Source organism: Papaver somniferum, chromosome 1 (genome assembly GCF_003573695.1).
Source record: "Papaver somniferum cultivar HN1 chromosome 1, ASM357369v1, whole genome shotgun sequence".
In the NCBI taxonomy this organism is placed as follows: domain Eukaryota; kingdom Viridiplantae; phylum Streptophyta; class Magnoliopsida; order Ranunculales; family Papaveraceae; genus Papaver; species Papaver somniferum.
In genome coordinates, this window is record NC_039358.1 from 197,707,554 (window position 1) to 197,779,642 (window position 72,089).

At 36.1% G+C, this 72,089-nt stretch overlaps 1 protein-coding gene across 1 annotated transcript; it reads left to right on the top strand.

The window, feature by feature from the left end:
* Positions 1–50,543: 50,543 nt before the first annotated feature.
* LOC113357207 (homeobox-leucine zipper protein ATHB-21-like) lies at positions 50,544–51,581 on the top strand. The gene is made up of 3 exons (XM_026600543.1): positions 50,544–50,694; positions 50,823–51,232; positions 51,333–51,581. Exons 1-3 carry the CDS (start codon positions 50,544–50,546, stop codon positions 51,579–51,581), a joined length of 810 nt encoding a protein of 269 aa, XP_026456328.1.
* The last annotated feature ends 20,508 nt before the right edge of the window (positions 51,582–72,089 follow it).

Consider the following 72,089-nt stretch of genomic DNA (forward strand, 5'->3'; position numbering starts at 1 on the left):
AGTTTTTTTAAGATCAAACCCGCACTAAGATTTTTCTCCCAAGCTTCTCTCTTTGTTGTTGGAATAACAACTTCTGTTGGTAACACCGCTTCAACTCCATATGTTAAACAAAAAGGTGACATTCCAGTAGCTTCCCTTCTAGTTGTATTATAAGCCCATACTGCATTATGTACTTGTTCGCACCATGCTCTATGATGTCCTTCCAATTTCTTCTTTAATATATCTGCAATTGTTTTGTTTGTTGCTTCTACCTGCCCATTAGCTTGTGGATACAAAGGAGTAGACTTTCCACCTTTTATCTTAAATGCATTAAGTAACATTTCTATGTTCTGTCCTTCAAACTGCTTCCCATTATCAGATACCAACTACACAGGAATTCCGAATCTGCAAATGATATTTTCGAATATGAATGTAAAGATATCTTTGTTGCGAATATGCTGTACTTCCTTCACTTCTGTCCATTTTATGAAATAATCTGTTGCGACTATTAAGTATCTTCTTTGTCCGGAACCTGGTAAAAATGGTCCCACAATATCTAAACCCCATTTTCCAAAAGTCCACACACTGGTTGAAGATGACAATGGTGCTCCAGGTGCGTGTATTTTCTTTCCATTCCGTTGACAATCTTCGCAACGTCTTGATATTTGTTTTGCATCTTCGTGAATGTATGGCCAGTAATATCCTTGCATTTTTGCTCTATCTTCCAAAGATCTTCCCCCGCTATGATTGCCAGCATCCCCACTATGTAACATTTTTAGCACTTTTTCTCCTTCCTCTCGTGTCAAACATCTGAGTGATGGTCCATTAAAGGATTTTCGGTATAGCAGCCCATCTCTTAATTCATAATTCGTTGCACGGCTTTTTAACTTGTGTTTTTCCAATCTATTTCTTAGTGTTTGTCCTTTCGTCAAATATGCCTGAAGTTCTGTTCTCCAATCTGCGATATTGTTCGTTTGTTCTTCTTCTCCACTTTCTATCATCATTACGTCCACTTCTTCTTCTTCTTTATTGATTGATGGTGATAGAAGTGTCTGTATTTTTATGCATCTCGCAGTTGGGTCTGTCATCATGCTTGAGATGAAATAAAAAGCGTCTGCGAGCCTGTTATCCTTCCTTGAAATGTGCCTCCATTTTATTTTTGGGATTTTCGCTGACAATTCTTCAACGAGCTTCTTATATTTCTTCAAGGATGGTTCATTTGTAGTATACTCTCCCTTTATTTGGCGAATAACTAGCTGCGAATCACTAGTGATCCTGGCATTTTCTAGTTTCATTTCTATTGCGAATTTTAAGGCATGTATCACAGCTTCATATTCCGTTTCATTATTGGTGGATGTGAATTCCAATCTGAATGAAAAAGCCATCTTCACTCCTTCTGGAGAAATTAAAACAATCCCAACTCCATTGCCTTCTCCATTTGATGATCCATCTACCAATATCTCCCATCTATTTGGTTCTGTTAATAAATCTTTTGGATCTACGTGTTCTTCTTCTATATCCATCATTTCTTCAACCGCTTCATCTTCTTCTAAAGGAAATTCTGCCAAGAAATCTGCAACAACTTGTGGTTTTGGTGAAGACAAAATTTCATATTTAATATCAAAGTGGCCTACTTGTGCATTCCATCTCTCCAGTCTTCCTGATCTTTTAGAATTCTTCATCACTAATTCAATTGGTACTTTTGTTAATACCTTTATCTTGTGCGCTTGAAAATATATACGGAGCTTAAATGATGCATAAACTAATGCTAAGATTAACTTCTCAATCTTTGAGTAATTCTTCTCGGCAGTATTAAAATTTTTGCTAATGTAATAGATGGGTTTATCCACTCCTGCGTCTATTCGCAATAACACAACACTTAATGCATGCGACGTCGTCACAAGATAGATCAATAATTCTTCTCCTGATTCTGCCTTTTGTAAAATAGTTGTATTCATAAGATGTTCTTTGATCCCTTGAAAAGATTTTTCGCATTCATCAGTCGAATTTCTCCCCCTTCTTGAGTATATCGAAAAAATATTTCCATTTGTCTGATGATCGCGAAATGAATCTCCCCAGCGAAGCTAAAAGTTCATTCAACTTCTGTACATCTTTTATTGTTGCGGGTGTTGGCATGTCACGAACTACTTGCACTTTTTCTGGATCAACTTGTATTCCTTCCTTTGATACAATGTAGCCTAAAATTTTTCCCGATGCAACTCCAATAGTACACTTTTCAGGATTCAATTTAATGTTATACTGCCGCATTTGTTCAAAAATCTCCCTCAGGTCCTGTACATGGTCTTTGGCTTCTTTAATCTTTACTAACATGTCATCCAAGTATACTTCTAATGTTTTGTGTATCCATTTTGCGAACACCTTCTCTACCATTCCTTGATATGTCGCTCCTGCATTTCGCAAACCAAATGGCATTTTCGTGTAACAATATAAACCCCTAGGGGCGAAGAAAGCAGTATGTTCTTGATCTTCTTCAGCAAGAGGTATTTGGTTTTATCCTTTGTACCCATCTAGAGACAATACCCTATCATTTCCCGCCGCGGATTCCACCATTTGAGGAATATCTGGTAATGGAAAACTATCTTTAGGACAAGCTTTGTTTAAATCAGTGAAATCTATGCAAATCCTTATTCCTTTGTTTTTCTTTGGGACAATGACCATATTCGCTATCCATTCTGGGTATTTAGCTTCTCTTATGATTCCTGCATCAAGCATTTTCTGTAGTTTTTCTTCTATTTGGGAAAGGTAAGCTGTTGCGATTTTTCTTATTCTTTGTTTAAATGGTATCACACTCTTGATAATCTCCAACTTGTGACATGCAATTGATGGATCTATTCCCGGTATCTCATCCATGCTCCCTGCGAAAACGTCTTTATATTCTCGCAAAAGGTTAACAGTTCTTTCTTCTTCTTCTACATCCATCTTGGTTCCAATTCTCAATATTAGAGGTTCTTTTATAGTCCCAACGTTTACTTCTTTTGTTGGTTCTGCGGCTGTGTAACTGGACTTGGATTCTCCCATTGTTGTTGGTTCTTTTATTGTTTTCACAGGTCCTTCCCCCTCTTCCGAAATTTCGCTGGGTATTCCCCTGCCTTCTTTTTCCCTTATCATGTATACTCTAAATTCTTGTTCTTTCTTTGCCTCCTTTGCCAACTTTCTGCAGAATTGTTTCCTTTTTACTTGTCCTTCATAATGCTTTACTTCAATTTAATGACATAATTTGGCATTGTCAACATCTCCTTTGATTTCACCTATTCCATTTGGTTTGGGGAATTTAATACATTGATGCAATGTTGATATTACAACTTTTATCGCATGTATCCATGGTCTTCCTAACAACATATTATATGGCGATTCCATATCCACCACGCATAGTGTCACGTGTGTTTCGATCTCTCCTAGTGGAATTCGTACTACTATTTCTCCTTTAGGTTTTGTCGTGGATTTTCCAAAGCCATGAACAAGATATGTTGAATTGGACATTTTTTCATCTTTAAATCCCATTCCCCTGAACGCATGATAGAATATTATATCCACTGAACTTCCTGTATCCACTAAAGTTCTGTTCAATATCCATTCTTCCATCGATTTTGTTGTTGTTCCCTTCTCTTTTCGCGTAATAGGCACTGTAATAACCAAATGGAGATGTGTGGTTCAAATTTTCTTTTGGTATTTCTGCCGCCATGAATGTGATTTTTTTCTTTTCCCAATCTTTCAAGGGTGATGTCTTTTCTACTGCCATAACCTTCCTTCCTTCAAAATTTCGTTTATGTATTCTTCCTTTGATGTTTTCATGGAATTCATTAATCATTATTTTTGTTATCATATTACACTCCAATATTTTGCCATCTTCATTGACTCTAATCATTTTTCTTTTAGCTGGTTCACTGATTTATTTAATCACTTTCTTGATTTGAACAATTTCAACAACAATCTTCAACTTTCGATCTTCATCTCCTTGTTTCTAACGTCATTATGTAGTTGCAGGAAATCCTACACTACACCCCTCACAAGATTTTATTAACATTCAACTCATTTTAGATCAACAATCTTAATTTTATTGATGAATCTTTGAACAATCTTACAAGAAAAGATAAAGGAATCAAGAATAACCATTGTTCTAGATTTTATCTATCCTCTTTACTTACTTCTCACTTAGAAAAAGATCTCTCTCTCCTTTACAACTGAACGACTATTAATAAGGAAATATATAGTGAATGACAACTAATTTGTCCTTTATTTTCATATATGGCTTGCGACATTCTCGCAACCTTACAAATGTTAATCTCACAAACTCTCTAATTTTCGCAGGACTATCACATCTTTCTCATTTTAGCTGACGTCGTTTATTATATCATTTCTGAAATTGTTATGCGACGCTGTTGTGTTGTGTTGTTGATAATTTCGATGAGACATTATCGCTGCGAGATTATGATCATACATCTACACAATCCATATGAATCATACTAACAAGCAACATGAAATATTACAGGGGATGATGCTCATAAAAACAACACAGACCCTAATCTGACACTACTGTTCAACCAGAACTTAACATGATCAACATTAAAATCATAAGAAATAACAAAAAAGTTGTATAGTGTGCACAGTCTAATCATTTCTAGGCTTACAATTTTCACAAATATTTTCATCTAAATCTTATCTACGCAATCCATATGAATCATACTAACAAGAAACACCACAAAATTTCATCCACTAAAAAAAGCACTTCATGATCTAGAATCAGAATCCAAAAAAATCACCATTAAATCAAAATAAATATGATAAATACAAATCAAATCACATCTAATCAGAACTAAGAACCTAACCCTATAGTAGATTCAAACCACATAATTAGATCTAAATCCAATTAAAACCAGAGGCAAATACATAATAAAATTGAGATATTATCAAATCAAAATATTGAATTGAAATCAAAAATCAACATCAAAAAAATAAAAAACTAATTCTTGTTAACAAAATCAAAAATCCCTAATTCATGTTGAGAAAATCAACAATCAACTAGTGATTAGAGAGAGGCAGAGATCGATCGATAACATACCTTGAGTTAAAGAGACGGTGGAAGAAAAATTGAAAAGCGTTTTCAATTGAAAACAGAAAGAAGAGTTTTGGGCGAAGCATTGAAGAAAATTTTGATGAAGAAAATTGAAGGGATTGAGGTGTTTTTTTAAGGGACTTTGTGACGGAACCGACTTAGAATACTTGGTAATAACGTTATTTACCAACGGGGTAGGAATCTTCGGGAAGGTAGGAAACGGATTTGGATAACCTAATGGCCAAGGTTTCAATATATGCCAATAGTAAGATATAATTTATGTCGCTAACAAGATACAAATTGTAGTCATTAATTCTATGATACAAATATCGACCACAACTCAATCCGGATCGGGTTATAATCATTCGTTTTTTTTTGAAGCATGAAATTTATTAAATTAAACTGGAATTACACGGGGTACGTAATACCCATAGAGTCTGCTATTACATTGTATGATCCCATACTGTTGTCGTGAGTCTCCATATGGAACAATCATCCGCTGCTGGTTTGCTAAACCATCTGCCGCTTGATTTGCTTCTCTGTAGACGTGGCTAATGGTATATTGCTGAATTTGGGCGAGCCTTTGTTTGGTCTCTGCAACCAGGTCAGATATATACCAAGGGGGGTCTGTATCTGAGGTTATAAATCTCATTAAATTTTCTGAATCCGTTTCAAATTGGACTTTTTGCCATCCTCGTTCCGTCGCCGTTTTAGAGGCTATGTGAATGGCCCAGGTCTCCGCTGCAAGTGCTGTGGTGATGCCTAGAGGTTGTGATATTGCTAGAATAGTGTTGGTTTCCTCATTTCTACAAATAATACCTGCTCTCGCTATTCCGGGGCTTCCTCTTGCGGCGGCGTCCGTGTTGATTTTTATCCAATCTGATTGAGGCTTGAGCCATCCTACAAAGATGGTTGAAGTTGTTAATGTTATTTGTGCAGGGTTTGCATATGGCTGCATCCCAGGAAGCACCGGTGGGAGGTGTGTCTGGGCCCAAGAATATTCCTGCTAGAGCTTGATAGCCATTTGCATTACATTTATCAGATTTTGTTGTTGTTGGCGATACATCACACCGTTTCTGGTTAACCATAAGGACCAAAAAAGGAAGCAGAAGGTTGTGATTATTGGTGCAGGCACTTTTGTTTGAAGTAGTTCGGATATGGTTGTTTGGTGAGGTATTGAAATGGGTATGCCTTGCGAGGCGACGTGAAGGTTTCTGAGGTGGTTTAATAGGAGGTTCCAAGAATCTATAGATGTCTGACAGTGTAGCAGAATGTGACTGGATGTTTCGGGATTAGAATTGCATTGAGGGCATAGGTCGGAGTTGGTGAGATGGATTCGATGAAGAATGTTGAGGGTTGGTAAACCCTCATTAATTGCTTTCCACAAGAAAAGCTGTACTTTTGGGGGACATGGGAGTGTCCAAATGAAGTTGGATGGTGGAAGGTGGTTTTGGTGAGTTTCCGCAGAAGCGCTAATGAGGCAGTTGTATCCTGAAGAAGTAGTATATTGTCGCTTTTGGTAAAAGGCCATATGATCCTATCGGGTTGATTGCTCTGTGAGATGTGAATGTTAATGATTCGCTGAATTATGGGGCAAGGTAGTAGGCTTAATCTTTCATGATACCAATTCATGATTGTTGGGTCGATAATGTCGGCTACTAATTGTATTGGATAACAAGAAGCTGGGTTAATGGTATTTTCAAATTATGGTATCCAATTTGCTTGTATGGGGGTGTGTAATCCATCTCCTAATTGGTGGAAGAGATGTTGTTTGAAAAATGGTATGAGCGAGGCCATTCGCCTCCACTGAGGGATAGGGGAAGACGGAAGTGGTGGGATGCTTTCAAAAATGGGGGTCCGATCAAGGTATTTTGCATTATATAGTCTGGCTAAGATAGAGTTAGGGTTTTTGTGAATGTGCGAAACTCGTTTCATGGGTAGTGCTTTGTTGTGTTCCTTACTACTTCGGATACCGAGCCCTCCTTGTGATTTGGGTTTGTGGAGCTTGTCTTTTCTTAGTGGGTGGAGTTTTCTAATTGAAGAATCGTGACCCCAGAAGAAGTTTGTCGTGATACGATCCATTTTCTGGTGGATATGAGAAGGAAGGATCTGGGTTTGCATAAGGTGGTTGGCAGTAGGGATTAGTGATGATTTTATGAGTTCGAATCTTCCTGATTGGTTGAGGCATTTGGTCATCCATCCTTTTGCCTTGCGTTCCAGCCGTTGAAGCAGAGGGGAAAATATGTGGCTAGAGGATCTACCATGTTTAAATTGTACTCCTAAATAGGTAGGGGGGTTCGATGTTGTTGGCATGTCGAAATCTTGGGTTAACTTATTTATCTGGGGTAGTTCTAGCTTCGGGTGATATATTAGTGTGGATTTAGAGTCGTTGATGTGTTGACCCGCCGTAAGCCTGTAGGAGTAGTTTTAGGTGATTGGTGCCTTCTGGAGTTGCTTTGTATGTTATCAAGAGATCATCGGCGTACATAAGATGCAGTATTGGTGGAGCTTTTTGAGAAATGCGGACCCCCTATATCTTATTTTGTGCTTCAAGTATTCCCAAATTGGTGGACAGTATTTCCGCACAAATAATAAAGATATAAAAAGAGAGAGGGTCTCCCTGTCGTATGCCCTTGGTTAGAGTGATGTATCCATGCGGTGTGCCATTAATATTGATTGAGTAGGTTACCGTAGATATGGATAACATAATATAATCCACAAAGTTGGAGGGGAAGCCTAAGCTGGTGAAAGCTTGTTTGATGAATCCCCAGTCCAAGGAGTCATAGGCCTTTTGAATGTCTAGTTTCAGTGCTATTTTAGGATCCTTCGTATGGTATGATGTTCTGATGTGGTGAGAAAGTTCAGCTGCGATAGCTATATTATCATGAATGGATCGTTGAGTCACAAAGGCACTTTGGTATGGTCTTATCAAAAATGGGAGTAGAGGTCGTATGCGATTTATCAAGATCTTTTAGATGATTTTGTAAGTGGCATTACATAACCCTATTGGTCTAAACTAAGATGGTTTTGAAGGATGTTCAATCTTTGGGATTAGAGTGATGTTAGTGTGGTTCATGAGAGGATGAATGCTGAATGACTCAAAGAAACTTCGGACCATAACAATAAGTTGTGGTTGGGTTGTTTCCCAAAAACTTTAAAAAACTTATTGGTGAATCCATCTGGTCCTGGAGCGCGGTCCGATCCTATGGAAAAAATCGCTTGTTTGATCTCCTTAGTGGTGACTTCCGCTGTTAGTTTCTCACATTGTCGGGGGTTAACCTTGGTGTTATTTCCTCGAACAGGTTTTCATCAATTACTGTATTTGGAGCCGTATACTGGTCTATGAAGTGTTCAAGCATGATCCTGATAATTTCTTCTTTGTCGTTAATCCAATTGTTTTGATGATCCTGAAGTTGTTGTATATTGTTACATCTTCTATGAATTGTGGCCTTGGTATGGAAGAATGTGGTGTTACGGTCGCCTGACTGAAGCCATTGTATTCTAGATCTCTGCTTCCAATATGTTGCGTGGCAATCCAATAAATTTAGGTGTTCAATGCGGAGTTTCTTTTCCTGTTGAATCAAGTTTTCCAGTGCAGCTCCAGTTTGCGTAGCACATTGATGTTGGGCAGCTTTAATTTTCACGGTTGACTTTTTGATTAAAGTGGGTAGATGGACAAAGTTAATCTTATTCCATTCTGTTAGAGTTTCACTGGTTGAGATGAGTTTAAACTGGAGATTCAAAGGTGGATCTGAGTCCTGTAGTTTATCCCATGCCGAGGTAACCACTTAATGAAGTTGAGGGTGAGATAGCCATAAATGCTCAAATTTATAATTCTTACTCCCTTGCCAGTCCAAGGCTTTCGTTTGAAGCAGGATAGGAGCATGATCTGAGGCTATTCGTCGCAAATGTGTGATTCCAGCATGGGGGTTGGCTGTTCTCCAATGCTGATTTGTTACTGCTCTATCAAGTCTTTTGTAATCATTCGTGTTGGCTCTTTAGTTATAGGATAAGCCGAATCCTAATTGGATACTGGTGGCTCTCTAAAAGAGTCACAAACTAATACCGCAAGTGCACGGCGTCGATGTAGCTAATGTGCAAGTGCGAGTCGATCCACAGGGACAAGGTGTGTGTAGTTGAAGCTTAAGGTTTTTACTAAAACTGAGTTGTAACAAAGAGTCTTGGTTGTGTTAAAACACACTTGAGATGATGGCAGTGACTGAACTGAAAAACAGCAGAATGTAAAGCAAGTAAACAGGAACATGCTAGGGCTTTTGAATCCACATCTTGATCCTAAACTAAGGCAGATCCTAATCAATCATGTTCTTGTTTCATCTCAGGGAAGATTGTGGATGATTTACTTAACTAATCTTATTAACTTACCCCTAGCATCAACTGTCTTCTCACAGTACAGCTGATCACAGGCTTGTTTGCTCAACCAGTTATCTAGCAATCCGCATTAGTGGAAGGTTAATCCCCTAAGTTCTCTAGTTCACCCCTAGCATTGAGTGTCTTCTTACAGCACACTCAATCACAGGTGCATTTGATCCCTAAGTTTACTAACTTCCCTACTTCAATTAAGCACAGTCCTTCAAATGGACTGAATCCTTAGCTACTCTCACTCTTACACCCCTAAAATCAGCTGTCTTCTTACAGCACAGCTGATCACAGGTGCATTCACTCAACTAGCCAATTATCAATCCTACTTAGTTTCAGCACTACAAGAACAGTGACAGGATTACTAACTATCTTAACATACAATCAAGAGTTTCATCTAAACCCTAGCACATGATACTTAAAACATGCTGGAAATGATTAATAGCTGAAATTGAAATAATATTGACTTCAAAACATGAACTGAAAACAACTTGGAAGCACTGGCTATTCCAGGCCCCTTGGGTGAAGCTCTGGCTAGCCCAGGCATACCCACAACAGCACCAAACACCTTCTATTTATACCCAATTTACATCATTAGGGTTCATACACCCAATTCCCAAAAATACCCGAATACAGTTGAAATTAGGGTTTGTTGAATCTTACCCATACTTCTCTGATTTGCTTCATAGCCTTCGACCCATTCTTCTGCTTCCTCCCATGCTTCTTTGGTGCGAGTTGGTGCCCTAATCCTTACCCCTACTCCAACTAATATTAACCTAATTATTCACTGAGAGGAGAAGGTGAAGATGTAGGCTGATAATAGGTGGATAGAAGAGTGATAGTGATGTGTGAGGGTTTGTTTACTCGAGCTTTGCTTGAGTTGGTGGAGGCAGCAGGAGAAGGTGGTGGGAATGGTGGTGCGGCAGGGTATGGTGGTGTTGCAGAGGGTGAGGGAGAAAGAGAAGAAGTCGATGGAAAATGGATTGGGGTGCGTTTGTTTTGGGTATAGGGTATTTGGTACTCGGGTGTTGAGCGGGTTTAGCAATTGTTGATGAACAGCGAGGATGCGACGTTGGATGCGAAGATGATGGGTCGATCTAACGGCGAGACAGAAGGAAGCGAGGAGCGACCGTTGGATTCGGAAGTACAACGAAACTGACGGCTCAAGATGGAGTTAGGTGTTGTAGTGTTTGACAGGATCTTCAGACTTCGATGCACGACGATGAAGCGACCGTAGGATGCATCTGTGGATCCAATCTGACGGCTACGAGCTTAGGCAGGCTTTGGGCTTGGTCTTGGACTTAGGTTAGAGTTTGGGCTTAGAAAATTCTGAGCCCACTTCTTCTTTAAGAACAAATTCTTCCTTCCAAGCCCACTTCTAGTTGATCCGGCTCTTGCAAACATCATTCTTCGCTGCCTTTCTGCGGGAGTCTTTGCCGTTTCTTTGCTCTTTTCACTTCGTGAGTTAACCAGGCTTTATTTAGTACCTAAAAATGCAAAATTAATTAAGAAAAGTATTTATTCTTGAAAAAAATGAAAATACAGAATATGGGATAAAATGGAGAATTAATGCACAAAAGATGAGTTAAATGCCAAGAAAAATATATAGAAATATGCACTTTTTAGCACTCATCAGCTACACCGAGACTCGTCCATGGATGTTACGGTGAAATTAATCTTTTCGGATGTAGTACATTAATTTACATGAAAAATTGAAATTTGGTGATATAGCGCCGGATTTTCCAAAAATGGAATAAGTTGTAGAAGATGACATCAAAAACCGACCAAGAATAAAAAATTAAAAAAAAATTCCGCAGCTTGAAAAAGTAAATTTTACCGCTTGGAACACATGAATTTTGGAGTTTTGTGTTCAAAAGGGCACAAAATATCCTTAGGCGTAGGTGGCAAGTTCGGCAGTTGCATCCACTTGCACACTTGGTATGACAAGCATGAAAACCTTAACTCTGATCATAATCATATCATATTTTTCTAATGAAAACAAGTCTTTTACTTTTGTAATTCTGCCCATTTTTGGACAAAAATGAAATTGAAACACCCCTTTTCATTTTTCTTATGGGACGAGGAAGTAGCAGGAAACGTTTACAATCACATGGGTAGATTGATGACAACTAAAAGAGGATCCTAATTTCCTGTCATGTTTACCTTCTTGTGCCTCTGTTCCAACAGTTTTTTTAGACTATATTTTTCCTAACGTACTCTAATTGAATTCCGGAAAATGGGTCATATGACCACAAACCATAAATTTTGGGAATGATGGACAAGCAAACTATGTGCCTGGATGAAAAAGACACCAGAAATTTTGTCATATATACCCTTTCTTTTAAATTTTATTCTTCATTGTATTCTTTTCTCTCTTATTTATTTTTCTCTATCCAATTTAAAATTAATATTGAGAAAGGTCTTTAACTTTTCAAATATAAGTCGAATTTTAATAAAATTTATATTTTCGGAAAGGGCTCGAAAATCTCTACAAAACAAGATCCATTGTTGGTATGAAATTCGGAAAATAATTTTTTTTTTGAAACCAGACCGATAATACAATATGAACCCAGGTGCAAGTTGCCAAAATTTGTTTCCTATAAAAATATGCATTATGCACCCAGGTGCAACATGGACACAATTTATTTATATAAAAATATGCAATGCACCCAGGTGCAACTTGATCAAAATTTATTTATTTTTTTATAAGAATATGCATTATGCACCTAGGTGCAACCTGGCCAAAAAAAATTTCATATAAGAATTAAAAAAATATACATTATGCACTAGGGTGCAACCTGACCAAAAAAAAATCATATAAGAATTGTATGTAGTTGCATAAAATCCTACACTACACTCTTCATGTAATTTCATTATTAATCAACTCATTTTAGGTTTATATTCTTGATTTTATTGATTAATCTTTGGATGTTCTTACAAGAAAAGATAAAGAACTCAAGAATGATCCATGCTTTAAACTTTCTCTTTCCTATTTACTTGTTTCTTCCTCAAAAAAGATCCCCCCTCTTTACAATTCGAACGACTATTTATAAGGAAATACATAGTGGATGGCAGCTAATCTGTCCCTTATTTTCGGGTATGGTTTGCGACATTCTCGCAACCTTACAGATGTTAATTTCGCAAACTCTCTAATTTTCGCAGGATTATCATATCTTTCTCGTGATCTTAGCTGACGTCATTTATTTTATCATTTCTGAAATTGTTCTGCGACGCTATTGTACTGTGTCACTGATAATTTCGCTGAAACATTGTCATTGAGAGATTCTGATCCTACATCTTGCCTCTTCTCATATCTTCTCTGCAAAGTAGAGAATGATGTGAGAAATGCCGCAGTTGTTCATCTTTTCATATTCTACATTTATCACGCGTACTCTCTCTTCCATTTATTTCTTGACACGTCTTCTGTAACCGTTGCTTTTCAACCGCTCACGTCTTTTCGTCTTAATGGTGTTTATTTCTTCGAGTAAAAAAATCTCCTTTATATACTCTTCTTACCCCCTTTTTCCACTTTTCTTTTTACTTTCTCTTCTATTTTTATTCTCTCATCTCTGCAACTCTGTTATTCTTCTGCAAATTCTGCTACTGTAATTTTTTCTTCCTTCAATCCTTTTACTTTCTATACATTCCCATACTCTATATTCAAACATGGCTCCAAGTGTTCATAGATATGAGAAGAATTTACAAGATGTCCAAAAAGATCTTGCTGATAAAGGTTTCACACGCTCCACCATTCCTGGTGAGAATGCCAAATCAATTCTTTCTGTCACGCTTTTCTCTGATCAATATTGTGATGATCAATCAATCATAATTTCGCTAGGTCAGATTCTCGCAGGTCTCTCTATTCCTCTTTATAACCCAGATCTTCCTTTATTTTATGAAATTCTCGCTCATTCAGGATTTTCGCGAGCCATCTTCCGACTGAGTGGGGACTGCATCCGTCTGATGCTAGAGTTCGCTAATCGTGGTGCTGGTAGAGGATCTCTGTACTCCAAAGAACTTAGGGATCCTAAATTCGCAAACCTAGAGATAGTTGATGAGAAGTATACAATGGCGAATTTCTTTGAGAACTATGAACTTATCTCCATGAAGAAAGAGAATACTCGCTGGGGTATTCGCTTAAAAAGGAAAGATAACATTGATGAAGCCAAAATTCTTATGCAAGATATTGATTGGCATTCTGGTAAAAACACAACTCCTCGCCAATCCAAAGATGATAAATGGTGTGTTTTTCCTTTAATACTAAAAGGACCCTACATTGATGGGTCAAATATTCTTCCTGCGAATCTCGCTGCTTATCGACCTTGGGTTTTCTCTTGGCCCGAGAAGGAGAAAGAGGTATGTTTCTCCCCTTTAACTCATTTTATATTTCTTTATTGATTTTTACTATTTTGTTCGCTAACTCTTGCGACATTCCGCAGATCCAAAAACTGAAGGATAGTTATAACACTGGGAAATCTAGTACTCTGTTAGCTCTTCGCTCATACACAGATGAGGTAAGAAATTTTCTCTTATGATTTTAAATAATACTGTTACTTCCATGCTTCCATTTCTTATTTCTATCTGTGTGAAGATTATTGCTGAAGTAGAAGAATCTGCTGATGTTGCGAAGATTGGTGATAAAGGTAAAGGTGCTCTTCGCAGGGAAAAATCAACTGGTCCTCCTCCAAAGAAAAATGAAAGTTCGTTCTTCTTCCCCTTCAAATATTCCTTCTCATGAAAATTCCGAAAGTGATAAGGGTGATTAGGACAACAATGATATTGATGCAAGTGAAGATTCTCCACCTGAATCTTCTATGACTAAGTTATCTGGCCTATTTTCTGATTCTCTACAAGGAATGGGAGATAGCCAATTCGTAGATACCTGCAAAGCTCTCGCTACACTTTGCGATGTTCCTTTACTGGATGGTGATAGCTCTCTTCGTGGAGTTTCTAGATCAGTGACTCCCGATTTTTTGCATTCTTTCAATAGTATGGTATATTTTTATCCTTTTACTTCTTCATTTTTATAATTTAAAATTTCTTTCTATAATATTTTTTATATTTTTTCGCAGGCTGGAAAAGCTTCTTTTGCTGTTGCCTCAGATCTAGAGAGAAGACGTGAAAATCTTGAAAAGAAGAATCTTCAATTTCGCAAAAAAAATGAAGAATTGGAAGCTGAAGTTAAAAGTCTTCGCGAGAAAAACAGACAATTAGAAATTGATTCTTCCTCGTATAAGAACAAATTTTTTAGTCTTCGGCAAGCTAATAATCAGCTTTACGGTATGTTACTTTTCTCTTTACTCATTCATCCTGTTGTTTTATCTTATTTAAACGATCCTTTTTACAGACATTTATGGTCTTTCTGATGAAGTTACCCTTCTTCGTTCATTTCCTAATGTCTTGGATAATGATACCCTTCTTGAGCGTCTTAACAATTCCTTAAATATCTTCTCAAATGATAGAATTTCTTCTCTTTCTTTAAATGAGCTTAGATCTAAATTTCTCCTCTTAGAAATTGATCATAGATCTAGTTTAGGCTTAGCCAATCGATTTAAGCGTCTCTTTCTTGATTCTAAAGAGAAAACCAATGAGTCAATAACCAAAATTAGTGGTCTCATAGATGATAAGGATCGCATCTCTGATCAAGGTGCCAAGGCTCTGGCGAGGTTACGAGAGTCTCTTCTTGAAGTTCAACTTGAACGAGATGAAGCTAACCGCAAGAATATCGAACTCTGCGAAAGGGAAAATCAAATTCGTTCTCGTCTTCTTATAAGTAGTGAGGATGAATTTTTTTGGGTTGCGAAAATCTTAGATGATGCTAGAAAAGACTTAGGTGTAAATGTTAGTCTCCAAGTTGAGCATACAGCCTTGATTAGAGATATGATTTCTGACAGAGAAGGTTACTAACTGCGCTTCTTTACTAGTTTTTTGCTTCTTATGAATTCTCATCAAGTTAATAATTGATTGTCTTTTGCTCGCAGATTCTGAAAATAAATATCGTGAAAATATTGAGGAACTCGAAGCTGAAAAGGAGGAACTCGCAAAGAATCTTTTTTCTCGCAACGACAAGTATTCTAGATTAAAGAATCAAATCAAGATCATTGTTGCGAATTTTAAGAATGATGCTATGCATTTTCGCAATCAAACTATCTAAATGGTTTGTGATGATCATAGTATCCCACATTCTGATTATCCTTGCCTTTTGGAAGAAATCCCACAGAATACTCCCAGTTGGATTATCTCTGATAGCGAAGCTGACGATGAAGAATCTGATAGTAATGGAAGTTCTGATGGTGATGAAGATTCTGACGCAGACGAAGAAGGGAATAAGTCTAATGAAGATAATGAAGGATTAACCAAGAAGTAGTCTTTATTTCTCTCTTTGATTCTTTGTAATACTTGTACATTTAATTCTTCTTTCTGTATATTTGTATTTCTTTCATTTTGACCTGCATTGATTAAAACAATTATTCTTTGCAGTACAATTAATCAATATAATCATTAATTCTTGAATCTTTGAGTAAATCTATCATATGGAAGGAAATAACATTTTCTAATTTCATACATTCCCATACTTGCCTCTGTTATTTGAATCCAAATGAGAGATTTCATAAAAAAATTCTTATTGTATAACTTCGCAATCTTTTGCGAAGTGAATTTTGTTTCTTTTCAAAATCTCATTCGTGTGTGGTCTTATTTTTCCTTCCTAATTAAAGGTCTTACTATGCCACCTTTTGTCATTGCGACAAAATCGCAGGACGTCCTTGCACTTTCATGCAAAAACCCATTGATCTTGCCTTAAATTTTTCTTTTGTATTATGGCCTATTCAGGAATGTTGCGACAATATGACAGGCCTAAATATTCTTGCGAAAATAAAGCCCCATGAAATTGTCGTCTTTCTACGAAATTGCAGGACGTCTTCGCAGTTTCATGCGAAAACCCATTGATCTCGTCTTATCTTTTTCTTTTGTATTATTGCCTCTTCAGGATTGTTGCAAAAATATGAAAAGCCTTAATATCCTTGCGAATAAAAAGTCTCATGACATTTGCGTCTTAAGACACTTATCAGCTCCATAATGGAGGGTGCCACCCTTATCTCCCCTCTGGTTGCCCCTTCAAGGAGGCGTACTTCTACCATACAAGGTTAGCTTCTCCCATACAGTCTTAACAACAACTAGTTGTTTTCGTAGCCTCTAATCCCTTTTACATATAGGGCTTATGGTTACGAGACTGCACCCTAAGTGGGGTTTTCTTCAGGCCGAGTGCAGTATAAGCCAAGACTTGTCAAGAATGGCAAGGTACGCTTCAAACGTACCTGGCACTCTTGACTCAACCGTGTACCTCAGCGCCTTGATCAGATCTGCACTCCTTGGGAGAGTCCTTATTACCTTAGTCGCCCAACCCAAGTCATATGCTTAAGATGAGAATCCAAGGTGTCTCTCCCGGATGGGCTTCATTGACCCCAAATCTCCATGACTCAGGTTCCGGGGGTGGTGTAGGCTTTCCCTGAGCCATGCAACAGGTACCCCCTTATATGACGTACTTTAGGTCTTACATTTTCCTCTTGCGAAATTGTATTCGCGAACTAGGGTGTACGCCATAAAGGTTCGCCTCTTTCTCTTTTGTCATTCTTCTCTGATTATTTTCTGTAAAATTCATTATCTCTGCGAGAGTCTCGCAAATCATTATATTGTATCTGAATTTCGCAATCTCAATTTTGTTGTTCAATCAAATGTATTTTTCAGAATTTTACTTATTGCGAGAGTATCGCAACAACTTAATCATTCATACATTTCTTGTTTTTATTACCTTCGCCATCCTCTACTTATTTATTATTTTCTGCTACTGCTTCCTTGGTAGTGGTATGTTCATCATTTTTATTCTGAGCTAGCATTAATTTAGCAACATCTCTTCTTCTTTCCTTTCGATTGTATCCACCATCAACCTCTCACTTTTTTGTACATCTTTGATTTTGTGTCGCCAGTTTTCCTTCTTGTTTGATCTTCCTTCACAAGATTTTATCTCAGTTTCGTAACATTTCTTTCCTTCGACCCAATCTCCCTTTATGATTCCTACACCATTGGGGTCAGGAAATTTGATACACTGGTGGAAAGTTGAAGCTACACCTAGAATCCCATGTAGCCAAGGTCGACCAATTAACACATTGTAGGGTGATTCTACATCAACGACACATAATGAGATTTCAGAAGATATCCCTTTGAATGAAATTCGCATAGTAACCTCACCTTTAGGCTTGTTAGCAGTACCATTAAAACCATATATCTTATATGTTGATGGTATAAGATCATCATCTCTTCCACCCATGGTTTTATAAGTATGATAAAATAATATGTTCATAGAGCTTCCAGTATCAACTAGAATTCTATTGATTTCCCATGAATCTTCAGCTTTATCATCTTCTTTCGGTTTTGGATTAATTTCTAATTTTATTACTAATGGATTGTCATGCACCTCTTCTCCTTCGGGAATTTCTTCTGCAGTAAAAGAAATGATCTGTTTCTTCCATTCCTCTAGTGGCGAGATTTTCGCAATATTCATAATTTCTCTTCCATCATTATCTCTTGCGAACACTCTACTCAAAAAATTATCATGAAAATATTCAATTGTCTTATATGAATGTACGATAGAGTGACATAATAGATTCTTTGCTTTTGCACCAACTTCTATGAAGAATGTTTCTTTTTTTTTTCATCGTATTCACTTTGTGATGTTCTGGTGGTGGTGGTAATGGTTGAGATTGCGGATGCCCTACCAGAAAGTCGTTTAGTTTTCCTTGATCTATCATTCTCAAAATAATTCTTTTTACATTTCTGCAATCGTTTGTGGTATGTCCATGAAAATGATGATAAGAACAAAATTCATGACTTCTGTGGTTTGGAGGTGGTTCTGTTCCCATGTTCCACGGTGTTGGTATATTTTCCATCAAGATTATAGCTTCCCATATCTTCTTCACACTTGCATTTAGAGGTGGCATCTTGATTTCTTCCCATATTACCTTGTGGCTTCCTTGTCCTTTATTATAGTTTTTCCTTTGACCTCCATAAGTTTCTTGCGGTTGATCGAGCCTTTGAATCTTGTTATTTCCTCTACGATTGTAGAAATTTCTTTCTCTTTCATACTCTTCTTGATCTCGGCTCCCCATAGCTACCAATTTCTGCTGACTGTTACTTGTCACCCTCTCTTGTTGTACTTGCGAAGTATTCACCACTGTGTTTATTAGCTTGGGTAATAAGCTTGCATTCGCTGTTTTTGAGCTGGTGTTCGCAACTGGATATGATTCCATTTCATTTTGCCTTTCCTCTAGAGCAATGTATTCTTCTTGAAGTTCTTGCAATTCAGTCATTGTAGTCGTATTCTTGACTCTGAAAATTTGGACATACAATAGGTTTGTTGCAAACATAGCATTGATAAATGATAATATGAGATATCTCTCATCTACACGCCAGCCATTTCGCTACACATAGTTCTCCATATTTTAGTCAAGTGTTTCAAACTTTCGCCAATCATTTGTTTTAATCCAAACACATCTTCTATACCTGGTCGTGAGGAATTATTACTTATTTATGCCCCCAAGAATGTAGTCTGCAAATGATTGAAGGAGGTTATTATATTCTTTGGTAAACCTTCAAACCATTTTAACGCTTCTCCTGTTAAGATGGATGCGAAATATTTGCACAATACCGCATCATGATTTTCCCATTGTAACATGCACCTCACATAGGCTTTAATGTGCTGAACTGCATAAGTTGTTCCATCAAAAATGCTGGCTAATGCGGGAAAATTGCATTTCGGTGGTATTCCTCCTAATTGTAGTTCCCTTGTAAATGGATTTTTCGCAGCTTCTTCTATTGCTTCATCCAATTGTCTTCTACCTACTTCTCCTCTGTTATTTAGCATTCCTCTCATTTCTTCTAATTCTTTCAAGATTTGTTTATTTACACCTGAATCTTGATCCATCGGTCTCTTTAATTTTGCTTGTCTTCTTCTGCGTTCACGTCTATCTTCTCTCACGAAATTTTGCATCTCTTCTTCATTATCCTCATCTCGTCTTCTTCTGCGATTCTCTTCCTCATCTATATCTTGAATTCGCAAATGATGATGCCTTTCATTTTCCCCTCCATAATTTTGTTCATTTCTTATCAATTCAATTCGCTGTCTTTCAGCCATTGTCTTTACTCTATCATACTCCTCATTGAGATTGTCGTTATTCCGGTTTTGTGTACGCATTCTTTCTCGATTGTCATGATTGTTCTGGCGAATTATCTCCTGAAGCTCTTGTTCTTCCATTTCCGCTCTCAATCTTTCACGTTCGCAGATTAAACGTGCTTGTTCATCATAATGTCTTTCAATTTCTTCTTCAATTGTCTGTTGATTTCTTTGAGTTTCTCTCACATGTAAAATTCTTCTTCCTTCTTCTTGATTTCCTTCGCCATCTTGGTTATTTTGTCCCTGATTTTGTCTGTTCTCTTGATTTCCTCCAATTTTCCCATCATCAAAAGTTTTATTTTGTGGAATGTAACGATCATCAGTTCTTTCTCTATTTTCGCGATATTCTTCATTAGGATTTGATATTTCTTCTTGAATATTGTTTCCAGCATTGATTGTGGGTGAATTTCGCCTCATTTCTCTTCTAGTAGATCTTGAATATGATTTTGTAATACTTATCGATCTTATATTATGTAGTCTTATATTCTCCATCCTTAATTCGTGATTTTTCCTTGTTAAATTCGCACGTTTTTCTGCCTCATCTCTTCTTTCTTCATGTATTCTTCGTCTCAATGTTTCTAACGCTCCAATTTCCTCACCTCTATGAATTATTCCTTCATCTGCTTCTTGATTTCTCTCTTCCTGTCTATAATTTCTGTTTTGTTGCTCTTCTTCTATTTCTTCTGCTGAATTTGATCGCCAAGTGTGTATGCTCACCCTGTCATAATCTGTATTCCTCTCTTGAACTAGTGTTTATTGAATTGGCGGTTGAATTTGATTTTCTATATTATTTCTTATTCTAGTAGATTCTCCCATTTCACTTCTTTCTCTTCCAGCAATTCTTTTGCTTCTTCTAATAGTAGTCGGTTGTTCGGATGTATTTCTTCTTCTAGCCATTTCTTCAATGTTAACAGTATTGCAAGAAATTATGAAAAATTCTTAATCAATCACTTTAAATTTTCACAAATCTCAATATCAATCTTTAGCTTTTTCTAGAATAATCTTCAACTCCTCCCTGTTTCTAGCGCCATTATGTAGTTGCAGAAAATCCTACACTACACTCTTCATGTAATTTCATTATTAATCAACTCATTTTAGGTTTATATTCTTTATTTTATTGATTAATCTTTGGATATTCTTACAAGAAAAGATAAAGAACTCAAGAATGATATCTGCTCTAAACTTTCTCTCTCATATTTACTTGTTTCTTCCTCAAAAAAGATCCCCCCTCTTTACAATTCGAACGACTATTTATAAGGAAATACATAGTGGATGACAGCTAATCTGTCCCTTGTTTTCGGGTATGGTTTGCTACATTCTCGCAACCTTACAGATGTTAATTTCGCAAACTCTCTAATTTTCGCAGGATTATCATATCTTTCTCGTGATCTTAGCTGACGTCATTTATTTACCATTTTTGAAATTGTTCTGCGACACTATTATATTGTGTCACTGATAATTTCGCTGAAACATTGTCATTGCGAGATTCTGATCCTACATTGTACATTATGCACCCAGGTGCACCTTGTGTATTTCATAGATAAATCTAGGTTTATCCTAGTAAACACCTTCAATATATTATATTCAACCTAAAATACTAGTTCGTGATCTTGAACAACAAAGCCACCACAATTACCATCACATTCACCATTAAAAACATCGACCAAAAACGAGTAGTAAGGGAAAAAAAATAAGACGAACAAGAAAAATATACGTTATGCACTCAGGTGCATTTTGTGTATTTCGTGTATAAATCTGGTACATCTTTCAAGTAAGTCTAGATAAACTAAGAAGCAAGCATGCTTAATGAACAGTTTTGAAGCAAATACAAAATGCTACCACATATATAATAAATATAAAAGTAAATAAAATCTATAAAGTGGTTTATGCGCTAACTACTCTTATTCATTATGGAAACATCAGAAACTTACTTTTGACGAAGAGTACAAAGAAGTTCAGATGGATGTTATGCTGCTTTGTATCTCTAGTATTACTTGTTCTACAACTCATATGATCAGTACCATATACATACTACAGACACCATAGATACCTAAACAGATCATAACATGTACATAGGTTCATTGATAACCAAAAGTTTGTACTTATTCCATCTCTACATCTTTAAAAACATTATTGGAAGCTCGATTCTCTCTTCGCTCCTTGTCTGGAGTCTATTCGTACAACCACCATTTTTGATGTAAAAAACAAAATCAAAACGCTAAGAATTCCTAAAACAGATTCACACCAAAAATATACGAACTCCATGTAATTTTTTGTTGATTAAAATCATTGATTCAATCGAATTCAGCAACCTAACTGTCCTAATTTTTCCTGCAATTTTTTTTTGAATCTGTAAAGTATCGATGCTTATAACAACCTCTTTCCTTACCTATAAACCAGCACCAAGGCCTCTTCATTTTCACTTCTCAATCAATAAACAAAGAGTTCACAATACAAATCACCACTTACCCAAAATTAGATGTTGGTGGTGGAAGTGATGGCGATGGTGTTGGAGGTGTTGTTGTTGGTGCGGGTGGTGGTGGCTATGTTGTTGATGATGGAGGCGTTAGTGCTGTGGTGGTGGTGTTCTTGCTGCTGGTATTGATCATGGTGTTGTGGAGGAATCGAAGAGGGGGATCACGATTGAGTTTCCAAGAAGAAACCGAAGAGGGAGGTTAAGATGGTGTTGGGCATCATAGTACCTTTGGGTATTATATATTTGTTTGATTTTGGAAGAATGACCATGGAGGATATTAATACCATGAATTTTGAATTTATGGATATTTAAAATGTTGTCATAATTTGCTTGTCTTTTAAGCCAGGAATTCAAATATAAGGGCTTTTTAACCAAAAAACTGAATATATTTTAGTCATATTTAACACCGTGAAGTAAGGAGAACTAAATATTTAAATCTTGATTAAGAGAAATCTTTGATAGACAAATTCCTTTTCAGTATATGCATGTAATACCTAGATTCTGCAGTTTCGTCTGACGAAATATACTAATGGTTTGTCCTTTCCTAACACCAAGGCCCTTCATCCCAATTGGCTCTAAGCGGAGACAATAGCGTTTGAAGGTCGCTTCATTAAAAATGGTATCAGTGCCGACGATGTGTCACCTGTTAAAAATGGGAGAGTACGATGGAAGGTTGGACTATAACTCAAGAAATATGATTGTAATGTCATTAAATTTCAAACCTGTTCGAAAAAAGCACATTCCCAAAAAGGTGTAGGTGTACGTCTGGTTTTTTATGTATAATGACATACCCAACATTAACAACCTCAACAGATCAGTTGTGACATAAATCTTATGCGCAATTATTTCATTCCAAGAATGCTACCTCGTTAGTCTTGTCAAAGCAGTTGGAGAATTAGCCAAATTTTAAAGGGAAATGGATGGCTAAGTGAATGTAGTGTTAGTTATTGAAGACTCATTAGTTTCCTACATTAGGTTAGCCACGGTTACTTGGGGAAGGGGTTTCCTAAGTTGGCTAGAATTCTTGGTGGTCAAGTTTGTAACCTATATAAATAGGTAATTAGGCTTTGCAGAATTTGTGTGAAGAAAATTGTGAGCGAATGCAATTTTTTGAGAGAAAATAGAGTTTTTTCTTGTATAGCTTTTAGGGTAAAAAGCTAGGGTTTCGTTGTGAGAGCATATTGGTGAGGAACAAGAGACAAGGTTATCGTTTTGGGTAATTGTTGGGGTGTAACCAAGGGTTTGCTGGGATTCACACGACGTTGTGATCATTTTATTCATAGTGGATTTGAGTTGGTGCGGCTCGAAGTGGACGTAGACAATATATACACGTTGTATGTATTGGTCGAACCACTATAAATCTTGTGAGCTTATTTATCTTTTTCGTAATATTATTCTTGCTTGTACTTGGTTTACTTATTATTCATCATAATATCTCAAGATCCAGTTATTCCGTGGATGTTAGTGATCCGATAAAAATCCTCACAACTGGTATCAGAGCTTTAGGTTAAGCTTCAGGTTTCTCAGAGCATAGGTTTGTTCGTAGTATGATTGGAGTAGGAGTTATGGGTGATAGCAAAGAAAGTATGGTAGCTAGGGTTAAAGTATTCAATGGGACAAACTTTGCGTTTTGGAAGTCTCAGATGGAAGACTATCTATACGAAAAAGGGAGATCTCGAAGACGATGAATGGGAAACTCTTGATCGCAAGTATGTAGCCGTAATCCGTAGATGCCTAACGGAGGAAATATACAATAACGTACAAGAGATTACTAGTACGAAGGACCTTATGGATAAACTTGAAATGTTGTATCAAAAGTCATCAGCATCGGGGAAGATTATGTTGTGTGAACAATTATTTAGTCTTAAGATGCAGGAAGGCGAAACGATTTCAGCACATCTTGGGAAGTTTAAATCGATTATTTCCCATCTTTTAAAATTTAGTATTACTTTTGATGATGAAGTTCAAGCTTTACAGTTATTGTCGTCATTACCAAAGAGTTTGGGAAACGCAAACAACTATTAGCAATTCTGCAGGGAGCGAGAAGTTGAAGCTTGATGATGTGCAATAAAGGTTGATCGTTGAAGAGGAGAGAAGAGTAGAACAAGGTTGCAGTTCTAGTTCTTCAAGTTCAGACTTAAGTTTGCAAGAAGATAGAGGAAAGAGTTCAAATAGGAGAAACAACAACAAATTTAGATGGAAGTCTAGAGGTGAAGTCTGGGGGAGATCTCAATCCCGACCTAGAGGTATTGTTGAGTGTTGTGCATGTAATAAAGGAGGACATTACAAGCGCGATTGTCCGAAAACAAAGGTGTTAATAATGGTGGAAACAAAGGTAATGAAAAATAGGTCAACGTAGTTGCGGCTACGGAACCGGTACGTGAAGGTCCTTGTGTATAACAAGAAGATGATTACATAAGGTTTTTTACTACTTTCTGAGGACAAGCAAGATGAGTTTTGGATTATAGACTCGGGAGCTTCTTTACATGCGACGGGTGATAAGAGTATTATGATCTCTTATAAAGAAGGATACCATGGCCAAGTATTCTTAGGTGACAATGAAGCATGCGACATCATTGCTTTGGGTGATGTGATCTTGAAAGCCAATGGTTCAACATGGAAATTGAAGGATGTACGACATGTTCCGAATTTGAAGAAAAACTTGGTGTCTGTGGGCCAATTTTGTGATGATGACTGTGAGGTTTTGTTTTCGAAATACAATTGGAAAGTGAAGAAAGGGGCTATGGTATTATCTAGAGGAGTTAGAGTCAATACTCTATACCGTACTTCAGATGGATCTACTTTAGCATTGGCTAGTAGTAGTGAAGACAATAACTTATGGCATAGAAGATTGGGGCACCTAAGTGAGAAGAACATGATGATTCCATGTTCAGGAGGATATCTACTTAAGGTGAAGTCTGTTGATATGAGTTTTGTGAAGATTGTTTTCTTGGAAAGAAAAAACGGGTTAGTTTCATCAGAGGAGGAAGAGACTTGAGAAGTGCGAAACTTGATTTGGTTTATACCGATGTATTGGGAGAAATTGATGTTTCATCTCACAACGGGTTCATTATTATGTCACCTTTATTGATGATCTATCAAGGAAGGTGTGGCTTTACTTCATGAAAAATAAGCTCGAGGTGTATGTAGTGTTTCAGAAGTGGAAAGCTTTGGTTGAAACAGAAACTGGTATGAAGTTGAAGTGTTTAAGGTCAGACAATGGTGGCGAATATGACAAAACAAAATTCTTACAGTTATGTGCTATAAATGGTATTCGTTTGGAAAGGACGGTTCCAAGGACGCCACAGGAGAATGAAGTAGCAAAACGTATGAATTAGGCATTGAAGGCACTTTATAGGTGCATGAGATTGCAGTCTGGTTTTCCCGAGACCTTCTGGGCACATGCAACGGAGACGACTACATATCTAATTAATATGACACCTAGTAGTCCATTAGATATGAAGATACCAGAGGAGGTTTGGAGCGGCAAAAAGGTAAATCTTTCCTATTTAAAAGTTTTTGGTTGTGTTGGTTATGTTCATCTTAGTCCCGGTGAGAGGTCTAAGATAGGTGCTCAAGCAAAGAAGTGTATATTTATTGGTTACGGAAATGACGCTTTTGGGTATAAACTTTGGGAGTATGAGGGTCACAAAGTTATTACAAGTAGTGATATTACTTTTAATGAGAATGAGCTGTACAAGGACAGGAATGCAACAAAAGTTGAAGATGACGTATGGTAGAAGAAGAGCACGATGCTAATGGAAGAAAAGTACAAGGTGAAGGAACTTCTGTTGCAGTGGGAGTTACTCCTACAGTTCTACAATAAGTACGAAGATCGTCAAGAACTCCGAAACCAAATTTAAGGTATGCTTTGAATTATCTATTACTGACGGATGGAGGTGATCTTTAAGATATTAAAGAAGCACTAACGGTTGATGATTCGAGAAAGTGGCAACTCGCTATGGAAGATGAGATGAATTCACTTGAGGATAATGGCATTTGGGTGTTAACAAAATTACCAAGAGGTGAGAAGGCGTTGGAAAACAAGTGGGTTTATCAGATGAAGTCTGAAGCAAATGGAAAAATTCGCTACAAGGCGCGGTTTGTTGTAAAAGGTTTCCACCAGAAATCGGGTATTGATTACAACGAGATATTTTCTATAGTTTTTAAGATGACTACTATCAGAGTAATGTTAAGTCTGGTGGATTATGAAGATCTCTACCTTGAACATTTGGATGTAAAAACAACTTATCTTCATGGCGACCTAGATTAAGAAATTTACATGAAGTAGCCGGAAGGATTCATAGTAAAAGGAAAGGAGTAGATGGTTACCTATTAAAGAAGAGTTTGTACGGTTTAAAACAATCCCTGAGACAGTGGTACACGAAGTTTGATATCTTCATGCATAAAAGTGGTTACTCACGGTGTAATGTGGATCATTATTGTTACTTCAAGGTATGGTTCTGAGTACATCATATTATTAATGTATGTGGACGATATGTTGGTTACCGGAACATCTCTATAAGAAGTTGAAATTTTGATGAACCAATTAGCAAGTGAGTTTGCTATGAAAGATCTTGATGAAGCAAAACAGATTCTTGGTATGAGAATCATAAGGGACAAAGATAAGGGAATTCTTATGCTTATCCGGGCTAAAAATATTGAACGAGTGTTGAAAAGGTTCAATATGGAGAATGCTAAACCAGTTAGTTCTCCACTTGGAAGTAAAATTCGTCTTTGAAGTATGAAGTGTGCGAAGATAGATGAAGAAAAGGAGTACATGGATAATGTACCATATTCTTCAGCTATTGGGAGTCTAATGTATGTTATGGTGTGCACGATACCGAATATTGCACATGCATTGGGAGTAGTGAGTAGATATGTGTCAGAGCATTTCTCGGTAAAACTCGCAAGTGTTGTTATCTCAAGCTTGTTTGTCAATGTTAGTGATCAAAACTATAAGTCTTGATTTCTAGTCTACTTACAGTAATGTCTCTGACTAGGATAGATTGTGCAGTTGAGCATTAGACTTCACGACATTCATCATTTGAAGACGAAGAACTACTAAGGAGAGCATGTGGAACTTCGTTAACAAAAGGTATGCGGAGACTAATACTCATCTATCACTTGGAAAGTCTATTTCTACTCTATCTCCTATATTGAGACAAAATTCGTACTATATAGTATTCGATTATGCACATTTAGGATTTCGAGGTTATTTTAACTCGCTTACATATTTCTCGAAATATGTGCTGGTAAAATTTTGCTTCAACCAAGTTCATCTTATATTCTTGACGAAAGTCAAAAGATGATCATGTGAAAACCGCCGAGTAACATCTTACATGGTTTGTATGAAACAATCATTTGGTGTAGACTTGGAATGTTTCGTTATGATTATTTCAATAACTTGAAAATTGCTTTGATGCTAATAATTCGTGAAAACAACTATTGTCATCCTCTAAGAATGTTTCAATAATTGAAATAGAGTTTAGAACACTTAACCATCATGAACATAGTATGCATTCTTGCATATATGTGATCCATGACCGGATCTATAGTATGCATACCCGTATGTGTACCTGTTAGTTGTGAAATTTCGGGAGCCTAAGTACATATACCCGTACGCGTACTTGCGAAAGGTTTGGGTCTGGGAATTTCTGCGATGTTTGGAAGTATGCGTACCCGTTTGCATACTGGCGAACCCAAACTCAGTCCGACTACTTTAAGTATGCGTACCTGTTTGCATACTTGAGTGGTTAAAATTCTAAAATTAGTTTGTTCATGAACTAATACATTTATATATTAAGGAATGCATTCTATGCAAACCGTGGCTATAATGTTCATGAATTTATTCGAGTGAATCAAACCGATGTTACTTCATTTGTGTTCTTATATACTTCTATGAGAATATAACAATTGAACAACTCTATAACTAGTTTTATTTGAGTCATTTGAACTAGTTGTGGTTAAGATGAATAAGGTTGATATGAGAGTGTTCATATAGCTAACTTTGGTTAACTACTGTTGAGCCAACCTAGTGTAGATGTTTAGGTACGGTTACTCAAATCTAAATGAAGGTACATTCGTTTGTGTATAACAAGCTAAGTTTGATCTAACGGTTGAAAGATATTATCTTGAATCTAATCAGGTTTTCATCTAACGGTGAATATTGAATGCTTTGTTACCAAGGTAACTTAGATTGCAAAACCTGATTTGAAAACTATATAAGGGAAAACTCTAGCAACTGGGAAACCTAATCTCCACACCTTCTGTGTGATATTAGTTGCGACTATACTCGATTCTACTATAACCTTAGGTTTTTCATGAAACCCTATAGGTTAACGACTTGAAGACTTCATTGGGATTGTGAAGCCAGACCCAACTATTTTCTCTATAGTTGCGTGTTATGATCTTACTTTTACTATCGTGATTGAGTATTATCTTTTCTAAGATTTGCTTGAGATTTATCTCCGATAGCTAAGATTAAAAGAAGTCACAAACATCTTCGTCTCATCGTTTGTGATTCCACAATATCTTGTTTCTCTCCCATACGATTAAGATTATTGTGAGGTGATTGATAGTACTAGGCTGTTCTTCGGGAATATAAGTCCGGTTTATCAATTGGTTCCTGTGCACCTTGATTTATCAAAAGACGGAACAAAACTCATAGGTATTTTTTTGGGAGACATATTTATCTATTCCAATAGACTTTTCTGTATGAGACAGATTTTTTTATCAATTCTTTGATTTTGGGTCGTAGCAACTCTTGGTAGTCGGTGAGATCAGCTAAGGGAATCAAGTGCATATAATCCTGCTGGGATTCAAAGACGTAATCAGCGCAACTGTACCTTGATCAGTGTGACATTGATTAGGGTTCAACTACATTCCAGTCCGAAGTTCATTGGTAGTAGGCTAGTGTTTGTAGCGGATTAATACAGTGTGGTGTTCAAAGCTGGACTAGGTCCCGGGGTCTTTCTGCATTTGAGGTTTCCTCGTTAACAAAATTTCTGGTGTCTGTGTTATTTCTTTTCCACATTATATTTTGTTATATAATAGAAATATCACAGGTTGTGCGTTAAGTTCAATCAGTTCTTGAATCCGACCTTTGGGTTGTTGATTGAATTTATTGACACTTGGATATTGGTTTGTGATACCGTCCAAGTTATTTCTCTTATTCAACCGGGATCGCAAATTTCTATTTGTTTGACTGCAGATTGAATTGATAAATTGAGATATAACTCTTTGATATGCTTTTCTATAGATTGAGTCTGATTTTATAGTTGATTCTCTTGAAAGTATATTGGAGTTTGTCTATTCAGATTGCCGAACGAAATATTGGGTATGGTTGTTAGACCCCCGTTTTTTCAATATACAAGCAACCCGAGAAAACAACATTGAGAAGATGTGGAGTGGATTCTCAGATATTTGAGAGGTAACACAAACATACCATTATGTTATGGAAGAGATGGTTCTATCTTGAGGGGTTTTTTGGATGCAGACTTCGCAGGAGACGTAGATAAAAGGTGATATACGACCGGTTATGTTTATACAATGGGGTCAGCTGCAGTGAGTGGGAACTTACAGTTACAAAAGTTGGTGACATTGTCCACTACGGAAGCTGAGTACGTAGCAGTAACAAAAATAGCAAGGAAGTGGTTTGATTACGAGGTTTGTTAGCTGAGTTGGAAAAGGAACAACGAGATAATGTTTTGTTTAGCGACAGTCAAGTGCTATCCATTTATCTAAGAACTCATCCTATCATGCTAGGATGAAGCATATATATATATATTTGTTACTATTTTATTCGAGATCTCTTAGAAGAAGGATAGTTGAAGCTCGAGAAGATTCTTGGTTCGAAGAATTCGGCTGATATGGTTACCAAGGGACTGACATCAGACAAGCTAGAGCTCTGCAAGGCTTTAGTTGGTCTCTCAGAATGAGGATCTGGGAAGTGAGCCGCATTAACAAGGAAGATGTTTTAGCACTATCAATCCAAAGTTGAATAATCAAAGATAATCAATAAGTCTTCAAGGTGGGAGATTGTTAGTTATTGAAGACTAATTAGTTTCCTACTTTAGGTTAGCCATGGTTATTTGGGGAAGGGGTTTGATAAGCACGAAAGTGCTACATTTTATGCCCATATTTATATTAGTTAAGACTCGATATTTTGGCTAATAATATTGTTTTAAGGCTTTTGCAGGAATTACAAACAAATCCAATCACCTGAAAAATAAGTGGTTAAATAAACAACAAATGACATTTGCGACTAAAATGGGTAAATGTGGCTGGCCTGGTATTCCTATGTATCAGCACCACTGCGCGGCACCAAACATAAACGGAGCCTTATGAACTTGCAAGGAAAAAGGAGTACATGATTAAGTTCACGATTCCTATAGACGTGGGCAGAATTAAAATTCAGTTGGCTAGTGTCACTGGCTTGGCACTCACGAGTTCACAACGGGCAGACAATTCTTAATCTCAATTAATGCATGGTGAAGCGAGTCGATGTCAGCACACTAATTCCACCTAAGATTGGTCAAGAGTGACTTTATTATTGTTAGCATAAGAATGGAAGAATATCACCTCCATGACCACGTGCAAATGAAGAAAAAGGAAAGATTAATATATCTTGTCCTTACATAAGTTCTCTTGCTATATTTATATAAAGAATCTGAAGGAATATTTGAAGTCAAATGACATCATTTTGCAAATACAGTTAAGGTGGGACCCAGCACATGCAAGAAAATATCATGCTTTCTAAATGAAATTCATATACTATGGAAAGTGGAGATTCGGTGATACTTTACAATGTCTCGTCATATTATGACACGCGACACTACATCATTGGGTGAATTTATATTTTCATGACATGTGGCAGACTTCTATTGGGAGGTGATGTGGCGACGAAGAAGAAAAACGTGAATTCATTTGTGAGCTATATTTATGTGTTGTTTCAAAATATACCAGAGGGGGCGCCCGTCCACAGAGCTGGAAGAGAAACAGGAGAAGGATTTTGGAGTTTTTCTTCTCCATTTTTGCTTAGCTATTTGATTTTAATCTTTTTATGTTTTTTTTGTGAAAGCCATGGCTAGTTAAAGCTATGTTAGGGTCTAGGTAGAACCCAATTTTATTATGAAAACTCTATATTTATATGCTTAATAATGAGTTGATTGATTAGTAGTTTTTCTTCATTTGGCTTAGTATTCTATTGTTGATGTGATTTTCTAGATTATTTATGCTTTTGAATTGATACTGCGTGCTTCGGTTAAATCCCTAGACGTGGTATGCAAGGATAGATAGGTAATGCTTTATAATCACTACTCATGAAGCGAAGACAACTATAGCGGAGAAACAATTTTATTAAAGCATGGAATATACTTTTAAAGATTAGTAGAGTTTGCATAATTAATTGGTGGAAACCGAAAATCCTAATAACCCACACTCGTTTTGTTTATCTTTAAATTATTTATCATTTCATTTTGTTCCGAGTTTCTAAAAATCCTTAAAACATTATCTTATTGATTATTTAATTTTTGGTATTTGTTGGTAGAGTATTTCACACTCCCTGTGGGGACGAACCGCATTTGCTATCTACATTACTATTGACCTGTGCGCTTGCGGATATAACTGGGTTTCATTAAATCATTAATTTTGGTTATCTAAAATCTACATCAAGGTTTCCTAAACCGGCTAGAATTCTTGGTGGCCAAGTTTGTAACCTATATAAATAAGTAATTAGGCTTGCAAAATTTGTGTGAAGAAAATTGTGAGTGAAAACAATTTTTTGAGAGAAAAGAGAGTTTTTTCTTGTATAGATTTTAGGGTAAAAATTTAGGGTTTCGTAATGAGAGCATATTGGCGAGGAACATGAGATAAGGTTATAGTTTCGGGTAATTGTTGCGGTGTAACCAAGGGTTTGCTAGGATTCACACGACGTTGTAATCGTTTTCTTTATAGTGGATTTGAGTTGGTGCGGCTCGAAGTGGATGTAAACAATATATACACGTCGTATGTATTGGTCGAACCACTATAAATCTTGTATCTTGTGAGTTGATTTATCTTTCTCGTATTATTATTCTTGCTTGTGCTTGGTTTACTTATTAATCATCATAATATCTCAAGATAAAATTAAAAGAGTGATATACCTCAGGGCTCAAGTTTTTTTTTTATGATATTTATTTTTTCGAAACATAAAATGTATTTGACCAAATAGAGTACGAGTACACGAGAGTACGTTGTCAAACCCATATAGCATAAAACCCATTTGATTTGACCAAACAGAATACGAGTACACGAGGGTCCCAAATTGCTATTGATAAATTTTTTCTAACTTTCATCCGCTACATGATTCGCCAGACCATCCACTACATGATTTTTTTTTCATTTTATTTATTTTAGATACATGTTGGCTAGTTTGATTGGAAATTGGAAGCGTTCATCGACAATAACTTTTTTTGGACTCTTTGATTTTGGGCCTCTTGCAGGGCTTTGGGTTGTAAATGTTATAACCTGGGTTCAAGTCCGGGTTAACCCTTCAAGTCCATTACTGTAGTTCAGAGTTTAGACACTTGTTTGGGCTAATCTAGTGTGTTAGCCCATCTCATGTTTATATTTTAATCCTACCAAGGTCGGTCCCTGAGCCTGTAATTAGGAATGGCAAGTGAGGTATGACTTGGAAACTCCATGGACAAGCTTGGCTGCGGTAGAAGTAATGAATAAGAAGTAGTCAGTCAGCCCTTTATTTGACCACCTTGTACTAGTAGGAATTTCCTTGATGAATAAGTAAGATAAGTTATGTGAAAGGACAATAGTCTCACATCGCTATAATCCGCTTAATTAACTTAAAATATAACTAGATTTTGTGTTCGTGCTACGCCCGGGCAGCTTCTCAAATTTGGTCCACTAATTCAATTCATCATTGCCTCTTTCATCAGTGCCTATTTCTTTATTTTTTTTACTTGGTAAAGCTCCGCGCTTCACCTCTCCCCTCCCAATTTGATTCGGTAAAGCTCGGCTTTGCCTTGCCCAGTCCCAATTTGATTTGGTAAAGCTCGGCTTCGCCTCGACCCATTCTGATTTGTTTTGGTAAAGCTCGGCTTCGCCTCTCCCTAGTCCCGATTTGATTCGGTAAAGCTCGGCTTCGCCTCGCCCCAGTCCCGATTTTATTTGGTAAAGCTCGGCTTCGCCTCGCCCAGTCCCGATATGATTTGTAAAACTTGGCTTCGCCTCGCTCAGTGATAACAAATTAACTTTACCTGAAATGTCTTTCCAAAAGACTTCATTTTCATCAAGAATAGCTTGCACTGATGGCTAGACTCCTACACATCCAATATAGTTTCATGCAATATAGGTGCAACTTATAGAAATAACAATAGATCAAGATTAATAACCTGGTTTTCTCTTGACTTTATTTATCAACTCCACTTATTTCTAATTCAGTTTTCCATGAGAACGCGTCTTCATTCAGATTCAACTTGAACTACCTAACTCAAAAGTAAATGATGTCGTCTCCATCTGGAAGAATAAACTAAGCCATCTTTTAACCCTCAATTCAGTACCCAACCAAACACCCATTCCTATCGACGTTGTGGTCTTGTCTCTTTTCATCACCCTACGTTAAGATATGCATTTTGTTTATGTTAGTAACTGGAAGGATATTACTGTTAAGATACGCATTTTCTTTATGTTAGTAACTGGAAGGAAGGAAAACAAACACACTAAGGAAACAATCAAATAAAAAAAGAAGAAAATGATTAAATATCCCAAAAAATATTCAAAAGGTTCATAGTAATTCAGAGTACCACAAAATGCAGATACAAAATCAACTAAACTTCTAAAGGTTCTGAACAATTAATAAGTATACTACGAAAGTATTTCTGAAAATGAACCATATTATCCGTCTTGTTGCTTCAATTGTCTTCTGGATGTTGTGCATCTTTGGAGTGCCACATCTGGTTTTCTATGGATGAAGTCCGGAGTTCTCAAATTTACTCCGACGAATTTCACTGATTGGCCCCGTGACTTGTTTATTGTCATTGAGATCATTTTTGTAAGTGATATTCTTGGGATGAGAACTGCAATTGTCCCTGTTTGTCACCGGTATTATTGCATCATTTAAATTTTCTCCACAGAGTCCATCATGTGTTGCTATATTGCGTGGCATCAAACCTGGAAATCTCACCTTTACTTGCAAGTTAAATGGTGGAAAATCCATTGGATTCAATGCATTTAACCTTTCATCTCATATTCCCCGTCGATCCATTCTCCAAATCCTAGGCCACCTTATCTGCGACTGCGACTATGTAAGATCCTCGGTACATCTTTAGATTTACATCATTTTTGCAGTGATGTCCTCGTTCCTCGACGAAAGGATAGTTCTCACTGTCAAAGAATTCTCCGTAGGAATGTTATATACCTCTATACCAGGATAGATTTTTGTTATGAGGTCACTAAGATTGGCTCACTTATACATCGTCTGGGGTACTTCTATTTTTGGTTATGGATTCGTTCCCATCTGTGCACACCTAAAAATAATGGAAATGAAATTTACATATGAAGAAAATCCTTGTACGATCTACAATTTAATTATGAATACTAATTCGTAGTTTAACTTATACCCATGCATGTGTCATCCCAAATAATCAGTGAGCACTAAGTCAAGAAAGTTAAAAAAAAAAAAACAAGCTCCAAAAAACAATTTAGTCCAAGAATTCATACCTCGCACATCAAAAGACTGAGGGAAATTAATTTTGACATAAGAATTTACGAAAGATGGTTTTAGTAAACACATAGCTACATTAATACAAATCTAGGATTTCCTAACTCTTTTAGTATGAACAAACTCATGAACAGTATGAACAAACTCATGTTTATCTAGTAGCTATATGTTTTATCACTTGGACATGAGGGTATAAAAATTAGTTACAGTCTTTATGTTTTCTTCTGTAGCAGTCCTTTACCTGCTGTCCTAATATGTTCAGTGGTCTAAGAACGTTTAAAACATATTGAAACAGATTTGCAGGTGCTTCACCTTCATTTATTTCCTAATCACATGCATACGCAAAGTGAAAAGATTGAAAACCTTAAAATCTGTTAATTTTAATGAAGGGAATATGGTGTGTGAAAGAGTGACCTGCATTAAGACTCTTTATGGTGAAGTATGACATAAGATCTGTTGGATGCTGCATTAGGAGTCTCTATGGTGAAGTATGACATAAGATCTGTTGGATGGCTGCAATCCTTCTTTTCGCATCACTGAGCTAAGTCTCAATTACACCTTCCACTTATGACATAAAAAATTGTTTGATGCGTCTAATCAGAAAAGAGGGTCGGAAATTTGATTGAGTCCAGTACGCGAATCAAAATCTGCATCGAAATAGAATGTAAGAACATGTAACACCAATGTTTTGGATTCGCATACGATAAAACAATCAAGAAAGCATTAGATATGGAAATAGATCAACAAACCTTCGGAAATCTGTTAGTTACCCGCTAAGGTATAAAGGTAGTATAACATGTAACGACATTGATTCGCTACAGAGGAAGATACGAATGCAAAATTAAAACAAAACATAAAAGGAGCAAACCCTATTCTTTCTCTGTATGATCGGATTTGATAACCCATAACTATACAATCAAAAACCAAAAATCATGTTTATACAAATACGAAATCAAAAATAAAAAAAAAATATATTATGAATAACAAATTATAAAAACCCATATCTAAGGATTCAAAGAAGAATTAATCCTAACCTCTGGAGTTGAGAATGGGGAACATTCAGGAAGAAAAGCAAAAGGTTAGATTCAGGCGTTACCTAGGTCCCCCACCATTAGGGTCTATTGTGTTTCATCTCCTTTTTCTATCTTCATAGTGAATCATTTAGTTATAGAGTACTTCTACTCTCGTTAGAGGCTCTATTTTTCCGTCTTCGTAGTGAACGATCAAAATCAACTGTAGCATTAACTAAATCAATCAAAAGGTACGCTAGAAACTATCAATATCGAATAATCCATGTTGGATGTATAAGAAACAATGATCATACTTACATGCAGCTTGTAATACTTCTCAATCCTGTCCAACAGAAAACATTCAGTTGTTTATCAAGAGCAAAGATCGTACTTGCAGAATAAAATATGGGCTAGGGTTTATTGATTATACCTATTATGGATTCAGAGAAACGAAAAGATAAAAATAAAAGGGTTAGGGATAACCAAGAGCAAATATTGTACCTGCAAAATAAAACATGGGTTAGGGTTTATTGATTTTATCTGCAAAACAAAACATGGGTTAAGGTTTATTGATTCATAAAAACGAAGAGACAGAAAAGAAAAAAAAAGGTTAGGGTTTACCAAGAGCAAAGATTGGACCTGCAAAATAAAATAAGGGTTAGGGATTATTGATTTTACCTGAAAAACAAAACATGGGTTAAGGTTTATCGATTCAGAGAAACGAAAAGAGACAGGAAAAAAACAAATTAGGGTTTACCAAGAGCGAAGATTGTACCTGTAAAATAAAACTTGAGTTAAGAGAGAACGCCTTCTTCTGTAAAAGATAAAGCCTTTGTCCCCTGGCTAGTTGCTTTTCTTTTCTTTGTATCATCATCTCCATGAAGAAGGCATATCCTGGGGTTTGTTTTTAGGGTTTGTTGTTTTTTTTTTTAGGTTTTATGAGCCGAAACAGAAAAGGGTTTTGTATGTTTTTTTTTTGGGTTTTATGTTTTGTGCCTGAAATTTGTGTGGAATTCCTTTTTTTTCTCTTTTTTGAGGAAAAGTGAAACGGAGCAATTCTGTGAGAGGGTGACGGTCACCGTTCAACGTGGAGCCTAAGGAGCTTAGGATTTTAAAGGAGTTAGATATGGAAGGGCCGCTCCATTTATTGCCAATTGGTTTTGAGTTGGATGCCCGCAAACTTTAACATGGTATCATAATTAAGCCCCAGATCCAGACCTGCGTTCACCGGGTATAGGCCGAGTTACTGGCCGAAGTATTTAACCGATTTTGTCACTTGTACACCAAGGGTATAGGCCAGTGCCGATACTGGCGGAGGTGTTACCCCCTGATTTAGTCATTCACCTGTGTACACCTGTTACCGATGGACTGGTAACTCGTACATAGGTCCACGTGTGAGGCCCAGTGACTGTCCTTACACGTGAGGGGGCGTGTGGAACCACATCGCTATAATCCGTTTAATTAATTTAAAATATAATATGGAAGGGACGCTCCACTCATTGCCAATTGGTTTTGAGTTGGATGCCCGCAGACTTTAACAGGTTATATAACACCGACGTGAGTTGGGTTTCCTTGATTGAATGGATCTTAGTTCCATCACCTATTATCTTCACAAAATCATGGTGAGCTCCACGACTTCAGATGATCATGATGGTTTATTTTATTTTATTTTGTATTGTTGTTGGTGCTGAAAGATGTTATATGTGCTTTTTAGGTTGTAGGAAGTGAAGCAAACCAACTTGGCTCGTCGTCTGTTGTTAGAGAATGGGATCGAGCCGTGGGTTTGCGTCTAGAAAATGCAGTGGTCTTGGCAGCACATCGTCTGGATACGTTTAATGATCAAACCGCTGGTAAGTCGTCATATATATCTTATGTTGTTGTTCTATACGTGAATTGTTTGTTGATCACAGGTGCCATATAGCTAGATTGCGAAAAACTGGAAATAAATAATGCAATTTTCCTGTGCCGATTTAGTGTTTTGAGATGTCATGTTATTATTCCTACAGGATTGAAGGTCACATTGGTATGTGCAATGACTGGAGAACCTCACCTGTACCAGCAGAGAAAGCAAGACGGGCTTTGGCCGGAAAGGTAATTTTTTCTTTCAGATGATGTGTAATAGAATAAGGTTTTCAGGCTGATTCTGGTTCATTTTTCATTTTTAATGCTGTTGTTGTTGTTGTTGGTTTTCTAGATTAAAGAATTGGTAGAAGAAGGCCGCCCAATGTTGACAGTGAAAAAGGCGGCTGAATTTGTTCCCATATTCAGCGATCAAAACAAAAATGAGGATTTAATAGAATTTCTTGCGGTTGGCCTGGATTGGGATGACTTGGTACTAGTATTCCCTACCTTAATAATGATAGTAATAATCGTGCTGCGTTTTTATTTTAAATTTGTTGTTGTTTTCTTGTCATTTCAGAGTAGGAAATTTGTTCCTTGTTTATCTTATGCAACCACAAGTGGGTCCTGTAACCCGGATGCCTATGCTACTGGATTAGGATCAATTTATTCGCAGTCCGTCCTCGATACGCTGTAAGATTTCACTTGCTAGGAATTACTGGCTAGTCCAGGAATGAGGGAATCGGTTAGTAGCTAGTCCACTCCCAGAATTGATTTATCCTCTGGTCCAAAAATATGTTTTTGGACCAGAAACTTTATCCCCTAGTCCATCCACGTGCGGTTTACACAAGACCAATTTTCAAATATTCCCAACATACCCTTCTGCAACTCAAAGTGACAAACATAAAACCAAGTCAGTTTCTTTCCTCTTTTTTCTTCTCAGATCGGTTTTTCTCACTCTGCGTTTTGGATAAAATCAATTTCTGGTACTGTTTTTCAATCATCTTCATCTGAGCTTCGAATTAGGTTTTTCTGAGTTTCGAATTAGGTCATCTGAGCTTCGAACCGAGGTATTTATCCTTTCAATCATCCTCTTCTGCTGCTGTTCTAGAAATCTTGATGAATAATTAGGTTTATTCTGATCTGATTTCTATGAGGATAATTGTATATGATGTATATTGTTATCTTTTTAAGATTTCGTTTTATGATTTCGTTTTATGATTTCTGTTTTATGATGATTTACAATGTCAATTCAGTTTCGAAGTAATTTCTTGATTGGTAATGATGTGAAGTCGTACACTGATCTTGCTTGGTGGGTGAATGTTGTTAGGGAAACAAACCCTGGGTCATTTATTGATTTCGATTTCAATGATGCTACAAAAAGATTCCATAGACTTTTTGTTTGCTTTGGAGCTTGTATAGAGGGATATAAACTATGTTGTCCCATGATTCTCTGTGACTGTACATTTCTCACTGGAACTTTTAAAGGAGGTCTCATGGCAGCAACATATCTTAATAGCAATCAAGGTAACTGGTTCTTTTTTTTTCCTGATATGTAGTTTCTGGTAGTTAGATCACTCATATTGACCTTACTTCACTATATGACAATGAGTATTGACCATACTACATATTGACCTTACTGAGTATGAGATAAACCATACTGCATGTGAAAATGCAGTGTCAATCAGTTGCTTAACATGTCATTATGTAGTGTCAGGTTTTCACATATCAACAAAGAGGTAAACCATACTGCATGTCAATATGTAGTGTCAATATTAGTTGCTTAACATAACTAGTAATTCCTTTTTGCAGGATTTTATCCGCTTGCGTTTTCTTTAGTACCCGATGAAGACAATATCAGCTGGGAATGGTTTTTCAAGAAACTGAAGGAGGCTTTGAATGATGATCGCCCAATCACTTTTATGACTGACCGAGGTGAAGGGTTGGTTAAATATATTCCCAATGAGTTCCCTGGTTCTCATCAAAGATATTGTTACTTCCATTTGGACAAAAACTTACCTATCGCAAAGTCTGACGAAAAGTATAAGGAAGTGACTGATGCTTTCCGAAAGGCGACATATGCTCTTTCTCATGCAACATACGAGGAAGTTCTTCAAGAAATGGTTAATTTGGGAAGGCCTTGGGTTGCTGACTACTGCCGAAACATTCCAAAAGAAAAGTGGTCCAGTGCTTTCTTCAAGGTCTGTAGTTATGGTTACACTTCATCTAGCGTTGCTGAATCGTTCAATAGTTGGATTAACAAAGAGAAGAAATTACCTGCGTGTGCGTTCGTTGACTCGATCAGGTTTGTATCAGTTTCCTTAGTCACAGTACAAGCTTATATTAGTTTTCTTTTTGTAACAGTATTAGCATATATGTTCTGTTAATCTACGTATATTTTTAGTATAATAGACTTGTTATTCCCTTGTTGTGTAGGATATGTATGATGAAATGATGTCAGAACATCGTGAAGAGAGTCTCTTGATGGACCCAGAACTGATAACCCCTACGTATCAAGCCTTGCTTGAACTACACATCCAAATTGGCCGTCCCTGGAAAGTTAGCCAGTCAGATGCTAATCGTTATGAAGTGCATTCTCCAAGGTTAGCGTTTACCCCTAATCTCTATCATCTGAATGTTTCTTTTTTTTAAGTACCATGTTTCTGTGAGAACATATAAATATGTACTGTTTATATTAGGTGTACTGAAAAATAACACATGAATATGTACTGTGCAGATCTCATATGGTAGATCTAGAGAGAAAAACTTGTACTTGCCAACGATGGCGCGTTTATGGTTTTCCATGCTCGCACGCTACTGCAGCTATTACTAGATCTGGAGGAAGGATTCTTGATTACGTTGAAGATTATTCCAAAGTTACCACTTTTCATAAGCTATATTCAATAGCTATTAGACCCGTTCCTAACCACGACAGGTATGTGTCTTTAATCAGTACATTTTCATATTTTGCATAACAATATGTAATGGTAGATACCACTTACACATGTAATAGCAATTGAAACTGTCAACATAAACCTACTTACATATGGATGTTACATACTGATATATAATGGTAGATACCACTACATTTTTTGATATTTGTTTTTCAGGAACGATATACCGTGTACATATTCATATGTAGTTGTGGTTCATTCCATTTATATGATACTGTTTTTTTTCTCACAGGCCCGATGAGTATCACGTAGACGATATCGTTCTCCCAGCAGAAGTAATTATGTCTCCACCAGGCAGGAAAAAGGGGAAACGTATTAAGTCTGCATATGAGACTAGTAGAAAATCTGTCAAGTGTTCAAACTGTAATTTGAAGACTCATCACAACAAGGCAACATGCAATCTTATCCGACAGTATGAACTTTCTGAAGAATGATTTTGTGTCAGGTATGTATTTCAGTCAGATACATATTAATGTCTTAATTAAGTAAGTATGATACAGTACAATGTACTTTTAAGCAAGTAGTATTCTGATTTCTCTTTTTCTTTTATCACAGGCTTGAACGTGCAGCAGAATGTTATATCGATGATGTTGCCAGATTCCTTTTCCACAATTCTTTCCTCTAGCCCTTGTTCTATTCTACCATTTTTCTTTTTGATTTTGTCAGTACCAATTGAATTTGGTTAATAAGTATTTCATTTACAGTACATACATTACAAGTGTACTGAAAATACTGTTTTTGTTGTTTCTTAGAACATCTTTTGGTTTTTGAAACATTATATGTCTATCAAAATGTAGTTATTATAGTTATTTTCGAATAATGAAATATGTTGTTAAGTGTATCAAAATGTCAGTATTTATCACCAGTAGTGAAGTATTTACATACTGAAATTACATGTCAGTATTGTAATGTTTAACCATCTTCCACTAAGATTATTTAGAACATATCATAATTACAATTCCACAAAAAATTTTGTGGTTTCAATCAGGTTAGTACATATTAAAGAAAACAATCAATACTTGCTGATATGTAGTGGTTAGTTTAATTATGATATGTGGTTTTCTAGCTGATTCACCATCTTCACGGGGGTCGAGGGGGCATCGCCCCCTCGTATCAACAACACAAAATCATGTTTAAGTAACACAATTGAAATATCACTACATTAAAGTTAAACCCAAATTCAAATTAAAAATCACTACATATTAGATATACCCAAAAAAAACATGTTTGGAAAAGGTATATGTTTTTGAACATTCTTGAACTCATGAAATGAAATGTAACCAAGAATAAAAAGAAAAGAAAATAAGTAACTAGTGATATGTACTGTCAGATTACTTTTAGTAAGTAAGACTATTTTTGTGTTATCTGCCAACTGATTTCTGGTGGAGATGCTTTCAGCAATTTGCATGCTAACGGGACCCTTTTGTTACGAATCTTTGCTTGCACTTCTTCATCATCTCCCAAAGGCACTCCCACATATTTTATTTTTGACTTCATCGTCATAAAATGCATCACAAACAGTAGACAGTCTGGCGATCCCCCTTGTTGAGGTGCTTCACATTCATTCACTATTACATTCTTCATTGTTACTTTGTTCTTCTCCATCAAGTACACGTTGATAGGTACGTACATGTAGTTTTCCATTTTGCAGTCAGCCTTAGAAGAATTGTAGTGGTTGAACACCATTTTTTCGCAGTCATACTCAATTAGCGTCCAATGAAGATTATGGTGGCACATTGGTACAATAATCTTCTTGATACTTTCATCCATCGCCAATATTGGTTTGTAGTGTAATATTAACTACACAAAATGAGATTTTTAGTACATATCATTCACCTGTGATGGAACCTTCAAAACATCTTGCGAGGGGACATCCAGAACATCTTGTGATGAAACATACAAAGGATCTTGTGATGCAAACTCCAAATGACTTTTTGAACTGGTTGTAGGTACGTATTCTTGTTGCTTACCTGTAACTTCACCTGCATCTTTCGGTTCAATGGGTTCTTGTTGTTCAGTTGTTTCTTGTGGAATTTGTAAAGGCCGCAAATCTCTTCCAAACTGATTATCAAATTGTTCTCGTAAGTTAATACCAAAAAGACCATCGTTGTTATCTGGAAGGAGGTCTGCAAACTCTTCGGCATAAACACCAATGCCAGAGTTGGTCATTTCTATAAAATCTGGCATAGACAGCTTTTCAATGTGTTCCAAACTCGACATCATATTAAACAAAGGTACATCCAGCAAATGAAACTCTTCTGAAGCCACAAGAATGTACTGTTACATATAAATATGTTTCACTACAAGAATGTACTGTTACATATCAATATGTAACGGTAGATACCACTACATATTGATAAGTAACAGATAGATATTGATATGTAACAGATAGATAGTGGTATACAAGAATGTACTGCTACATATCAATATGTAATGGTAGATACCACTACATATTGATATGTAACAGATAGATATTGATATGCTACTTAGACTACGTACTGATATGCTACTTACCTGTGTGTTTTCTTTGCCCTTTTTCTCTTGTATCTCTTTGACTTTTTGCTCCAAATTAGATTTAGCCCAATTTTTAACCTCAGAACGCGGAACTTCAACATCATGGAACTTCAATACTGAAGTTGTTGACAATTCAACCTCAGAGGTGGCATTAGCATGAGTTTGTCTTTCGGTTTTGACAAACCAACTTCAGGAATGTTGACATTAGCATCTATTTGATCTTCCGGAGAACCTTGTATTTCGTTCTCAACTATTTGGTCCACATTCAACTCTTCATTGGGGTTTCTTGGAGTAGGTGTACATCCCAAGCTAACATAATCTTCCTGGATGGATTCTCTCTGCAAAGGGAAAGCTTTCCGGTAAATATCATGCAACATGAACTCAAGCTTTGAAGCGTCAACCGGCTCTCCCTCTTGCTGCATTATGTTGAATTCACTCCATTTGGCAGATATTGTATTCCTCAAATCATCGTATTTAATTTTCCAATCTTCTCCCCCCAATACTGAGTCCTCTTCTTCCTTCTCTTCTTCCTTCTCTTCTTCCTCTTCTTATTTCTCTTCTTCCGATTCAGAATTGTCATCTAAACAAAAAGCATCATCATTTGCTTCCTGTTGAATCCTTCTTGAAATACGATTAAGGATTTGTCTTTCTTCGTGTGTGATCTCGTCTTTGAAATCAACATGGAACTGGTACAAATCAAATAAATGTAAAAAAGCAACTACATATTAGATATTACCAAAAAAAAACATGTAGTAGTTCTTTCTCTATTAGATACACAGGGAAAACTACATATTGATATGCTAATAACTACATATCAATATGTATCACCACAAATTGATATGCTAATAACTACTACATATTGATATGCTAATATGTAGTAGCATATTGATATGCTAATAACTACTACATATTGATATGCTAATAATTACATATCAATATGTCGAACTACATGTACTTATCAATATATATTTTTATTATGACAAAATACGTACGGCAAGTTAACCTGATACTCAGAAAGATCAATATACTTTAGGAACTCAGCACATATCTTTGTATGATTCCACCTAGCCACTCTTGGCACATACATTCCTGCAGGTTCTGTCACTATATCCTCGGGCGCCACCAAATGGGTATGCTCCGCAAACCATGGCTGCAAAATATTGATATGCAGTATTAGATATACTATCAAAATGTAGAAAACACATAAAACAAAAACATTTTGAAGTAGAAAAAACAAATAAATAGATTCTTACCAACAAATAAATAGCACAACCATTTGTGCGTTCTACGGATTCCACGTTTTCATTCAGCTTTTTCTCTAAATGAGAATGGATGAGGTCAGGCCATGAAATATTCCTCGTCTTCCTCGTCTTCTTCAAAATCTTCATTTGATTGATCACCCACTCTTTGCAGAGACTCTTCATCAGACTTCTTCTTTTTTAGATTAATTGGTGTTCGTTTAAGGATTTTCAAGATTTCCTTCACAATCATTGGCCTAGTTACTTTATCACCAGCTTTCGTATCAGTAGGAAAATTCCTTTTGAAAAATTTTGTTTCACGCCATCCACTTTTTTTATTGACTTGTGTAAGCATATAATCAAGATATTCCCTATTTGGAATTCTCGGCATCCCATAAATAAGTGCCATTTCTTCTGGTGTGGATACTAGCTCATTCGGTTGGCCATGCCTTTTAAAGACAAATCTAAGCTTGTTTGGATCTTGACCCCTAACGTAACAGCGTAACATTTTCGTCATTGCATCTTCAATCTTCAACCAATGTTCCAACTCAAATCTTGTGTACCAGAACATTAGGAACAGGTTAACGAATGATGCTTCAGAAATCATCTTCAGCTGCAACTCACTCAACTCAAGGTTTTCAGTGGACTTTGCAATATCCTTCTTAGTGGTCCTAATAGTCTTCGCAAGCCCCCACAAGCCCCTGAAACCGCCACGGTATAAACTTCGTGGTTTTCCATCTCCTTTCTAACGCTTATTAGCACCTACACAATAACAAGAACCAAAAACTATTACAGTACATATCAATATGGTATATCAAATATGTAGTTACATCATCAATATTTAGTTGTAATATCTACCAAGTCTTGAAACTACATATTATTAACTGTACATACGAGAATATAAGTATCTACCTCTACATATTTATATGTAATATGTTATGAGAGTATAAGTATTTTACCTCTACATATTGATATGTAATATGTTATGAGAGTATAAGTATTTACCTCTACATATTGATATATAATAGTAGATACCACTACGTATTATTTTAACTACATATCGATTTGTAATAGTACGTATGGCATATGTATCTGCTTTGATACAGTAAAAATGTAAAAACACTTAATACCAAAAACAAGCACAGCAATGCATCATTACATACTCATAAACATATGTTATTAAGGATACATATTATTCATACGCTTTGTTCTTATATGTAGTTGTACTACATACCTTCTACATTTGCTTTCCCCCCTTTTGCTTTTGGTGAAGGAGTAGCAGCTCTCAAGGCAAGTGCTTTCTTCCCCTTCTCTTCCCCTACACCATATCAAATATATAGTTAATGTATCTACCATGAACATGAAACAACTACATATCAAATACCACAACATACTGGTAATTTTATAACTACATACTGATAACTACATATGAACCACAATTTACGGGGGTCGAGGGGGAAGCGCCCCCTCGTTATTAAGAATTGTCTTCACTTTTAACATTACAAACCTTCTTTCAGGAGCGCTTTTGCTTTCCCCCTTTTTGCTTTTCCCTTTCCTTTTGGAGAAGGAGTAGCAGCTCTCAGGACAAGTGCTTTGTTCCCCTTTGCTGGTGGTGAAGGAGTAGCAGCCTTTGTCGCTGTTTTTCCTTTTGCTTTAGTAGTTGTCGCTGCTGTTTTTCTTTTGCTTTTTGCTTCAGGAGCAACATCTGCTTTCTTTCCTTTGGTTTTTGTTGTTTTTGTAAACCAAAAGTTTTGTACACATTACATATTAAAGGCAGATAATAATATGTAGCACACATATCAAGTTGAGATGCTATCATTACATATCAATAAGAACAAATTGCAGACAACATATTGATATGTAGTACAGATATAAAACATATGAATCACACACTGCATGTCAATATGTTGTGTCAAATTACATACACAACAGATGAAAAACATGTAATACATATGACTCACAGAGATGTTGTGTTTCTATTGAACAAATTACATATGAATCACACACTGCATGTCAATATGTTGTCACAAATTACATATACAACATATGAAAACATGTATACCAGACACTACATAAAAATATGTAGTGATTCTATTGAGAATGGTTTTCTTCTACTTCTTGTTATTGGTGAAGGAGTAACATCAGTGGGGTTTCTTCGGGGTTTGTTGTTGGTGAATCATCATCGTTTTTTCTTCTTCTTTTTGCTGGAGAATGGTTTTCTTCTGTAATTTCTTCTGTAATTTTCCTCTTAATTTTTTTATTCAATACCGTTTTCTCTCTTCAATTGAATGAAATGAAAATTAGGTCTGAAAATTAGGTTTTCTGTAACTGTTGTTGATAGATTTTCGATTTCAAATTTCGGTAATTGTTGTTGATAACCTTTATCGATTTCGTTTTCCTGTAACTGATTTTAAATTTCGGTAACTGAATTTGAAAGAAGAGAGAGAACTGAGAGAGAAGAAACTGAAAACTGAGAAGAAGAAAAATGAAAAAGGAACTGACATAATCCCGTGTTATGGGTATAAAGGTAACTGCCGCTGTTTTTAAACATTTTTGGACCAGCGGATAATTTGTTTATCCCTCTGGACTACACAGTAATCCCGGGTCGGGTTTTTGGACTAAATAGGAATTTCTCTTTCACTTATCTTGTTTTCGGGTTAATGTTTATTTGATTGATTTTCCAGAAATCAAACAAGGAAATTTACTAGGAAAGTATCTATTATTCCTTCATTTATTTATTTATCTTTTTTGCCTGGCTAGATTCAAATAGCAGATGTCAGTAGAAGAGGCAATAGATGTCGCCCTACGAGCTATCTATTCTGCTGCTTTTTGCAATGAAGTGAAAGGACAGGCAGTTGATGGTATATATATTCTCTCTTGTCTATGATCCTCTCGCAGTTTCTGTAGGTGTAAATGTTTATTTACTGAAATTTAAAGAGAATTTTTCTTTGGTACTTTGTTTTATTACGGCAGAAAGCATCACTAGAGGGCGTCATGACGTCAAGGATCTACATGCAAAATATGGCCCCTTGGTATCATATATGCCACACTCTGTAATTTATATATTTGATATAGTATAGCTCCCCATTAGATGCTCTAATTTTCTTACTTGTCTCTTAATTGCAGGTAGAGGAAAGGGAAGAGTACCTTCTTCGTAATCCTATTCCAAGGTAATAATACTGTATCCGATTCCGAGGACGAGGATTGGTGACCTAAGATTGAGTTTAAACATTCTAACGGTTCCTACCGCCATTTAATATGTAAGCCAAGTTCTAGTTTGTGTTACTAGTTATGGAAGAATTCGTACATACGATTTTTCCAAGATAGTTTAAAATTTTAGCTCTTTATCTTTCCAAGGACATGTTGTCCTCAAGATGACTAACCTAGCTATCCCTTCTTTACTTCCATTACATATGCCATCTATGCCCTTTCGAATTGTTGTTTTCCTTTTCTGTGCCGGGAACCAATATTTGTGTTTCACTTTTCCTTTACAATTTAACGATACCTAGCCACACAGACACAGATCACACATCTGTGAAGTCTATAAAGGCACAATTCTGCGACAGTTAGTAGTGCATTTATATTCGGATTAGTACATATGAAAATGACTGCATGATGCAACGACGTACGTTGCATATGAAAAGAACTGTATACTGCGAATAGATATGGGCATTTTGTACTAGGTATTGAATTTATGTCATATTGAAATCAATGAGGATTGTGTCTTCTCCAATACACATTTTTAGCTGAAAATCCAGCAATACATTATTAACTTTTATTGATCCAGATCATGTACCATCCAGGGTCGCCCCAAGGGATAGTTGACCGTGACCTCTCATGGTTGTTGGAGAGGAGGAAGATGCGGTTGTCTAGTGAACAAGTAGATGCGTTGGAGAGGAGTTTCCAAGAGGAGATAGAGCTACATCCATGTCGGGATTAGTACACTTGAATCTATGGTTGCTTAAAATCACTTGAACTATTTGCTACAAGTACACCACTTCGAAAGAAACCTTTTTTGAGGCATACTCATTTTTTTTGAGGCATACTCATTCATTGTACCATCTAGGGTGGGTTTATAAGGGGTGTCTAAAGATAGTGCAATTACCTATATATTCTTAAACAATTTAAATTACTAGAGTGCCCTTATCCTCGAAAACCTAAAATCAAAAATCAAAATAAACTTTAAACTCAAACATCTTGGACTCCAATTCAATCAAGAAATTGATCAAGCAAAGCAAAGCAAACACGAATCGAAGTGAACGATGTTGAAGTGCGAAATCCAAATCTCAATTGCTCTTAGATGTATTTTAGAATGTATGTGTAACAAACTCATCTTGTTTTTGATTGATTTTATTTTGTTTGATCGATAGAATATGATTTCAAAGATAAAATTAGGATTTTCAGAAGATCAGTTCGGCTGATCTTCGAGTGTCAATTTTGAGACGAACCTCGTGTATGATTTAGAGAAACACTATGTTCGGCTAATGCGACTTTGCTAAATTTTGTTCGAATCAGCCGAATCAAAATTCGTCAGTTACAGAGTGAAGTTCGGCTGATAACTTTTCAGTGAACCTCAGCTTTTTCGAATCAGCCCGAACCAAAATTCGTCAGTTACAGAGTGAAGTTCGGCTGAAAAGTTATCAGTCGAACTGTTCATCTGGTCAGTAGATCTGGGTTTTAAAAATTCAATTTTTTGACAGATTCAACTTATAAAAAGAAATTAAACCTCGTATAGAAGTCTATCTATGATTTGAATCACACATTTTGTTCACTTTTAATCACTAAAATCTCAATTCAAAGCCCAATTTTTTTTAACTTCTTCTTATTCCTCTCAAAAATCTCAACTCTCTCACATAAATTTGATTTATCTACTAATTCACCACTAATAATTTAATTTTTAATCAATCCTTAAAATTCCTAGCTAATCAAATCTAATCATAATCATTAACACTAATTATGTAAAGATAGTTATGTCATTATCAAAAAGAGTGGATAAGGGGTGATGTTATTTTTTATTTAGTGACCCTAATTCGGCATTATTTAGTATGCCTCAAAAAAATTTAGTATGCCTCAAAATAGGTTTCCTTCGAAATGCATTGAATGGGTGCTGCCTCCACAAGGCCCAATAAAACCCAAGATATTCTATTTCCTATACTGTTTCTAGTAACGTAATGATGCCTATGGATGTTTTCAGTATACTTTCTTCATTTTAATCTAGTTACTGCCAAGTGCCAACCCTCTCATATCATACTTATCAACATCTAAAACAATATCTTCACCGATACAATCCAAGTAAATCCAACTTTGACGCTGCTTCTGCCATTAGTGAATCCATTGGAACTACTATATGCCCTTCTTTACTTGGTTACATGAGCCATTCACAAAGGCACCACGTGTTCAATTTGTTGGTTTCCTTTTTGGAGGGCTAATATTTTTTTTTAATCTATTTATTTTATTCTATGGTTATTGACCAACAGCTCTTCCCTTTTAGGTAAAGATCTTCATTTCTGCCATACAGATAACATAAACGGAAGGCATGAATCTATGACAGTACTTAAGAACTATCATGTCGGGATTAGTACAAGCAGGCTTTTTTCTTATGGTGTTTTGTCTATAACCCAGCAGCTATACATGGGTGATGAGATAAGCATAGAAACGTTGTATAGGTAACATATGAAAATGACTGCATAATGCAATAACTTCGTACACTGCTGCATATGAAAATGACTGCATATAGATTTATAGATTATACGTCATATATATTGTACTAGGTATCACTTGTCTTCATCTCAATTTTTAATTTCAACTCTCATCGTTTTATCTCAATCTACATATTGCCAACCCTGTGAGTGTACTCTCATTTCCTTTGATGATAATATGTCTCTCTTATGTCTCTTTCACTTCAGATTTTGCTAGACTCTCTATTTCCCTCTCACTTAACACGCACCATTTTACTTTGAAGCATAACATTACCAAACTAGTTTTGGTATAAGAAAGCTCACCTGAATATATATATATATATATATAATTGTAGTAGAAGTAGCAGTTATAGTAGATACATAAACTTTCGGTTATATTTAGTAACATCTTATCTAGTACATAACCCAATCCAGTAGACATTCTGCCAATTTCGGTAATGGCTAATTGGAGTTATTGCAGTAGTAGGACTCCTCAAATTCTTTCCCCAACTAGTACGACATCAGGAGGAGAGCAACAACAGCAGAATTATGTGTCACTTGTTCATGATCATCGCTACCTCTATGAATCCTTTGGTCACCCATATCCAGGTTTGAGTTTCTTTTCCATGTAAATTTTGTGGCCCAGAACTCCTTATTTATTTATTTTTACGTGCTTGCCTATTGAACTATTTGTACACTAACTATAACTATTCATTATTATATTGCAATTTAAATAGGATATGTAGGAGCAGAGATGATGAAGCTTTGGTCTAGTAGTGCGTATGAATGCGGAGCTGAAAATGGTGTGGGAGGTCATGATGCAAACATCAACAACCAAGTGGAGACGAGGAGGAAGATGCGGTTGTCTAGTGAACAAGTAGATGCGTTGGAGAGGAGTTTCCAAGAGGAGATAGAGCTGGATCAACAGCCGGGTGCTACCCTCGACGAAAGGAAGAATAAGGTAAAGCTGGACCCGGAAAGGAAAATGAAGCTGTCGAGGGAATTAGGTCTGCATCCTCGCCAAGTAGCTATATGGTTTCAAAATCGACGTGCCAGGCTTAAAGGAAAGAAAATTGAAGAACTATACAATGTACTTAAGCAGGATTTTGAGAATGTCTCGAAGGAAAATCAGGAACTCAAACAAGAGGTACTACTACTTATTACAAACATGACAATAAGAAATCTATGATTTTGGACATAGCTTAGTACTTATTACTATACTTTTCTAAACTCTTTATTTTATGAAGGTTATGAAACTAAAAAGCAGACTTGACGATCGGGAGTCTATGCAAACATCCACACGATACGTAATGTTACCAAGGGAAGCTAATCATCATGATAAATTTGTCGATGACAGCACAAGCACAAGGATTTCTGCCAACCATCCAAACAATATTTCAGGGTCCAGTACTTATTTGTTTGGCGAGGACTATTATTCGACAATGTCTTCACTTCCTTATTTTGATGTTCCTCACTGTTATCCCTCATCACAGTGATAAGAAAAACTAGTTTCAGAGATTATTTTTCCAGCATTGATTAACCTAGCTCTACTCATAGAGTTGGTTATAGTATTAATTTATGTTCCGGAGTATATCTAGGGCATGTACTTGACTGGCTACTAAACGGTACCTAATTAAGATGTATTAATTGAGTAATCTCCTTTTCATTACAGTTATGTGATACCAATATTAATAATTTAATATATCTTGAATTAGGTGCTGTCGGCTAGAAAGATATAGATGACTTTGGTCTCACCTAGCAAACCTACTATCAGGAAGTAACCTACTATTTTTAGGGGACATTCAAAAAGAATTAAGGGTCATCTTTTTATTCTCATCCATCGGGGTTAAGGAGTATCTTAAAAATAGAAATATTGTCTATATTGTCCTTCACCTTTATACTAAATCTAAACCTATTTTTTTTGTTTTCATAATCATATCATTCCTCTTCTTCTTCTCTTTTCTTCCCATTGAAAAAAATATTCATCATTTTAATTTTGATTGAAAACAAAGATCATCGATCATAACAAATGTTATGATTGATTGTTTAAAATTAAAACCCAAAATTCATTAACCTTAAAGTTGAAACTTAGAACATCAAAAAAAAAAGGAGTTAAACAAACAAAACGAATAGATGATAGTAGTTGTGATTCAAAATTAGGATTTGATTACTTGTAATCAAAAATTTGATCCGAAAATTTTCTTGGATTTACAGTAGCAGAAACATAATCGGTAGATAATAATATACTTTATCTACCGATTATACTTGATTCAAAAAATTCAATTTGTATATACTTAAAGTTACGCACAATCGGTAGATAATAAACATCATTAAATGCCGATCGTGAAAGTAGAAAATTTCGAAATTTTATTAAATTTTGAATTTGGGACCATGAACACAATCGGTAGATAATAAGCATCACGTATTAACACAATTTACTACCGATTATGATAGTACTAAAATTTGAAAATTCAGTATATTCGGAGGTTAAAGTAAAACACTTTATTACCGATTATGGTAGTACAAAAGTTCGAAAATTTTAGGATTTTGGCAAAATCAAATTTTGGGGCCAATATACATTCAGAAGTTAAATTTACTACCGATTATGGTAGTCCTAAAAGTCGAAAATTGAGTATTTTCGGAGGTTAAAGTAACACACTTTACTACCGATTATGATAGTACCAAAGTTCGAAAATTTTAGGATTTTGGCAAAATCACATTTTGGGGCCAATATATATTCTGAAGTTAAATTTATTACCGATTATGGTAGTACTAAAATTCAAAAATTGAGTATATATTCGGAGGTTAAAGTAACACACTTTACTACCGATTATGATAGTACCAAAGTTCGAAAAATTTAGAATTTTGGCAAAATCTCATTTTGGGGGCAATATACATTCGGAAGTTAAATTTACTACCGATTATGGTAGTACCAAAATTCGAAAATTGAGTATATTCGGAGGTTAAAGTAACACACTTTACTACCGATTATGGTAGTATCAAAGTTCGAAATTTTTAGAATTTTGGCTAAATCTCATTTTGGGGCCAATATACATTCGGAAGTTAAATTAACTACCGATTATGGCAGTACCGAAAATTCGAAAATTGAGTATATTTGGAGGCTAAAGTAACACACTTTACTACCGATTGTAGTATTAACTACCGATTGTGGAAGGGTAACTTTACCATTACGAAATACGCGAGATAAGGGCTTGCTTCAATTTAGGTTTGGGTGACCCTATTTTGTCTTATTATTGGCCCCTAATTCCTTTTAGGTGGCCCCTAAAAATGCTAGGATTAGTAAATGCATGATCCAGGAAAATTTAAGCACAAAGTCTAATATGTAGCCAGACATAGTACAAATATTTGAAGCGGATAGGACTTGCTCAGCTTCCTTTAGCTTGTATTCTGGAACAGTTGCAGGAAGGAAAGACTTGCAGGCCCAAAATATAAAGTCTGCAAGACTAAACAAACAGTGTTCGAAGCAAAAAGAAATAAATAAACAAACAAAACAAGAAATACAAAGAAACAATTGAAATACAAATACTAGAAGTTCCAAAATTTATTTAACCTAAACAATTGAAGATACCTCGATAGCACAACATAACCAACCAGCTCAATCAAGATGACCAAGAATACCGGATCCCACTTTTCCACTCGCACCTGCTGAACGAGATGACGTCGTATTCTCTTCTGCAAGATCACTAGTGATTTTCTATCATGTTAGTCTTGGTTAGTGATTCCGGCTCGGTGAATGCTTTCTTGCGTGATGCACTGTTGGCATTGTCCTACATTATTTTCTTTGTGGACCGAGGAGAAAGGAGAGATCAGCGGAAAAGAACATGGTTTCTGGCAATGCAATGCAATGCCAGAGTCCATTCCACGCTCTTTTAGGTGTTCTTGTAAGAATATTTCTATATATAGTAATATTCTTTTGGGCCATGTAATAATTGTGTTAATTACAGAATATTGCTAAACACGTCGGTTATCATTTCTGGGATTATTTCCTTTATATCTCTTATTTGATGGACGGTCGAGATCTAATGATATAACTAAAACCTAGGAACTTGGTCCTCTCTCTACCTATGAAAGGGAAATAATAACCATCATTATTGTACCCAAGGAATAACTCAGTACGGCTAAGGTGAAGAGAGAGAAACCATGACCTCCACAAGGTATTATAGTTACCACCAATTGATCGATGATATACTACGGATTAGCGCTATAAGGTATTTCTCATAAACTATTATTGCATATTAATTATATAATTATCATGAAGTTCAACGATCCTATTTAAGTATATATATATAAAATAAATCTTATAGTTTGCATCTAGAGCTTATGTTTAGAACTCATGATCGTCCGTTGACAGGATGCAATAACGTGTCATTTTTTGTATGCGACTATGTTCTCAGATTTCACATCAAGTTTTATACGATTCAGTCATGAAAACAAATCATGATTATCATTTTGTGATATTTGAAACAAAATTAAAAATACATATAATTTTTTTTTCCGGTCATTAGTGTTTAGGTGTTCTTCGTGTCTTCTTTAGGTTTGGAAGACAGAAGAGAAAACCAGCGTATGTGCCTGCACATTTAGGCCGGACAGTTTCTTGGTTTATAATGAACGATTTTTTGGGGAACATGGTTTTTTTGAGGGGACCATGGTTTTATTTTGGGTAAAGACATTAGAAGTAAATCTAGGTCACCCCTTATCTAGATATTTATATTAATACCTAAATTACCCTCTGATTAATTTTGAGTTATGATTAGTTAGTGTTAATAATAGTTAGTATAATGATTAGTGAGATGATTAAGTTAAAGATAATTAGTGAGATTAAAAAAACAGATGTTTTTTTTGTTTTAAAGAAGTAGAATTATTGAGAGAATAAAGTTAGAGAAGATGAAGAAGGAAAACATGAAAAACGATGGATTTTACCAACCACAACCGGAGGAAGGGTATTTGGGTACCCAGGTATGATTCAAACTTAGCTAGTGTTGGTTGAACTGCTCCAAACTTTCAGAAAAAAATGAAATTTTTTATGTAGATTTGGTCCAGTTCGGTTACCATATGTCAAGGACATGTAACCGAACACACCTGAAAGTTTAGTTCGGTTACGTTTTCCAAACACGCATGTTACTGAACTCGCTCGTTAATGGAGGTTTTGGTCATACAGTGTAATGTTCGGTTACCTAGGATAAAATGGTAGGTAACTGAACTTTGAACTTAATAATTAATTTATTTGGGTACATCTTGTGTGTTCGGTTAGTTCGCAAACTTCAACGCAACCAAATTCCCAACCGAACTGCAGGTTAAAAGTAACCTAGTGTTAGAAGTTCGGTTGGTTCGCAAACTTCAACATATTTTGCGAATCAACCGAACTGGGCTTATATATCCTAGCTTAATTGGGGGCCATGGAATTTTGTTTTCCCCCCAAATTTTTCAGGGGTGTAAAAATCGAAAGATGAATATACTATTTTACCCTTGATTAATATTTTTTTTTCAAGTAACGACCCTCATTAACGACCCTTCACCGACATTAACGATAGTTTAGGGTCGTCATATACATCATGATCAAATCAATAACGACTATAAACTGTCATACACTAACGACTCTTTTTAGAGATTAACGACAGTCTATAACGACATTTCTAAAACATTAACGACTGTTTAAGTCGTCAAATGCGTAACCAAAACAATAACGACCTTTCCAAAGGGTCGTCAGGGAATTGATCATTTTTATGACGACCCAAAACTGTCGTACATTTCCGCCATTAATGAATCTTCGACAGTTTAGAGTCGTCACTTAAACAGTCTAAACATTAACGATTGTTGAGGGTCGTCAATGAAATTTTTTAATACCTTGACGATTTTTCATACTATCTGGGCAAAAAAAAAAGTTAGACTAAAAATTGCAGACAAAAAATCTGGAAAAAAATAATTAAACTCTAATTAAGTAAGATTATCACTAATTAATTAAATTTTAACTCTAATCATTTAGGGGCATTTTAGCCATTTAAAAAATATTTTTATAAGGGGTGACCCAAATTAGGTTCTGGTGACCTTTTTTTGTCCTCTAGTGCATGGCCCCCAATTAATTCCGATGGCCCCCAATTAAGCTAGGTTATATATGCATATATTCAATTAGGCAGACGTTCAGTTACTACGAAATTTATTTCTTGGCGAATTAGGTAGAGTTCAGTTACGAAGTTTCAAAAAGAAAACTTAACATTTTTGCGAACGAACCGAACTTGTGGACTTCTCATTATTTTCGTAAACTAAAGTTCGGTGATATCCTTATTTTTCGAAGGAATCGAACTTATGGACTTGTGTTGTTCTAATACAAGGAGTTCGGTTAAAAGTATTTTTTTGCGAATCAACCGAACTCTGAGTTCTGTTAAGAAAATATTAATTCGTGATAACCGAACTTTTCTCTGAAAAAAAAAACCTCCATTAAACCTCTCTGCAACTTCCATTTTCAACTCATTTTAATGATTACTTCTCATTTATTCAACCAAAAACGAATGACAAGTAATGGGTTTGTGAGAATATCTTTGTTAATGTTTTAAATTAAACTATATATATACAGTGGTGGTGGTGGTTGGTGGTGGTGGTAATCGGAGGTGGTGGTGGTAATCGGTGGTTGGTGGTGGTGATAATCGGAGGTGGTGGTGGTGGTAATCGGCGATGGTGGGAGGTGGTGGTTATATATATATATATATGTGGTTATTGGGTTGGTTTTAAATTAAATTAGGTTAAGGATAGGTTAGTTATTTCAATGCTTTAGGACACCCCTTATAACTATAGGGAAGGTGGCCTAATAAAATCATGGTCCTCTCAAAAAACTATGGTCCCTAAAAAATCGTTCTTTATAATGGCACGTGGGCTAATAATGGATTAAAGTCTTAAACAGTTAAAATTCAAAAGGGTCTGTATAATTGTTTGACTATGTAGTGGCCTTACCTTAATAACAAACTAACTTTTGGTAATGCATTTTTTTGTCTAGTAAGTATTGACCTGTGATCCAATTATGTTAATCAATCGGTAGGATTACTTAAAATCTAATATGTGTTGGAGAACCCTATTAGTCACAAATGGGCCTTTCAATTTCGTTAAACTATCAGCATTTTTTTGGGCCTTTGATCAGAAATTCATGCGCACCTGTCCATTCTAGTACAGCCGGAACTAGGATTTATTCACTCCAGTTCCATTACAAAAAGAAAAACAAGGGCCAGACCTGGAACCAGTTCCATTATTGAAGTGGGCCTAACCCGGAACCACTTCCATTATCCAATTGGGCTCAACCCGGACCATTTTCCTATCCAGATCAGGACTGGCCTATAATGCAGTTTTGATTCTGAATTGATGATTTGGTCCGTTATGGTTTTCTACATGTATGATTAGAACCACCAGCGATGATCACGCTTCCGTTTTATTGAAAACAAATGTACATATAATCTGAGGCGATTTCTTACCGAATTCATTATAAGATTTTAATTCGAACCATGTTTGACACTGTAAAGTTTGTGTGTACGTTATGATATGGTTTGTGTGTTTTTGCATTAGGGAATAGTTTCTCTCAGATTATTGTTTTTCTTTTTGGATTTTATGAGATTATACTTGAAATTATTATGGGACTCTATAGTTATCACCACAGTGATGCTAGAGTGTTATATCTCAATATAATCATAATGTTATTATAAGCATGAATTTGCAAACCGTAAAATGTAGCTTTTGCGGTTATCGATATCATGTGATAATGGCATTATTTTAGTTGATTGGCTATCACCACAGTGATGTCAAATCACTTTTGGCCATGATCACAGTTTTTCTAATGCTTGTAATATTGGTTTTTCTTAAATATATTAGAACACAATTTACCCACGGGAAATTGGAGTTCATGTATTTAAGAAAACATTGACTGATATGATTATTGATCATACATTATGGATATGAACTGATTTGAATCTTGAGGGTGTCTTGTGTCATTAGGTTTCACTTTTCTCCCAATGTTGATGATAATTTCAATTGTACGTATAAAATTATTGTGCTTAAGATTCTTAGGTCATAATTCTTTAGTTATCACCACAGTGATACTAGAGTGTTTTATCTTAGCAATAATAATAATTTTATTGTAAGCACGAATACGCCAAGCCGTAAAGGCAAGGTTTAATAGTTACTATGGCATTATTTTTAAGTTGTTTGGCTATCACCAAAGTGATGTCAAATAATTTTTCCAGTCATAATCGTTATCATGTCAAGTACTTATAATATTGTTTTTCTTAAATGTATTAGAACAACAGTTACCCACAGGTAATTTGAGTTCACATGTTTAAGATAACGTTGAAGTGTACAATATCTGATCATACATTATGGTAATTAAATAATCGGCACATGATTTTATGTTATTTCTTAAAAGTGCATAAAAGAAAATTTACATAAATTAACTTATTATCGAGTTGAGTAACCTATTACGAATTTTTCTTATGTTGTCCAAAACTTATTGCATCCTCTATGAAATTGAGGTTTTATTTTTGATAAATTTCTCCATATTTCTGAAAATTATATTCATCGACTATTTAACACCTTTCATATTAATTCATCATATATCCGTTATTTATCATGATCTTTAAGCTTGTATCATATTTAAATGAGCGATGCATCAAAAAAAATTTCTTCAACGAAATTTCATTATTGAATTATATTTATAGACTTGCTTCATGCTCGATTTTGGTTTAAGAAAAAGTTCATTATGTTTGGATATTTTTCGATTATAGGGTGTTGATATTTTTTCACAATTTATGTATGGCATGCTTTTGAATAAATGTTCGTGATTGATGTTTTAGGGTTACTCATTATTGTTTATAAGCGACTAAATTTATGATCAGATCAAGTATGTCCATATCATTGAGTGGGACTGTGCAATATCACAAGAAAAGTTAGTGTGATATTTGCAATTGTACATGTTTGCTGGATAGTTTAGTTATCACCACAGTGATGCTATGCTCTTATCTGGTGAGTGTTGTATATTTTTAGTCCTCTTAGTTTGATTTAACGATTAGAACAATCTGCTCACAAGTAGTTTTTCTTCACACGTTAAACAAGCATTAAGGTTATCTAAATGTTTCATATACATGTGAAATAATAGCCACCCACAGGTGACTACAATTCACATTATATTAGGTTGAACATATTTAGAATTATTGGAGTTTGTTAATACATTTTAGGACGTGAATTTCCCACAGGTGATTCTAGTTGTAGTATTTGGCAAACATAATGTTGAATTATGAGAATGTAAAATATCCACAGATATTTTTCATGTCTTACTTTGTTCCTTGATAAGGTTTTACCCACAGGAGAATCCTATTGAAGGTATGAAACTATTTTAAGCTTAATTGTCATTTATCTCTATTATAACTTTCAGTTTTTGTTCTTATTAATTGTTGATTACGATTATTTTGTAGACTTTTAATTAATGGTCCAATTTTTGGAAGATAAATTGTTTATCACCTGATGTTGTTTTTCGCGTTATTGTGTACATCTATAAATTGCATGATGAATCTCAATCTGTGGATGTTTCTCGAACATTCATTAATGAAATTGAGAGGCAATTATAGAGAAAGTGAAAATCATAAAGTCTGACAAAGGTGGTGAATATTGTGAAAGGTATGATAAAACAGGATAATATCCTAAATCTTTCGCGTAATATCTCCAAAAGTTTGGAATTGTTGTTCAATACACACTACAAGAAAACATGGCTTAAGCGACCAAAATCTTAGCAAGAGCCCGAAGTTTTGGTCGCTTTAATGGTTAAGCAACCAAGTTTGCAACCAACAGATAGTTTACTCGCTGTAAATTTATTTCCACTGTTTTCAAGCGACTAATAAAGGTTTATGATTGCTACATCACTTTTTCAAGTTATCCAAAACAACTACAAAAATACTTGAGTCGCTACTTGCTTTGAGCCATCATAGGGCAGCAATTCAAAAAATATTTGGTTGGTATAATCCTATCTCAGCTACCAATAATCTTAGCCACCACTCTATCAAAGAGAAGTCATATCATACAATTGGTGATTTATTTACTAAGTTTTTTCTTTTGGCCATTCTAAATACGCTCAGGTAACTAATAAAAAGAATTAGTTTGTTGGTGAGTAAGATTTATCTTAATTAAGGATACATGCATCCCAAGCTAGCAAATGATTTGTACCTCTCGATGATGTTCCAAAAAAAAAAATGAATGGTAGTAAAACCGATCCAATGAAAATGAATGGTAAATTTTCTAAAATAAGGATATCATCCCATTGAAATGTTGTTGGATGTTAGGTGTTACCTTGCCATTGTACCATTTGGTCCCAGTTCAGCAAACAATTTTTTCAAGCTAACACGTGAAGGATATAAAAGCAGTAAACTATTCAACTACTAAGTTTTTATTGGGACCGAAATACTAGTGGCTCTTAGCTGGAATAACTTCTTTACAAAAAGTGGTGGAATTTTGCCGCCAGAAAGTCCCCTTTAATTCAAAACAATTAAATTTTGCTGCCCAGAAAGTTTTCTAATTCAAAATGAACTTGTGGTCGTCGGATAAAGTTGGCAATCCGTATGAGGTTTCCTTTTGGATTAATATCCGTGGATTATACATTTTAGTTTCCTATTGGTTAGATTAATGTCGTAGGTACATGATTGTTATCCTAGTTTTCTATTGGTCCGATTAATGGCATACGGATCGTGATTGTTATTCTACTTTTCTATTGGTCGAATTAGTATCATACGGATTACAAAAATTAACGGACGGTGTAGATTCATTTTAGCATGCTCATACAAATTGGAAAGTTTGTGTGTTTCTCTTTGTGCTAGTTCAAACTCGTGTATTCGATTTTATTATCAACTTTTGATACGAAAAAAATCAAAAAATGTATCAATAAATTTAGGATATTATTATCGACATTCAGTTATAAAAAAATTCCGAAAAATATATGGGAATGTAGCAGGAAAATAAGAAAGTGATTTTTCTTTGTGCGTTCTCTTTGTCAGTTTGTGCTTTCTCTTTGTGCTTCAGATTTGAATTTCGACTAATCACATAGGTCATGAAGCAATTTTGAGTAGTCATACTGGTCATGAACTTCACATGTGGTGTAACGGCAAGCTATGAACCAAGAAGCTTCAGGAGGGTTCGGACTTCAAACTTATGAGGATACATCATCGAAATCGATAAATATAAAGCTCAGTGTCGATTTGAACTACAAATGTGGTATAACGACAAACAAATTAAGAACCAAGAAGCTCCGGGAGGGTTCCGACATCAAACTTAGCATGATACATCACGGAATCGATAAATATGAAGCTCAGTGTAGATTCGAACTTCAGATGTGGTATAACGACATACAAACTATGAACCAAAAAGCTCCGGGAGGGTTCTGACTTCAAATTTAGCAGGATACATAATCAAAATCGATGAATCCAACCATTCACGAGTAATATTCCTCAGGAATATTCTCAGTAACCTTAAACACACATATATTCGTCAACTTCGAGAAAGAAACTCGCTCCGAGATTGAAACCTGACCAGGAGCGGACTACTATAAATCTGACAGTTCCAAAAAGACGATGAATCGAACAATTTACGGGTAGTATTCCACGGTAATATTCTCAGAAACCTTAAACACATACAAATTCGTCAACTTCGAGAAAGAAATTGACTCTGAGATTGAAACCTGGCCAGGAGCGGATTACTATAAGTCTAAGAGTTCGCAAAAATGATGAATCCAACCATTTATTGGTAAGATTCCATGGCAATATCACAAGCACTCATATGCCTAAGGAAAATTCCACGAATTACAACTAACTGAAAGTTCTAACACAAACCCAATATTAGAATTAATGATTAGAAAAAGAATACAAAAAGAAATCAGAGTTCAATGAGATATTGATATTTGGATATTTGTTTACATTGATGATAACATGAGAAAGGCGGAGTCCAAGAAAAATTGAGTGACTGAATGATATCAGGTAAGATGACGAATAACAAGCAAAAGTGAAGTTGATGATATTGGGTATGAATTGATAGATAACCATATAAAACCATGAAATCTAGGAGAAATCTAGTGAGGCCGAGCGGTATTGGATAAGATTGATAAATAACATGGGAAATTACTAATTAAGGTCGATGCATTCGATTAAAAAATCACGGATAGTTTGTATCTCGTTAGACTACATTTGAAGTTTGAATCGACACTGAGCTTCATATTTATCGATTTCGATGATGTATCCTGCTAAGTTTGAAGTCAGAATCCTTCTAGAGCTTCGTGGTTCATAGTTTGTTTGTCGCTATATCGCATATTGAAGTTCGAATCGACACTGAGCTTCATATTTATCGATTCCAATGATGTATATCATGCTAAGTTTGAAGTCATAACCCTCCCGAAGCTTCGTGGTTCATAGTTTGTATGCCGTTATACCACATTTGAAGTTCGAATCGACATTGAGCTTCATATTTATCGATTTCGATGATGTATCCTGCTAAGTTTGAAGTCAGAATCCTGGCGGAGCTTCTTGGTTCATAGTTTTTATGCTTCTTGAGTCTAATAGTGTGAACTAAAGCTACTTCATGACCTATATGACTTGTCAAAATTACATCATGACCAATGCGAATAGTCGAAATTCAAACCGTAAGCACAAAGAGAAAGCACAAAAACACAAAGAAACATACCAATTATCGAATTCATTATTCATTTTCCCAATTCATTCTTATACATTTTTTGGATTTTTTTATATCAGAATGTCGATAACAATGTGCTAAATTTATTAATATTTTTCCTGGATTTTTTTTTATGTCGAAGGTTGATAATTAAACCGAAAACATGAGTTCGTATTAACACAAAGAGAAAGCACAAAGAAAACACACTTGCCTTGATCCGTATGACACTCTTTACTTAAATCTATACCGTCCAAATATTTTCACAATCCGTATGACCCCATCCTACCACATCTTATCCGTTCAAATTCTTTTAGATAAAACGATTTTTTTTCTCTCACTTCTCTTCATTCACTTCTCTCGTCTCTCATCTTCCCCTCCCTCAGAAAAAAAAACCTTAACCCAAGTTTCGTTAGCTTCAATTGCTTCGAATCTTCATCACAGAACTCGATTCTTCCATCTCTATATTTCAGTAAAAAATCATCTCTAATCTTCCCCGAAGACTCTCAATTTCATTTTCTACATATTCCTTTGAACAATTCCACGAAACTTTAATTCACTGATTTCCCAAATCCCTGATTCTCTTTTCGATTTCATACTGAATCCTCACAAACCCTAGCTTTAGTTCAAGTGGAAACCCTTAATTTCATCACTGATTTCTCTATTTTACTTCATCTTGAACTCATCCCCAAAACCCTAATTTATATCATCGGATTTACATGTTCTTCTGGTTCTGAATCAAATCACGTACTCGTATTAACACCACCTCTAATAGACACACCTAGATCATTCCCTACCTCTCTTAATCTAAAAAGATATCTATTTCATATTCTGACAATGTTTATGATGCTACTGATCGAGAAAAGAGGGAAGAACTGATCTCGTTGATGTTGTAGAAGATGAATCTGTAATGGAATTAGGGAATTGATGTCTGTAAGATTTCAAGAAACAAGGGTTTGAGGTGAACTTGAGATGAAGTGAAGATTTAAGGGTTTGATGTCTGTTTTGTTGATGTAGATTACGTTGAGGGGTGCAACAAAATCAAAATATTAAGGGTTTGATGCATGTTTTGTTGATGTAGATTACGTTGAGATGAAGTGAAGATTTAAGTGAAATTGATGTCTGTTTTTTTGATGTAGATTATGTTGAGGGGTGCAAAGTGGAAAACTCTTACATTGACAGCTCTGACGAGGTTCTCTCATTTTGATTTGGTTGATTTTGATTATAGAAATTTAATTTTTGATTTCTAATTTTTGTACTGATTCTGTAATTGTTGGTGTAAACAGGGGAACCAAGTGGAGGAGGATATAAAGAAGGGGATTGAGAAGAAGGTGGAAAAGAGGGCAGAAGAAAATGGAAGATGAATTACAGAGGAGGAGAAGAACAAGTAGAATTTTGTTCGTTTTCTAATAATTGTTTCTTAATCGAATTAGAGTTGAATAACATGCTCCCAAAGGATTTGCTAAGTATCTTGTCTTTTGATTTTGTTTAATTTTGGGATTAATTTTACTGTACTCAATTGATTTTTCTTTTTAGGTCTGTTTAGGTTATGTATTTTAAGAGACTCTGGGTATGGAATTTTTGTACTGAAGTAATAATTTCTGCTGGATGAAGATGCATCGATCACTCATATCTCTTTGTAGGATGCAGTTAATTGAAGGCGAAATGAACCAAGAAATAATTTCTTATGATGAAGGATGCTTCCCCAGTGATGAAATGATGTTAATCCAAGTAATTTGGATTCTTTGCACTTGGTAGGCCATGTAAGCTCTTTACCAAATTAGTAAACTTTTGTGCTATAATCTCGTTAAACGAACCTAAAGCATTAACATTGTGTTTAATTTCTTTCAGGAGAATGAGCAGAGTGCCCTCTTTGCTACGATGTTTCTGCAGTTCTTCTACAAAGAGAATTATTACTGCAAAAGACCATTCTTCAGTTCAGCTTAACATTGGTCATATTGATGACAGTGGTATCTATACTAGACATTTATCCACTTTTTCCCTTAGTGGTTTCGTTCATTGCCCAGGTAATTGTTGTCATTGTGCTGTTAATTATAATTGAGTTAATCTTTATTAGGATTTGAGCAAGCTAGTTATGGAGAACTTTTGAAGGTGCATTGTGAGGTTTGATGGATTTATAGATGAGAATCCATTATCTCCTGATTATAATTATGTGAATCACTTCCTTCATGGTACAGCCTAATCCCTCACGGTGATTTTGATTCCTTCCATGATGTTATTAGAGTATGAGTACTCCATCAAGATCCCAATGATGAATGATCAGAGAGGAACTTAAACACAAGAATGATGGAAGTATAAATCTCTTATCATGAGCTTGGTGCTACAAAGTCGAAGGAGTGTTCATCTTTTATTTAAAAATTAAGGAAATTGTAATCATCATTTTTTAAAGAAATGATTGGTTAGTATTTTTGATCTTTTTGTTCGTGTAAAGATTGTCTTTTTTAAGAAATGATGTAAATTGATCTATGTGATATAATAAAACTTGATTCAGTTTTTAATTAGGTTCATAATTTGTTTTAGTATCAATTTTAATTGTAAGTTTCATTTTAATTTCAATTTGGGATTTATCTAAATCGAAATCGGCTAAATACTTACGGGCAAAAATTTTGGTAGCTCAAAAATGTAAGCGACCAAACTTCAGGTTCACTTGTTCTAATATGGTTGGTCTATCTATGAAGCGATCAGTGTTTCACTTGTTGTATTTTGGTTGGTCTAGCTTTAAAGCGATCATTATTTTGCTTGTTGTATTTTGGTTGGTCTAGCTTTAAAGCGATCACTATTTTGCTTGCTCTAGGAAGGTCGGTCTAGCCATGAAGCAATTAAGAAAAAAGACGCTATGTGATAATTGCTTGATTACTAAAGCGATTGCCTAGCTGCTCTAGACTTGTAGAAATCCCACCTTTTGCAACTCGAGAGCGAGAGCCAAATTAAGTCGCTTTAAGGGTTAGAGCGACTCAATATGGGCTTTTCTAACCAAAAATGACTGGTCTCTTAATCCAACTTTTCTTGTAGTGACACAAGGTCAACTTATCCTTGGCATAATGGTGTATAACAAAAGGCAAAATCATACTTTTATGAAAATAGTTAGAAACATAATGAGTTATGCATAATTGCCACACATCTGTGATGTATATTATTTCTACAACTGTGTGATTTAAATAGATTTCTGAATAAAGCAGTTTCAAAGACACACTTAAGTTATGGTTGTTCAGTTGGAGGTGAGGCTTACATTTCCAAGAATGACAATTGGATTTGAAAACTATTATTGTTTCATTGGTTTTCCTAAATAATCCAAATGGTATTATTGAATGTTCTAACTGTAGTATGAGATTTGTTGAAAACCTAGTTTAGATCACATTTAAGTTATGGTTGTTCAGTTGGAGGTGAGGCTTACATTTCCAAGAATGACAATTGGATTTGAAAACTATTATTGTTTCATTGGTTTTCCTAAATAATCCAAATGGTATTATTTAATGTTCTAACTGTAGTATGAGATTTGTTGAAACCGAAAATATAAATTCATTGGTGATGGCATAATCGGAGGGAGTTCGTGGATATATCTGTTCAAGAGGTCATGATAATGATCTCTTATTTAAGATTTCTACAGATATTGTGTATCTTCTCATTGTCGGAATGTTAGATAATGAAAGACCACAAATTTTTTGATCTTATATTCCATAATAAAACTACCGCCAATAAAGAAATTTTCTGATAACAACATTTACTAGCATTAAGAAGGTCCCAAAAGAGATTGAAAGAAAGTTGTTCATGTTGTTTCAGTGATTTGCTTACAAGAATTTATTTCAGTGATTTATTTCATTTTACGGTGAAATTAATCTTTTCTGATGTAGTACATTAATTTACATGAAAAATTGAAATTTGGTGATATAGCGCCGGATTTTCCAAAAATGGAATAAGTTGTAGGAGATTAAATTAAAGAAATTTCCGCAGCTTGGAAAAGGAAATTTCACAGCTGGGAACACATGAATTTCAAGAAGTTTTGTGTTCAAAAGGGCACAAAATATGCTTAGGCGTAGGTGGCAAGTTCAACAGTTGCATCCACTTGCCCACTTGGCATGAAAAGCATGAAAACCTTAACTCTCATCATAATCATACCATCTTTTTCTAATGAAAACAAGTCTTTTGGTATTACACTAGGGTGGAAGAGTAAATTTGGTCGAGCATGATGAGTGCTAAAAAGTGCATATTTCTATATATTTTTCTTGGCATTTAACTCATCTTTTGTGCATTAATTCTACATTTTATCCCATATTCTGTGTTTTCGTTGTTTTCAAGAATAAATACTTTTCTTAATTAATTTTGCATTTTTAGGTAATAAATAAAGTTTGGATGAATAGAGGAGCGAAAAGAGCAAAGGAACGGCAAAGACTCTCGCTAGGAGGAAGCGAAGAATGATGTTTGCAAGAGCCGGATCAACGAGAAGTGGGCTTGAAGAGGAAGAATTGTTCTTAAAGAAGATATGGGCTTGGCATACCCCAGGCCCAAAACCCTTACCCAAATCCATTTCCATTATCCATACCCATTTCCATGAGAGCCATCAGATTGGATCCATCTTGTCATCCAACGGTCGCCTCATCATTGTGCATCAAAATCCGAAGCTCCTGTCAAACACCATAGTACCTAACTCCATATGAAGCCGTCAATTTTGTTGTATCTCATAATCCAACGGTCACTACATACCTCTCCATCGTAGCCGTTCGATTCAATCTATATGGGATCATCCAACGCTCTTTACTCGATGTTCATCAAAGTTCGCTATCCCCGCTTCACACCCTAGCAACCGAACACCTACACCCCAAAACAAACATCCCCTAACCCATTCTTCTCTCGAGCTCTTCTTCCCCTTCTTCCCAAAATTTGCAGAGCCTGCAAATACCTTTCCCCGACCATGGCAGAGCTGCTCTCTTCCTCCACCTCGAGCTTCACCACTTCCACCTTCACCCGACATCCCAGAAACCAAAACCCATCACTCTAAACTCTATCTCTCTCACCTCTATCTCATTCACCCTATGAGATAAATCTAAGAGAGCTAGGGTTTGAGTATCAGTCGACAGGAGCATCAGAGAGTATGGGAAAAGAAGGAGAGGACGAAAAGGAAGCATGGGTCGAGCACAGGGGAGACAAATTCAGAGAATCAGTGAGTTTGATTTCCAATTTCAAAATTTAGGGTTTCGAAAATTTGGGGAAAAACATTGTACTATAAATTGGGAACATTGGGTGAATGTTAGAATCATCTCTGGACTAGCCAGTAGACATTTGTTCTGTTTCATTGCAATTCCAATTTCAGTTCTTCTTATGCAGTTAACAGTGAATGTGTGCATGTTGTTTTCAATTATCTTGAATGTTGAATGTTGCTTGAATTATCATACTCAATGAATGTTATTGCTAGTTACAAGTTTAGCATGAGCTAAACTGCATTAGGCTGAGGCTCAGATGAAGCCTAGTGCATTGTCAAATGGTGAATTGCTAGGATAGTTATCCTGTTGTATGTTTTGATTGAGCAATGGGAAGAGATTAATGCTCATAGTGCCTGTGATTGATTGTTCTGTCAAAAGACAGTCAATGCTAGGGGCAAACTAGTGAGCAAATTAGTTTTCCTCCCATTCTAGACGTATGCATAGGATTTTCAACTCAACCTAGGATCACACTGCTTGGCTAGGACACAAAGGTGGATTCTAAGCCATTAGATTAGCCACAATCCCTTTTACAGTCACTTAATTTCAGTTCTATTTTGTTCCCTGCTAAATTTACCTTCCTTAACTGTTTTTCTTGCATTTTGAAGCTGTTGTGCACTGAAATCAGTGCACAAACTCCCCCTGCCCTTGGCTTACATCCTTGGTTCCCTGCTATTTTTATTTTATATCCTCTGCCATTTAATCTTTGCTGTTTTGCCATCTTGTGTTAACTGCTTTGCTTTGTTGACTGTTTTAGTTCTTTGCATCTGCCATAGTACCTTTCCTTGCTCACTGCCATAGTGCCTTGTCTCCATTGCTAGCTTAGGAAAATTTCTTGTATGCTCCCACTCCCTGTGGACTAATCCCTTGCTTACTCTCTATACTATAAAACTTGGCCTTGTATACTTGCAAGTTTTTTGTGCAACCCCATTTTCACACCAAGTTTTTGGCGCCGCTGCCGGGGAGTGGTGCTGCCATCTGCTGATTTCCTTTGCTGTCTTTCATCTACCATTGCATCTCTGTCAAGATCATTGCATGCCATTCATTCCTGCCCTGCAATCATTGCACTTGTAGCCTGCTATCATTGTACACAATCATAGCACACAATCTCTGCAGCCAATTTCTTAGTTGTTGCTGCTGCTGCTGTTGCTGGAGCTGGTGAACCAAGCCTGCTGGTGAACCAAGCCTGCTGCTGCCAACTGAAGCTGCTGATGAGTGCTAAAAAGTGCATATTTCTATATATTTTTCTTGGCATTTAACTCATCTTTTGTGCGTTAATTCTACATTTTATCCCATATTCTGTATTTTCATTGTTTTCAAGAATAAATATTTTTCTTAATTAATTTGGCATTTTTAGGTAACAAATAAAGTTAGATGAATTGCGGAGCGGAAAAGAGCAGAAAAGTAGTGAAAAGCCAAGAGGAATCACACAAGGAAGCCGCGAAGAATGTTGTGCGCAAGACCAAAAGGCTAGAAATGGGCTTGAAGAGGAAGAATTGTTCTTGAAGAAGATATGAGCTTGGCATACCCAAGGCCCAAAACCCTTACCCAAACCCATTTTCGATATCCATACCCGCCTCCATTCCCGACCGTCAGATTGGATCGCATCTGCATCCTACGGTCGCTTCTTTACTTGCGCATCAAACCTCGATACTTCTGCTTAACACTACAACACCTAACTCCATATGGTGTCGTTAATTTTGTTGTATTGTATAATCCAACGGTCGCTGCAGGATCCACTTCATCTCACCGTCAGATTGATCGTTCATCTCCATATCCCACGGTCGAGATTCGCCAAACATCGAACTCGATGATCCCGCTACACACCATAGTGACCGAACCCTATACCCTAAACCAAACAGCACCTAATCTCTTCTCCATCGACTCCATCTTCCCCCACCTCACCTCTGCAGAACCACTACTCCACTGTCACCGCCTTCTCCATCATCGCCACCACTCCCTGACGCCACCAAACACCACCAAACCACTCTACCTTTTCCATAAAAGCAAAACCCATCATCACCCCCTCTTTCTAGCCCCCTATTTGATTGATATTTCTTCTCACGGCTCTCTGAAACCCTAGAAGAAAAATCAATCGATTAGGCGAGTCTAGAGTAGCAATTGACACATGGGAATGGAGCAGGAGAGTCAGAGGAAGAATGGGTCGACGCATGGGGGAGAGATTGTGCCATCAAATTAGGTAAAGTCGAACCCTAATTTCAACTACCAATTTGGGGGAAAATTGTAAACCCTAAAATTTGGGTATAAATAGGATGTATGTTGTGTTGTAGAGGGTATGCCCGGGCTAGCCGGTGCACCAAGCTGTGGTAGTATATTGTGTTCATCATGTTCTAATTACTTTTACTAGGGTTGAGATGAAACCATTAATTTACTGCCAAGTTTGATTCATGTTTCTGATATTGTTCTTGTTGTGCTTTACTTGTTTAGGATAAATATAATCTGAGCTCTTCCTCATTTTACTATCACAGTGTATGTCATGCATCCATTGTAGTTAGAATACTTCTGTGATGAATGTGCTGCAATTCATGCTTCATTGTCTGTTATTGATCCCTTGACTAATTGTGCCCTGAAAAGACAGTTAGTGCTTTGGAAATATACCCTAATTGCGATTAGAATATCCATCTTAGGAAAGGTTTAATTATCTGAGTTATCAAATTGATTTGTGATTAGTTGTACTGTGAGAAGACAGCTAATACTAGGGATTAGTTAATTGGCTTAGTTGATAATAAACCATCCATTGAGACCCTGGATAAACGGCAGACTTGCATCTTGTCCGGTGTCCATAAAAAGGGACAAGAACATTATTGAAACTGAACTGACTTAGCTGAGATTAGGTGGTGGATTCGACTGCCCTAGTGTCCTTTAATTTGCATTATTGTTTTCTATTTTGTGTTACATAACCAACATCTAGCCGTATCGGCAAACAAAACCCCTATTTGTGTTACTTCTTGTTCTGAAATCAGTTGTAGTTAAAACCATAGATTCAACTACACACACCAAGTCCCTGAGGACAAACCCCTTCTTACTCCACCTATCTACAACAACCCTGTATACTTGCAGGTGTAGTTGTAGGTTCTTTTAAAACCACACCAAGTTTTTGGCGCCGCTGCCGGGGACTTGGTTGTGTTGTGTTGAATTTTTTGGCTGTTTTTGCATATTGTTTCATTCTAGCATATTCATCATGCATTGCATTCTTGAATTTTAGTGTAACTTGCATTAGCATCTCTGCATCTTGTCCTGCATCATTGCATATTTTCAATTTTCTGCACTTCTGTAATTGCAACTCAGCACCCTGTGTTAGCTGCAGTTGTATGTCTGTAGTTAGCTGCATATTTCTTTTGTTTATCTGCTACTACATCATCTTAACTGCTACTGCATATTGATCATTGGGTCATTGTCATCTTGGTTTGGTACCAACTGAACTCTGAAATTTGCTGCTGTGAATGCCTGAGTTGTGTACTGAGTTAGCAGTGTCATCTTGAATGCCTGAAATTTGTTGTTGTGAGAACTAATTCTCTCATTACTCGGTAGTTGTGAAGTTGAGAAACAAACCTGAAATACTACTGCTGCTGACAACTTCGGCTACCTGCTGCTGCTGCTGCCAAGGCAAGTGCTGGAGAAGCTGCTGCTGTGCCTGAGAGCCTCTTGCTGCTGAGGTTGCCCCCTGATTTGCTGATGAACTGCCCCTCCTGAGACTTGCTTGCCAAGAACTGCTGCCTGACCCTGGTGCAGCTGCTGTTGCTGAAGTTGTTGCTCTGCTGCTGAACTGAACTATTGTTGTTGCTGTGCTGTGGTGTTGCTCCTGCTGGTGCCAGGCCAAAGCTGCTGCTACCCCCTGCTGGTCCTGCTGTTGCTATGATCCAAAGCCCACCTGGGATGATTCCAAGCAGCTGAAAAAGAACAAATCCCAACTGGGCTTTGCAACTGAAATACCCAACTGGGCCTCAGAAAAACCAAAGCTTAGGATGATCCAAAGCCCAACTGGGCTTTTGCAACCTAACTGAGCAGCTGGGTTGTGCTTAAGCAAGTAAGCCTAAACCCATTAAGAGAACCCAACCTGTGGGCTTCCAT

Bases quoted from the DNA above. Each gene is read 5' to 3' on its own strand.
- LOC113357207 (XM_026600543.1), top strand. From the start codon at position 50,544: ATGGCTAATTGGAGTTATTGCAGTAGTAGGACTCCTCAAATTCTTTCC. The intron at 50,695-50,822 runs GTTTGAGTTTCT...CAATTTAAATAG, and splicing joins CTTTGGTCACCCATATCCAG to GATATGTAGGAGCAGAGATG. The intron at 51,233-51,332 runs GTACTACTACTT...TATTTTATGAAG, and splicing joins ATCAGGAACTCAAACAAGAG to GTTATGAAACTAAAAAGCAG.